At 43.6% G+C, this 72,089-nt stretch overlaps 3 protein-coding genes and 1 long non-coding RNA gene across 28 annotated transcripts; 1 reads left to right on the top strand and 3 right to left on the bottom strand.

The window, feature by feature from the left end:
- The first annotated feature begins 7,127 nt into the window (after positions 1-7,127).
- On the top strand, positions 7,128-8,823 carry LOC127312081 (uncharacterized). Its single transcript, XM_051342554.1, has one exon. It carries the CDS (start codon positions 7,209-7,211, stop codon positions 8,493-8,495), a length of 1,287 nt encoding a protein of 428 aa, XP_051198514.1. The 5' UTR covers positions 7,128-7,208; the 3' UTR covers positions 8,496-8,823.
- Positions 8,824-19,382: 10,559 nt separating this feature from the next.
- On the bottom strand, positions 19,383-24,138 carry LOC127312082 (BTB/POZ domain-containing protein At1g04390). Its single transcript, XM_051342555.2, has 8 exons — positions 23,920-24,138; positions 23,092-23,218; positions 22,470-22,986; positions 22,224-22,354; positions 21,723-22,126; positions 20,461-21,594; positions 20,073-20,225; positions 19,383-19,966 (listed from the first exon to the last, which is right to left on the bottom strand). The coding sequence occupies exons 1-8, from the start codon at positions 24,066-24,068 to the stop codon at positions 19,528-19,530; spliced, it is 3,054 nt and encodes a 1,017-aa protein (XP_051198515.1). The 5' UTR covers positions 24,069-24,138; the 3' UTR covers positions 19,383-19,527.
- A 5,839-nt stretch (positions 24,139-29,977) lies between these two features.
- On the bottom strand, positions 29,978-31,623 carry LOC127312083 (uncharacterized). The gene is made up of 3 exons (XR_007858119.2): positions 31,574-31,623; positions 31,206-31,264; positions 29,978-30,203 (listed from the first exon to the last, which is right to left on the bottom strand). It is a non-coding gene; the product is annotated as an uncharacterized lncRNA (long non-coding RNA).
- Positions 31,624-31,670: 47 nt separating this feature from the next.
- Positions 31,671-39,207, bottom strand: LOC127312084 (uncharacterized). Of its 25 annotated transcripts, none has more exons than XM_071824482.1 (12): positions 38,684-39,206; positions 38,351-38,577; positions 38,100-38,186; positions 37,759-37,999; positions 37,590-37,665; positions 37,119-37,197; positions 34,884-36,377; positions 34,160-34,651; positions 33,211-33,855; positions 32,998-33,143; positions 32,644-32,703; positions 31,671-32,538 (listed from the first exon to the last, which is right to left on the bottom strand). In XM_071824482.1, exons 2-6 carry the CDS (start codon positions 38,417-38,419, stop codon positions 37,155-37,157), a joined length of 516 nt encoding a protein of 171 aa, XP_071680583.1. In that variant the 5' UTR covers positions 38,420-38,577; positions 38,684-39,206; the 3' UTR covers positions 31,671-32,538; positions 32,644-32,703; positions 32,998-33,143; positions 33,211-33,855; positions 34,160-34,651; positions 34,884-36,377; positions 37,119-37,154. The 25 variants fall into 25 exon arrangements, with proteins under 25 accessions (XP_071680583.1, XP_071680584.1, XP_071680590.1 ...); XM_071824483.1 differs by having other exon boundaries at positions 32,998-33,126; XM_071824489.1 differs by having other exon boundaries at positions 33,627-33,855.
- Positions 39,208-72,089: the final 32,882 nt, after the last annotated feature.

Raw genomic sequence — 72,089 nt, 5'->3', positions numbered from 1 at the left:
CGTTTGAGAGGCTGCACGGGATCGAAAGAAAAAGGCAAGTGACCAAATATCAGGAGCCAAAAATAATCCAAGAAAAGAAATTTTATTGTACATAGAGGATGACATGCGGGTCCCATGAGCCTGCAGGGTCCTCAACGTGGCATGAGATCGAAAGAAAAATGCAAGTGACCAAATATCAGGAGCCAAAAATAATTCAAGAAAGAAAACTTTTATTGTCGCAGAGGATGACATGCGGGACCCATGAGCCAGCAGCTTAGTCAACGTTTCAAAGGCGGCATGAGATCGAAAGAAAAAGGCAAGTGACCAAATATGAGGTTCCAAAAAAATCCAAGAAAAGAAAGTTTTATAGTACATAGAGGATGACATGCGGGTCCCATTTAGCAGCAGCGGTCTCACCGTTTGAGAGGCGGCAGGCGATCGAAAGAAAAAGGTAAGTGACCAAATATGAGGTGCCAAAAAAAATCCAAGAAAAGAAAGTTTTATAGTACATAGAGGATGACATGCGGGTCCCATTTAGCAGCAGCGGTATCACCGTTTGAGAGGCGGCAGGGGATCGAAAGAAAAAGGCAAGTGACCAAATTTAAGGTGCCAAAAAAACTCCAAGAAAAGTAAGTTGATTGCTCATAGAGGATGACATGCGGGTCCCATTTAGCAGCAGCGGTCTCAACGTTTCCAAGGCGGCAAGGGATCAAAAGAAAAAGGAAGTAGCCAGAAATCAGGGGGTCAAAAAAAATCCAAGAATAGAAAGAATTTTGGTTCATAGAGGATGACATGCGGGACCCATGATCCTGCATCGTAAATGGCTCGATCGGAGAGCGTTGAACGAGATGGCGCGATCGAGAAAAAAAACAATGCTAGAGAGGCTGCCATCTGGGCCCTACATCCCTCGGCGGTGCGGATTTGCGTTGACTCGGCCGGCGAACCCGAGAATTCGAGATGCACCACGTCCCGGGCCACCATACGCAACGTTTTGGCCGGTTTCGTCGGGCTAGGTGGCCTCAAAAACGAGAAAAAAAACGTTTTGACATGCACAACGGACAGACCCAAAATCGTCGGCCATGGTACACCAGCAACCACGGCGCGACTTCAACTTCGTCGGCCATGGCAACTTTTCTTGTAGTGGCACCAAATAAAAATGGACGGACACCAAATAAGAATGGAGGGAAATGGGCTCTCTGTCCCTGACAAGGGTGGCCCACGTGCCTTTTTCCCTATCGCCGGTGTCCCCAGGCGCACATCGGGGCGTTGTGTTTGGTCTGGGATCGGCGGGCGAATAACAGGCACAGTCCGGCGAAAATTTGGTTACTGGGGGAAGGGTGAGTGGGAGAACAAACTTCCACCAGCGTGAAAAAGGCCCCCTGGGGGGGCTCTCGGGGGAGGGGGAGTAGGGGCGAGTGGAGATGCTCTAAAGTGTCAGATCCAGTATTGCTTTGTAGAGAGGGTCATTTCGTGTTGAACTTTATGTGAGAGGTTTTACTTGTGATTTCTCTATATTTTGCTGAATCCCGCGTGTTCTCTCCCACCGGTAGACAATCAAGGATAAAATAGGTTCCATGCATATATAATTTTCACATATGAAACTTTCACTCTTGACACTATTCGGTAAGGATATACCGCTTTGGAGTTTTGGCGTGGTTAAACCAATAGGTTATGCATGGTGGTGAGATTATGTCACCATCCACGCTAATTTTCTCTTGAAACAAGGAAAGAGAGACAAAAATATGGAGGATGTGTGGTCGCTGAATCAACACAGTAGCACATAGATCTTTATGAAAGCCGTTAATAAAAAAATGTAGTAAAATGTAGGATAAATCAAGTTTATAAGCAAGAATTTGGTGCATCAAGCTAATAAAAAGCTCTATGTATCCTCAAACTGCTAATTTGACAAACATGACAAGATTTGTGATACATATTTACTCGATTTTCGACTTGATGGTGGTCAGCACTGAAACAAAATTCCTGCATCTTGGTAACCCAACATTTTGGTACACAATTCCACAACTTGATCTGCGACATTTTGTGTTCAGTCCTAGCTTAGTCTTTATCAATGGGGGAAAGAGGTGGCCCAATTTAGGTTGCTAGAGAGGTTTTCCGAGGAGACATGATCTCGCTAACCTTTTTATTTTTGCCATGGACACGATGCAAGCTTTTTGTCCAGCGGGTTGTGGGAAATGACTTGCTCTCCAATCTCGGCCTGAATCAAGATATTCCTAGAGTTTCTACCTACGTTGATGATGGCATTATCTTCTTCAGGCCGTCTCCTAGAGATCTAGAGTCCATCATGGCACTCCTCGATGTTTTTGTTGATGCCTCAGACCTAAAGGTTAACATGCAGAAGAGTCATGTTTCCTGCAGTCATTGTGATGATGAAACTGCACATTGAGTGGCCGATTATTTCAACTACAGCGGAATGGATTTCCCCTTTAAGTATCTAATTAGGCCAACCTCTCTCCACTGGCCGTCTTCGACGGGTTGATATTTGGCCTCTAATTGATAAATATTCAGATAAATTGGAAGATTTGAAACCGAGATACTTGTGGATCAGTGATCTTCTATCTCTTACTCGATCGATGACGAGTGATTAACTCGTCAATGCCTACATATTGTAGACTTAGGGTTTCGTAAGAAGTAGAGGGCAAGTAGATCTCGAAGGTTCAGCCAAACAAAGGTGCTCAACTCAAGATTATGGTGGTTCTGGTTACAAAGATTTCGATCCCTCGTTTCTCCCTTGGTTCCCCTTTATATAGGAGGTGGAGCCGAGGTTTTCCGTGTCGTACAAGTTACAAATTATCTGAGGCATATTGGGCCTTTCCTATATTGATACAATATTCCTATTATAACTCTTCTTTCCTAACCCGCAGATCCGTAATCTCTTGGGCCTTCAAAGATTCGTGTCCATGGGCTTCATGCTTCCTTATAGATCTAAGGTACCTTATTCGGCATGCATGTTAGGCATACCTATGTCAGTGGCCCCCGAGATTTTGCTTTAATCGTAGAGTCGAGTAAAATCTCCATCGTAAAACCGAGTAAAATTACGTGTCTATTTAGAAAAACTTTCGAATCATGGTGAATCTTTTTACTTAATGTCTATTTTGTACAGGGATAATGGTAAATGAGGCTGGTTCATCTGACAGATCAGGTACCAGTTAATTACTCTTGTGGCAAAACCGCATAAACCTACTTCAAGCTCAAGTCCCTAGACTTGAACTCGGGATACTGGCGTAATTTGACACGTGCTGCTTCAGGACTTACCGCGAATCAAATTCTAGTCTTATTTTATCGAGTATCCAACGCGTCCGTCGGGATTTTTCTTGACATTTGCTGATGTGGATAAAGTGGGAGAGCGCATTCTTGTGTGATACCATGCTACACAGGACGGATCCTGGGGTCTTACCTTCGCGTACTCTTTTCCGAGTCACAGCATTCAGAGTTTTTACCGTGACAAATGCGCTCTAAGAATATGTTGTCGAGTGCCTTTGGGCGGCTACTGAAATTCTTCATTTTTCCGAGTTGTCATGTTAAACAATATCTTGACCTCCCGATGGGAGTACATGACGAGTTATATGTAACTCGAAGATGTACGCAAAAGATCTTCGACTTCAACCTTATATTGACATGTTATTTTGCTTCTCTTTCTTTTCCCTCTGTATTTCATCGGGTGCGCGACCAGCGCTTCCGATGGGAGTAGCCCCCGAGGCTACAGCCGAGTGTTTGCACTGTGTTGTAGGCTCAACTTTTGTTATTTATCAACTCTGTATTTTTACCATCATCACGTCATCTTATCAGAAGTATATACAATACTTCTGATATGAGTAGCCCCCGAGCATATGAACAGGTGCTTGCATCTGGACATAGGCTCTCGATTTTTTCTTCCAACTAAGTATTGCTCCAGCTCTCGAAGTTTTCTTCCAACTATATTTTGCTCCAGCTCTCGAAGTTTTGTCAATACAATATTATCTCTATCCACTTCATCAATACCAACCTCAACATCAACGAAATTAGTAATATTAGTAAGCACTTCAGAAGAAAGTACCGCAAACGAGTTACCTTTAAAACGAGGAGGGACTTACAGGTTCTTTTTGTTCTTGTATTCTTTAGCTTTCTCCAAAACATTAATATCCCATGGTTTCTTAAGCTCCTTATAGATGCTTGAATTGGACCCCTTTTTTGCTTCTTTGTATGAACACTTGCAGTGGGTTGGTTAACAACATGTAAGACATTCCTCTTCAGAGAAGTTAGTTTCCGCGTACAACGAAAGATGCTCAGAAGGGTGTTGAGGAATATAAATCACACTTTTTTTTCTTAAGCTATGGTGCTTATTTGTACATGAGGGATGCTTAGTTAAGCATCTGTCTACTATAAATAAGCATCAGTGCTTAGAGAAAAACTGCTCTATTTTTCTAAGAACTCCTCTAAGCATCTTTCATTGTGCATGCTCTTAGTAGGCTATCTCTCAACACGTAACAAAGAGGCCAGTGTGTTTTTGTTTTTTTTTTGAACGGGTGTCGGGGTCTTGAAGGACCCCGATTGCTGCATTATCTCATCATCGGTGGAGTACAAATTACATAAAGGACCTTGAAACTAAAGAAATCTACAAACTGGTCCTTGACCTTTTCACTTAAGACCCTGGAACTGTTGCCTGCCAAAACCCACCGGCGAGCAGCGACGAGCAACACGAAGAGCCGGGAGGCTCCCAGAACTGCTGGTGGGCCCTGGTCCCTCGGGCAACGGCCCGCAAAACTCCGGCACACGTCCTGGCTGTTGCGAGGGCGTGCCACCTGACCTATACCTGGTCAGGAAGGTGATGGATTGCTTCGATTAGTTTCCTGCATGGCAGACACGTAAACATTAAATCTGAGCCTCGATCGGCTCTCAGGTTACCCTGTGAATCGGCTCAAGGAGCCGATCGACTCATGGTTCGTATTGGATCTACGATAACATGGGGGTCCTGCTTGATCAAAACCAAGTTAAATCAATCTACAACAGTCTAGGGTTTTCACCGCATAACTGGAACATCCTACACGTAGTTGAGCCTGGCAGATACGAAAGATAATAGAAAACTAGTCCTAGAAGAGGCCTAAAAAACCAACACAAAGTCGATTCCCGGAACAACTCATCTTGGATCGGCAACTCATACCTTACGCACTACTGGATCGTTCAACCCGTTTGCAAGGCCTAACCATGCGGATATCAAACTAATCCTTGGGGAACAAGGAACAACCATAACAGATCAGATCTACTAAATAAAGATTAAGCAAGATGCTGCCCTTACACCTAAGATAGGTGCAAAGGCAGCTAGATATTCATGGGCAGCATAACTAAGCAAACATACCAGAAAGGTATCGATGTTAGCCCTAAAACATCTATGATAACGGTGTTACTCGCCATCAACAAGGCTTCAGTACGAGCAACACAACACAACGAATAAACTGATACTGCTCAGATCGCAAGATGCGATCTGGGCAGCATGGCGCTTACCCGGAAGAAACCCTCGAAACAAGGGGTGGCGATGCGCCTAGATTGGTTTGTTGTGAACGTGATCGTCCTCCTTTCTCAATAACCCTAGGTACATATTTATAGTCCGTGGACTTTCTATCTTTGGAATAAACCTAACTGTGTACGAACTAAACTCTATCTCTTAATTCTAAACTTAAACGTGATCTACCATAATGTACAGATACACGGGCAATCCAGCCCAAATTCCCGCACGAGGCCGATTCAGAAACACTTTATGTGCATATCCTGTAAGCCCATCTCACTCACGGCCCATCTCCTGATTGGGCTAAAATCCGGTGATAACAGGAACAAATATAGAAAAAGCAATCAAATCCGGATCTTCTTCCAGCTCCATGTCCACCGATTTCTTGCTGAACTTCCGATCACAATCAACCTCAGCACCACCGGGGACTTGGCCACTTGGGGGGGCTGCGGCGGGAGCACATTGCATCGGAGTGAAAGGGCCTCAAATATGGCTTAAAGACCAGGAGGTTGAATATTTCTTGTCGCCAGAATAAAGATTGAAGAGAAGCACCTTGCGTCGGCGACAAGGTAGGGAGTGGCTACCTTACAACCATTGATTTCAGCAGCAGGACGCCTACCAGCTGTCGAGGATGTGCCGCTGATGTTGAACTCCCAAAGAACTTTATAGTTACAGCCTCACAACCCCGCTTCCCATCTCCAATGCGACACAACAACCGCCACCACCCTCTCTGCCCATCTCCATGATGGCCTGAAGAAAGGAGCGGTAGAATCGTCTCGATCAGATCTGGGTCACCACCGCTTTTATTGAGGGGGATTCTGGTGGAGTTGCTTCCAGATCTCGATCTCCACCTCGGAGATCCGCCAGAGCTCGCCTCCATCAGCCACCCAGCGCCGCGGCAAAGCACCGGGAAGAGCACTCCCCATGGCAAAACGCCAGATTCCATATAGGTAGACTCCATATAGGTAGAAAACAAGCTAAAAGACCTACAGCTAACCCTACTGCTATTAACAGGAGGCCGGCCTTCTCTCCCCCATCCACTCCGGCCGGCGAGGCCGCCGAAATAGAGGGGGAGATGAGCCGGGGATGACCGGGCGACTTTCAAGGGAGGGAGCTGGAGAGAGATAGAAAGGGAGAGAAAGAAAGCCCCCTGTTTTTGTTTGCCTTTGGCTACCTCAACCGATACCGGTCACGTTAACAAAGTTCAGCCGAAGGTCCTTGGATATATCTGTTTCTTCAAAATCCGACCTAGTATTTTCAAAAAAGAGAGGGGTATAAACCTTGGTGCAGAACTCACATATTGACAGCACATTTGATTGATTGTTTTTGTTAAACTACGAATTCCCAAAACCACTGAACATCCCCATGTTTGTCGCCCTCGGCCCCTCTGCCTCTCCTCTGGCCCGTAGCTGTACCGATCCGGCCGGTGCCGTTTCTCCCAAATTAAAACCCGCACCCCGACGAGCCCTGCATTTGCCTCTGCGCACACCCGGAAGGGCCACAAATCGACCCTGCCTTCCTTCCACGAACCGGCCCGGTTCACCAACGCGCATCTTTCACCGTGACGCCGGCCCGCTTATATATACCCCACGCCTTTACCACAAAACGTTACCCGGCTCCCCTCACTCACTCCCATCTCTCTCAGCCTGAGCGCGACTGCGATCTGCTGACACTCCTCTTGCTGCAACGTGTGATCCCGTCCGTGGATGCGCCTACCTTGCCGACGGCCATGACCTCCGCCGTCGCCAGCAACCCCCTCCCCGCCGCGCCAGCCTCCGTGTCCTCGACGTATGGCTGTCGTCCCTCGTTCGGCCGTGACGCGGCCGCTGAGGAGGCGCCGGTCGCGTCTTCCTCGCCCGCGCGCCCCGCCGTGGCCACGCCCGCGATCTCCAAGGACTTCATCGACTTTGAGTTCAGTTTCGGCGGATGCACCACCAGCATGCTCCCTGCGGACGAACTCTTCGCGGATGGTAAGTTGCTGCCGCTTCAGAAGGATGCTCCTCCTGCAGCGGCGCCGCCACCTGAGCCGGAGTCAGCCGCAGCGGCGCCACCGCCGCGGTTGTTGGAGACAATGCCGGCCACTCCGGAGCCGATGAAGGCGATCCGTGGAGGTGCCGCGGCTGGTGCCGCCGACCAGTACGTGTTCTCGCCCAAGGCGCCCAGCTGCTCCAGCCGGTGGCGGGAGCTGCTCGGGCTCAAGCGAGCCGCCGCCTCCGCCCAGAGCCCCAAGGCGTCTTCTCCTTCCCCTTCGCCATCGGCGGCATTGGCGAAGACTCCGGGGAGGACGAACACAACGAGCTCTTCGGCGGCGAGGTCACTGAAGTTCCTCCTGCAGCGGAGCAACGGCGGGCGCGCCTCCAGCGGCGCCGCGTCGGATCTCGCGTCGGCGCCGCTCCTCCGCGACAGCTCCGACTCGGAAGCGTCGCTCTCCCTCGCCTCCTCCCGCTTCTCCCACTCCTCCTCCTCCAGCTCCGGCGGCGGGCACGACCACGACGACCTGGTAAACATCAACCCGCGCTTCTCGCTCGACTCCGCGGCCCCCGACCACAACAACCCGCCCCGCCTCCGCCTCGTGCCGCACCGCCACTCCACCTCCACCTCCACCCGCCGCCCTGGCCCCTCCACCCCACCCCCGCCACCACCTCCCTCGAGCTGCGTCACCGCCGACTCCCCGCGCATGAACTCGTCCGGCAAGATCGTGTTCCAGACCACGGGCCTCGAGCGCAGCTGCAGCTCCCCGTGCAGCCTGCACGCGGCGGCGCGGTCGCGGTCCATGGCCCGCGCCGTCGACCGCTCCTACTCGTCCGGCGTCCGCGTGGCGCCCGTCGTGCTCAACGTGCCGGTCTGCTCGCGCCCGGTCTTCGGCGGCTTCTTCAAGGACAAGACCAAGGAGGCCGCGGCCAACAAGGACTCGGCCGCGGCGGCGGCCCGGTCGTCGGCGCGGGCGTCGTCCACGCTCGGCCGGAAGCCCACGCCGCAGCGCTGGAGCGGCGAGCTGCCCAAGCATTCTGGGTAAAATCTGATCTGCTGGAAACCTCCGTTTGATGGTTAGCTGTTGCGGCATTGCCTCGCTCGCCAAGGAGATCGTGGTTGAAGAAGACGGCGTCGTCCGAGCTCGTTGTGTTGTGCATGGAAAGGGACTACTACTAGCTAGGGTAGCTAGGGACGCAATGATGATTAACTGATTTGGTTTGTTCTTTGGGGCGGGGACGACGCTGCTGAGAAGGTCTAATCGCGCGCCTGACTGTTCTTGTTTTTTCCCCTCCTTGACTGTAAATTTGGAGTTTTGTTCTTCCCAATCTTCTTCAGAGTTAGCGCACTTGATCTGATTTGGTTGTTACTAATTGATTTGCAAGAACTGAAGTTTTTGATTTTCCCCAATGCTGTAGTTGAGAAAGTGCACTCTCTTGTCTCGTCCGTTGTCGCATTGTTCAAATCAGCAGGCCCATCGCTAGAAAGGATCATACTTACTACGATTTTTCCCCAAGTACAGTTAAAAGTTGAAGCTTGTGACTCTTTTTCAGCCACCACATTGTCCAAATGAGCCGTTACTGTAAATGGTGGCTCTCTTGTCTCGTCTGTTGTCACATTGTTCAAAATCAGCAACCGCGTCGCTAGAGAGGATCATACAGTAAGATTTATTTAATTTTCCAAGTGTTGCAGGTGAAAAGCTCACAGTAGTGGTGACTCCTTTTCAGCTGCCACATTGTTCAAATCAGCAAGTGCATTGCTAATCAAAGAGAGGAGCTAGCGTAGCACTGTTCCATTAGCAAGGCCTAGGGCGTCGTAGCGGCAGCATATTTAGGGCAGAGGGACGGGGGAGCTGGCTGGCAGGCCCCTGATTTTCCGTGCTTATCTGCATCGAAGTCAGCAGCCGTGGCAGTCTGGTAGCCAGTAGCCAGTAGGCGCCCGGCCGGTCCATCCAACGCAAGAGGTGAACCGGCCGGACCGGTCCAGCATTTCTTGGCCGGCTTGATCTGGTTTGGATCTATCTATCCGGGCACTGTGCCGCATGTGCTGGCCTCTGAATGAATATTCGCGCAGAAAAGAAAATTGCAACGCCAGCCATGGCACCAAAAGGCGCTGCCCGTTACCGTGCCGCGGCATCATCACCTGGGCTGGGCTGAGCTGAGCTCGGTCATTCGCTGACAGCCAACGTGGTCGCTCCCGCTCCCATGTGTTGGGCGCTGACGGACCCCGCGCCCATGTGGCGCCCGCCACTGACGCCCAGCCTTTTTGGGCGCCTTTGGTATCTGAGTTGTATCACAAGAACAAAAAAGGTTTTGCTGATTGGTTGCCTGCAACCAAACCCAAATGACATCGGCGATGCAACATATTTGGTAGCATACATATAAAGAAACTTCTTATCTCTTTCTTATATCTAATGATGAAGTTATGTCTTTTTTCTTTTCTTTTTTACTCTTCTTCTTATTCTCTTCCCACTTCAGTCTCTTGTTTTTCCAGGTTTCATTGTCGTCTATCTCTACGTCATGACCAGTCTCAACTTCATCACGCATAACAGTTTATGGGAAGTAGTGATCTTCACCCAAGCCAAGATCTAGTTGTGAATAATGTAGCTATGACAGACATGAAGAAGGAGAACAAGCTATGTCTTCACTGCACATGAGGATGTTGATCCGGTGCTGGAGGCCAAGAAGAAGAGCTCCTCCTCGAGAGGACGACGAGGGTATGGTGCGGGAGCAGAACGTATCTACCGAAGTGGTAGATCCGCATCCGCGTCACCGTCGCCGGTATCGAAAGGGCAGAAATGGTGATTTGGGCTATTGGAGGATCCAACCGAAAGCTTGAGGTGGTTCCCATCTTCCGCTATAATTTCGCCTTCTCTCACCAAGCTCCCACGCGCGCTGCATTTTCGATTTTCCTTGGACAGAGGCCTGGCCCTAAAAAACACCACTGGGAATGCTTCATGACTCGTGTTGGCCACAACACAACCCCCCCCCCCCCCTATGAGAACCCAAACACCCGTTTTTCGTTCCCACCCTGTTGTGCTAAGAAGGGTGTGAGTTACCAAACACACATTTTCTTTCACTGCTTGCTGCCTACTGCTGTTGGTGCCTTTTTAGTTCTGTGCACGCGGCAACGCCTTTTCCACGGCCGGCCGCGTCCTTTTATGGAATGCCTTTCCTGCTTTCCTACACCCTGCCCGTCGGCCCTCTGCTTGCTACTATGCCATCTCATGTCGTGCAAATCACCGTCGGCGACCGATGCCGACGATGACACCATGAATCACCCGGAAGCGTTTGCCCATCAAGGCTCCAACCATGGTACCGTTGGCTGCTTGCATCGTCTCAGTCCTCTACACGGCAAGCGGAATAGAGCTGCATGCAGCGAGACATACCTAGACCTAGAGGGTGCAGGTCTACAAATCGACTCTACAAATTTGTACGTAAATGGATCTACCACTAGGCCAAGCAGTAGAGTAGAACAATGTCGTTTACCTCCACTATGGCACACGATGGAGAGGAACTGGGGTCAAAAAACAAGGGGATCAACATATGTCTTCGCTGCACGCGATGACATGGGTCTGGCGCTGGAGACCAAGAAGACGATCTCCTCCTCTAGAGGAGGGCAAGGGTAGGACGGAGTACAAGGAATTTACTGGAGCTATAGATATACATCCCCACCCAGGGGCGTGTTAAACACAATTGTTATGTACGTTGTGTATGACACGAGTTAGGAGATATGGTAGTTAGTTGTTTTAGCCTTGATGTACACGACATGATCTGAACTATAAAGATCATGTCGATCTCATCTATCTCCTCTCGTTGTAATCCTTCTCTTGTACGTAACCTGCTGTTGGCAGCCTATATAAACATGCAGCCGATGGGAGCTCCAACCATCGTTCCCACAATATCTCTAGCGATCATATGGTATCAGAGCCGACTTCCTAAAACCCATCTATGTGCCTCGCTCCCAACTCCCTCACCACCATGACCAATCCCCTAGCTGGCATCACTGTGAGCGAGAAGTTGACGAGAGCTAACCATCTCCTATGGCAGTCCCAGGTCCTGCCTCCTATCCGTGGCGCCCGCCTGTTGAGCTTTCTCGACAAGGAGACGATGCCGCCGCTAGAAACCCTGGCCGTGGAAAAAGATGGAAAACCCACCAAAGAGCCGAACCCCGCCTACGACGCGTGGGTGGCTGCAGATCAGCAGGTCCTCACCTTCCTGCTCGGATCTCTGACACCGGGCATCCTCGCCTCTGTGATCGGGATGGACACGGCTGCTGAAGTCTGGGGGGCCATCAAGGCAATGTTCGCTTCCCAGTCAAGGACGCGGGTCTCAAACTGCCGATTTGAGCGTTCATAGAGAGCCTGGCTCGGCGGTGTTTTGTGAGCTATGATGGCTAGAACACAGTCTCCCTCGAGAAATCCAAAGTGTAAAATGCAACCATGTTCATCTAGATCGCTAGGCTGCAATACAACTCTGTATTAGCTGACGTGGCACAATATTGACCGGTCTCGAGGTCCAGGCTGCTCTTTACCGAATACATTGGCTTGTGGACGGCTGGGATGCTCTAAGATGGGCTACCGTATCGATTTCACTGTCTAACTTGGTACCGTGGATCTATTTTACTCCAATCTAAACATTGTGTGTTTCGTTCTCACCAAGCCCATCTAAAATGCATGTGAGGTACCAAACGGGCATTTCCTTTCCCTGCCTGCGCGCTGCCTGCTGCTCTGGGACTCTGGGTGGCCTTTTTAGTTGTGCGCGCTTGCGCGGCAACGCCTTTTCCCCGGCCGGCCATGTCCTTTTCTGGAACGCCTTTCCGGCATTGCTGCACCCTACCCGCCCCGCCGGCCCCTCTTTGCTCTGCCATCTCCTCTCGTGCAAAGCGGCGTCAGCGACCGACGACGACGATGACACCATGAATTACCCTGAAGGCCGGAAGCGATCGCCCATCCAGTCCAGGCTCCAGGCTCGATCGAGCCATGGTACCGTTGGCTGCTTGCATCGTCTCGGCCATCTGCCCGGCGAGCGGACCAGAGCTGCCTGCAGCGTGGGCGGATTGCTCTGCCTGCGGCGAGACCGACCTGGACCTGGAGGGCGATGCATGAACGGGCGCAGCATGGGCATGGGCGCGGTCGTTCCCGTCCGTCTCTCTGCTCGCTGCAGACTGCAGCGATGCACACGCAGAGATCCAGGCATCCAGCAATGGCATCGCAATGAGTGTTCGTGCGACGGCAGGCCGATTGGCGCGTAAGCTGAAACCCACCGGTGCGTCGCCCATTGATGGCCGGATCAGATCTCGTTTCGCAGGCTATGGCTGCATGCTACTCTACTCTACGCGCGCGGTGCAGAGGAGCAGGCGCGCGGTACCGGGCTAGCTACGGCGTAGATAGGTGCAACGTACGCGCGCTGAGCAGAGAACAGTTGGTTTGAACGTGCATCCGTAGTTAGTTAGACCTTGCAGTCAATGGTGCATTTGTGTGGGGTGGTGGTACCATAGAAACGGAGGATAGTAAACGCCATCAATCCCTAGAGTACGTAGTATTGTTGGCAACATTGTCCCGGGTCAATAGCCACGAGAAGCAATTAGTGGTGCTACTTAATTTAACTGGAGGTGCGTTTGATGACCGGCGACAAGTGAGCCAAGTCGTGATCATGGCGAAGGAAACGCTGTCGACATGAGCCGCGCGCGCAAAGGAGAAAAAGAGAGAGAGAAAGAAACGGATTACAGGCGTACTGTACTCGATGGGATGGCTGAGCCCTGAAATGCACATCTTGGCACCTAGTGATGGCGGCCAGCGGCGAGAGACAGACGGCAAATCATGCCCAAGGCTGAGCGAAAATAGAATCGAGAGGGCTCGTCAGAACCCGTGCTGCTGGCAGCGGCTGATGAGTGTCCCATCTTTTTTTGGTGCGCGCCAGTCCGGTCCGTGATGAGCCCGAGCACACCTGCGGTACGTACGTACGTAGCCCGGTGTACCAGGCATGACGCGACGAGCCCCATCTGAAGAACTGAAGGGGGCCGTGACTTCCTGCCGCGGCACGGGGAGGCAGATGAGAGCGACCACGCGCAGGGCCAGCGCCCTCCCACTAGGGTTTTGTTTACCTGGTTTTGGTTTGGAGTGCTCTGTCTGGGATTAATTATGTCGCGGAGATCAGAGCTGAGCTACGACGAGTTGTGTTTTGTTTACGGAACCCTCCGGTCTCGTTTGGACTCTAGCGCGCGACGAACAGGTGGGGAGCAAGGACAGCCTGTACTTTTCAGTACCTGCTGCTCTGCTGACTGACCCATGCATGTTGCCCCTCCTTCCTGCCATGTTAAGCTAATCTTACTATTTCTCGCTGCTTGTTTGCTTGTTTAGCGCGATGATTGCGAGAGATCCCGGAGGTTATTCGGTTCGGATTTGTTTACTTTTGGTTTCGTCTGGGGTGAATAGAATGGGATGGTGCTGATCACTGTGGTGCCATGTGTAGTGGAGTCATCAGGTTTCCGTTGCGGTGTGGCCTGTCCCTGTGCCAGTCCGTCGGTCGGGTCGGCACCGTTGCCATCTCTGCATTCTGGGCGTACCATGTGCGTCGCAGATAGCAACCCAGGTAGGAGTAACAATACTCTTCATGTAACAAATCTATCTATTATATACTAAAAGCAATATACGGGTTTATAATAGAGCGATTACGTTGATCCACATCATCTAAATTATTTTTGATAGTTAGATCTAAAATTTAAGGCTAGGATTTGCCGAAACATTATTATTAACGTAACCGCATATGTTGCGTTTGACACGTTCCATATTTAATAGGCATGCAAAAAAAAAATTAAAGAGCCATATCCGTAGGAATTGGAGTCCTAACAGATACGGACTCTCCTACTTGATGCAACGTGCAAAGCAATCACTTCAAAAAAAAAACGTAGAGTCCGTTCAAGAAAACAGATCATACACTAGATAGGTTGCCTAATCCGTTAGAAAAAAGAAGGCATATACTAAGAAGCACCTTCCGAATAACTGAGTCTATCAAGAAAAACAGATACATACAGGCTAGGCTAGCTTAGCTAACTAGAAACCCTGAAATTTTGCTCTCACATGGGAATATTTGCTATGATTTATATTTGTAACTTAATGAAATAGAAATAAACAATGTAGATATATATACATATATATATTATATATATATCTTTAAAGTATGAAACATAAACAAAATTTTGAAACTTGATTTACTAAATTATTTAGAGGACACCTCAAATATAATACTCTTTGAATATCTGTTATGTAGTAAAAAAATCTTGAAGGTGTTTTTCGGACACCACATTAATCCACATATGCTAAAAAATATAAACCCATAATTTTAATCTTAACGCCTGAGATTAAAATATAAGTATGTACAAAAATATTTAGATACAAAAGTAAACTTCTCGCAGATAAGCGCAACGTGGACACACATTTTTCTTAGAACAAGAGTACATAACTGAGACGTTTTGAAATATTTGAAATATGCGATTGTAAATTAACTCAAGGACACAAGTTATAAGTCACATGATTCAATTTCATGTTGTTTGATTTCATAGGAAATGTGTGAAAAGACATGTTTAAAAACAAGTTCTTGCCCTATACGGTTGTGCGTCGGATATAGATATGGAAGATTTTTGAATGGAACCACGCGGAACTGGGACCATCAAGTGTGTTGTTACCATTTCAGAATATAAATGTTAAACTTTGCATATAAGAAAGCAGTGTGAGTGTGGAAAAAATCAAGAAGGAACTATATTAGTAGATTATACGAGTAGTGGAACACAGAAAGCGTTTACTTAAATCTTTTGTTTTCTAAAACCCTCTCATGAGGTCTGCATGTACGTAGCTCCAAAAATCTCGATTGACCCATTAAAATTACTTGATAGGTAAGAAAAACGAAACATGTGCAAAAAAAATAGATTGGCCCCTAAAAATGCAAAAGCTCCGTCAAACTCCATCGAAGTTAGAATCAAATCTCCAGAGGTTAGAATAACCTTATAAATTAAAAAACTGAAATAAAAGCTCACCTAAAAAGTGGGATCCTAAGATTTTTGAAAGCACTTTTTCCTCAGACATAAGCATGGTCAATAATATCGTGCCCATAAATATATAGTCTTCATATATTCTCTATATATCATGTCCGATCATCAGAGTCTATTTTCAAAGGAACTTCCTAGGGTACTCTCAGATGGTAAAATGAATAGTAATATTTGTAGCTAACATATGACATTTATTAGCATAGATTTCACGAAGATGATTAATTTTTAAGTATGCATGTACCTCAAAAATCTTTGTTGATCCACTAACAATTTAAGATAATGAAATATATTAGATTCCACATAAAAATAAAAGCTTGCTCAAAGCCGTCGAAGTTAAAATCAATTCTCTCAACAATAGAACCATATTATTATTGCATAACATAGACAACTAATTTATTTATCATTCACTATCAAAAAATTATAGATGGTGCCCTATGCGAGGGCCACCGTGCTAGTTCTACAAAAAGTAAAACTCGCATTTATGAAAAATACTCCCTTTTGATTTCTTTTACTAGTTGAATTAAATTTAATATAAAATTGTACCAAATTCAAATCGATTAAAAACAACTAAAAGCGATCAGAAAAGTTACCATTTGAAAGAAAAAAGGAGAAATATAATGGGGGTTCACCTTGCTAAGCTACAACATAAGGAGTAAAGCAGCTCCCAAATTCGATTTGCCTACTAACCCAAACTACTACTTCAAACCACGCACGCGAGATACCTATCATTAAATCTATTACTCGTATTAAGATTACAGTCATGACTAGCATCACACTTGCACAAAATCATAACAAAGTCGAAAACAATTAAGAATAAAGTTAGTGTGTAATTTTTTTTAAAAAAAAATAAGAATCTACATCTACGAGAACTTGAACTTGGATGGCTAGGTTGTACATATATTTCGTTAACCCTTAGACAAAAATAATATCATGCGACATGTCTTTTTATTCTCATCATGTTCAGTTTTTTTTTATGTTCTTAATGTTCCTATAGCTATCAACGGTGCTGGAAGAAGGTGGTCCAACCTCTGAGTGATGGTATGCCAAAAGAGAAAGAACTCCCTGGTGACTGGACGATGCCGAGAATAGGGTGGTAAAAACTAAACATTGATGTTGGTTTCGTAATGCAAGACAACATGGAAAAGTGGGGTGCAGTATTAAGGGACCATGAAGGAAATTTGCTGGTCTAGGCCTGGGGGTCAATGGCCACAATTAACACTATTTGACCCTCAGGGTGCAGAAAAATTATTTTGCACCCAACATAATTTTACGTTGTTATATTTATAAAATTATGTTTTGTATACGTATAATTACATTCATATTGACTTACCACAAAAAATTGACATAAAAAACACATTGTGTGAGTAATTGTAGTGTAAAAATGATGAAAATACTTATTTTATGTCATATTTTTCACGTCACATAAACAAAAAAAAAATTGTAAAGGCTATTTTTCTTATGTTCTACTCGACTAATGAAGTAAGAAAAAATTTACGTGCCGTAAAAGTTATCTACGATTGCAAAGATAGAGGATGGATGTAGAATAACTATTCTATAACCTGTGGGTCAAATAGCGCCCGGAAGGTGTTAAAGCCATCATTCCACTTGAAACTTCAAGGTTATTGTTGAGTGTGACAATGCAAATGTGGTTGAGGAACTGAAGATGAAGGACAAAAGAAAATCTCAAATGACCTTTGTTTTGTCGGATGCAAAGGAGGTATTAAAAATGATCCCAAGTTATATAGTGCAAAAGGTTAACAAGGCTGGTAATTATGTGGCTCCCGAGATTTGGCTAAATTTTGTAGAAGTGTGGGTTGTGGGTGTGTGTTACTGGACTTGGTTTCTCCCTACATGTTGGAACGTGTTCAAAGAGATTGTAATGGTATTTATATCCTTGACTGTTCGCTAAGTAATACACAACACAGTTTAAGAGAAAACAATATTAACGATGTGCAACTCTAACTCCATCTTTTCATTTTCTATTTTCGTCTTCTTCAACATTCTTCATTGACTCCTCCATCTTCCGCCTCTTCTCGTGAGCTAGCTCGAGATTGTCTTCCACCTTCTTCTTTTGGTCGATTATGAGAAGTTCAAATCTTCTAAAATAGACATCTTGCTTTCTCCATAATGCTACAACATAGATTGCCATCCACGAGCACCATATGCCTCATACGTTCTACCCTACAATTTCGATGAAACAAATGAAATTGATTCAATTTAGCAAAATTCCAAATAGGAAAACCCTAGATACTCATAGCATACGAGTCGTAGCTGTCGTAGGTGGTGAATCCGGTGGCGGCGACCATGTCACCATGGAGGTGGCCGGCGAGGGCTCAAGTTTTGAGGCAACACCTAGGGGGAATTGTGGCCGCCATGGGAAACATTGTCCGCGGCAATGAGGAGACGAGGACGGGGATAGAAGCGGTGACGGTTGGAACTTCGGCTAGCCACTCATGGAAGGACACACGCCGAGGTGGCGAGCAGATGCAGTCAGGAGGCTCCTCTCCGGCTGAATAGGATCGGCTGAGGGCTGGCGAAGGTGCACCGTGGTGGCGACGATGGCGGGAGACCCACAACAGGTAGGGGCGGTTGACGACGCCTCGACGGAGCCGATGGCGAGGCAGGTGGCGAGGAAGTTTCAGCGCAGTGGTTGTAGCTCCCCGCTCATGACTTTGGCCGTTTGTGAGTGGGTCCTTTTTCCCCTCCCAAAAGAAATTTTGTGATCGGGAGCAGTTTTGGGATTCTTCTGGATGTTGTTTTTTTTGCAGTTTTAGGTATTGAGAGATATGCTCGGAGCATTCTCTATATCCCTCCCAAAGGCCTATTGGGGCGCCAAACATAAAAATTCACACATCCGCGGATCCTAAAGACGGTTTGGTCCGGCATAGTCCAAAAAAATTGTCCAGGCCAACCCAACCCACGTGGGACGCCTTAAGAGCAGGACAAAGGCGCTACCGACGCCATGTAGGTTACCAATAGGTGGGTGACACCAGCCATCAACCCAACCCATTTCCCCCGCTACCTTGCTTCTTCCTGGGTCGAGGCAACTCCCATCCCCACCAAATCGCCACCACTGCCGCTCCACTCTCCCTGTCGCCCCGTCTCTCAACACGGTCAGTTCACCGACGCCTACACCATTCCCTGGACACCACCTACAACCTTGGCTACCCTCTTGCCGCTCCCCTCATTAATCCTCTCAACTCGTGGAGACCTCGCACGCATGGCTTGGACGCAAGGTGTTTTGATGCTTTCCTATGTAGGGTTTCATCTCCAGTTTTTTTTTTTATCTCGCCCCTATTCGGGGTATTGATTGCTCCATTGTTTTATTCGTAGACTATAGATAGTGACGATGAGATGATGATCTATAGTTTTATGGAAGAGGAAGCCAAAGCCGCCGCCAATGCCGCCGCCAATGAAAAAAGGCTTACTTTGCTTCGCGCCAAAAAAATTGTAGGAAGGGTGTCGAGCGCGCATTTTGTATATGCTCCAGTCTGATGTTTGATTTTGCTATTGTCCAATACTTTGCTCTTATCTTGACTTAAGAGCAACTGTGTGAGGTAACGCAGCGCTTGTGTGATCATACGCAAATAATAATTAAAATCACTGAGCGCGGATATCCTAATGCAAGGAATGATCATTTGCATCATCGCCCAGGGCCTCTTGCCACGGTCGTTAAGTTTGTTGATTTTCTCCCCATGCACCACGACATTCAATAAGGAAGTTGTCCACCAACTGCTACAAAATGATCGGGTAGAGAGGCGCTCAAAGGAGACACCGTTTGAGTCTTGCTCTAGTTGAACTTTATTTGAATTGTATGAACTATTTTATTTCTAGGGCATAGTAACTGACAAGATGAAGGTGACAGCAGATACAACAGACCGCTCGATAATCGCAAAAACGATGGCCATTTTAGACGTCAATGACAGATTATATTCTCTGTGAAAGGCCATAAATGTATCTGTATCCCCTGTATATATACACTACACAGAGCACAATGATGATGTATCACCAGATTCGCTATTCAGCAACCGTTACCTAGCACCATGCTGCGAGTACCGGACGTACTCCGTCCGCAGCATGTTGAGCAGCTCATCGTCCAGCCGCTCCAGCTGGCCGGAGTCCCGTAGCCTGGGATATAGATGCGCCACGCTCCTGATGCCATCCTCGACCATCTCCCACTGGCCCAGGCCAGCCGCGTAGGCGACGAACTCGATGGCTGCAGCGTCCGAGAAGGAGCTCAGGCAGGAGGTGACTGCATCAAGGCTCTCCTCCTTCACTCCCTCCATGAACCAGAATTCGGCCAGGGACGACAGCTCTGCGTAAGCGTTTAGCTGCAGGAGCTCCTCTTCGTCGCTCAGGTTCTTCCACTGGCAGTCAGGAGCGACTTTCGGCAGCTCCCCTGAGTAGAACCAGTGGACCAGTTTCTCCAGCGCTTGCCACCCCAGCGGAACCTTGATAACGTCGGAGAAGCTGCAGGCATGGTTCTCCTCAGTCAGTCAAAACATACATGAAAATAGCCTTGTCAAAGTGTTGGCCTTTAACCAAAACTGTTGCGCTTTGGAAGAAAAAGGCTCACCTCTCATGCATCCCAGAATGAAACAATGCCCGGAGGTAATCACAGCTCATGCTCAGCACGATTTTATGGCTATGAACATGTGGTGTTGACAATTGGCATGACCCATGGTGACACTTAGTTTCCTCATTTGACTGAGCCTCCAAAATTATGTCCCTGAGCAATGAACATAGAAATGCACTTCATCAGCAACAAGGTAACGAAAGCTAGACACAAGGTAGCTATGATCTACTCTGAGGCTCTAGTCAGTGATAAAAGAAAACTCTCTCCAACCACAGCTACCAAATGACCAAACCTTATCAGTTCAGATAAGCGTTGGGACAAATGGAAAGAACATGGTTTTGCTCAAAGGTTGGAATCAATGAACTGTGTAATTTAAGGCCAAACTTACGAGAATGAATGCTCAGCTGGTCCAAGTGCTACAGTAAGATCGTATCTGGGATAATTGGAGTTCCATCTCGGTTGCTCTTTCTGAAGCATATCGTGCAACGATTTCAAGTGGCAATACTTCGCAAGTGTTTTTACTGGTTTAACATTGTCATCATCTACCATCACAAAACCAGTATATGTGTACTCCAAAATCTTCCTCAAGGCACGACTATCTACACGATCAGACATTTGCACTCGATACACTGATTTGCCCCATCTGTCAGTAACTTTTCCTTCGCTGCCAAGCAGAGATTTTATAGATGGTAACAGCTTAGGGCACCTTACTGATATGATGGCTGTATGAGCATATAGAGAGTCACCGTCTGGGAGCAAAAATTCCAGATCAGCTAGCTCATTATCATCTAAAGCATTTCTCATCTTTCCACCCAACTTGCTTGGAGAACCACAGAGGCCAAATAAACTCAAGATGTGTCCCATATAGAGCTTTTGTCCTGAACTCAAGCTTTGATTTAGGGCGCATTGAAGAACTCTAAGAAAACCTTCAGTATACTGATCTTTGCAATTATGGCACAGAATCCCAACATCCAGCTTCCTTTTACAGTGAACACAAACTAAAGTGGTGCTCTTTAGAAGATTAAATAGCACTAGAAGACTGTAGAATAAAACAATATTTTCACCCTCCCACTCTTCACCGAGAGAGCAACAACACGAACTTCCATCAAAACAAAAATGCAGATGAGAAGTGACTTTTGACCTCGTAATATGTATATGATTGTGCAGACATTCCTTGATAATGGTGGACAATACATCTACAGGATTCCTCTTATTAAGGAGATTATGGTAAGGTTGGGACAGGACCAAACATGCAAGGTTCATGAGGTTGGTCATAATTTTGAAACTGTCAAAAGATGTGGTAACACTCCTCATAGTATTTGATTCTAGTGAGGACAATAGAATGCTCAAATAGTCATCACCTAAACATGGAACAACTTCTGAAAGTTTAAAACTTGCCTCAGACAGAATATATCCATTGGGAGAGAGAAGCATCATCAGAACTGCCCTTAGAGCCGGCTCCTGGACATCTTTGGACGATTTCATGGGGCTGCTCTTGTGCATAACATCTGTCGCCAGCAAGCTGTACAACAAGAGCAGGATGTAAGTGTGAATCGGTGCACAACATCCACTTGTAAGTTCATAATGATACTGAGAGAAAACTATACTACTGCAAATTAACACTCGACTGGGATAGTTCGTAGTACCTACCAAGCACAAGATATCAGCGCGTGCATATGACCTTGCCCTTTCCGTACAGAGAGATGCTCGTCATTGCAATGCACCACCAGATATCCAAGTATATCCCAGACGTATGGATGCATATCCATGAAATTATTGGAAACCATATTAAATAGCTCATCATGGCTCAAAATTCTATGGGTTTGAGTTGAAGAGATGCAGCAACCAGTAAGAATGCTATATAATACTTTATCAATAGCATTAGACCAAAAACATCTATGATGATTCCCAGTATAACGGAGGACCAGCAGTGCAGTACGACACCCCTCTGTCACTAACAGTTTTTCATCACTTTTAGACATTGCATCGATTATGCCTACAACAATAGGCTCGCAATGTGAATCCATTAACTGACTACAGCCTCTCGAAGATCTCTGTAGATGGTAAAGCAAGGATGAGTTTTTTTAAGAAAAAGGCTACAATGCATACGTTATATTAGTTTATCATCAAACTGATGTGAATGCAACTCACCAAAAGAACCTGGCAGAGTTTCAACGCTTCAATCCTAGTACTGCTTGGATGGGACGTTCCAACAAGCTCACTTATCTTAGCCATTAATACTTCATTCTTGAGAAGGATCAATGCTCCATGGCCACATAAAGCTGAGTTACAGTACAAGTTTTCAGGAACACAAAAGGAAGCAAAGCGGAAAAAAACAAACATATTTCCAGATCTTAATACTGAAGACAAAAGAGGAGAATTACCAAACAGATGTACCTAAAGCAGCATACAGCCTAAGAACTTTCGCAACAACTGCTGTTTCAGTAGCAAGACTGTAATGTGCTAACTTCCCCATCAAGTTGCAGTTACTCCATACATAGTATCTTGAAGAAGGCCAAACCCACAATATGATTCTTAGCAGGGATATCATTTCTGTCAGATAATTCAGTGGATGGGCATCAAGAGTGTAACTCAGCAGAGCTGAAACAATGCTTCCAACTGCATTGGTTCTGTCCAAGGCTTCCCAAATTTCTGCATGTGTTGAAGATCTTGCTGTCACTAGGCAATTCAATATACAATTCATTGCCCTTGCACATGAGATAGCGGTAGGTAATTGGTCTGCGGATAACTGGCATGAAAGGGCCCTAACAATCTCCACAACTGGGTATTGGCGAACTGAATTGCCTATGGTGGAAACTAACTTTAAGCTCACATCTGCCGCTTGGATCACGATCGAAACATTCTTTGTTTGAAGAGCACCCTCCAAGAGCACGACAATATCTGAAACTGACTCCTGGTTTAAAAAAAATAAAGTGGTCACAACCGTACAGCTTTTTTTCACAACTTCCCATGCTACGGACAGTTAATTTTAGATATGCCAAATTGACTACCGGTTTACCTTTATAGGAGGAAGCCGCAACATTTCATTCGACAAACAACTGAGAAAAGGAGCCACTGCTTTGAGTGCGTGAGACTGAATTCCAGCATCAGTGGACTGCCATTTCTTTGCACCGTGGCCATCAGACCTAACATGATGATAAATACAAGAGCTAAGAACACTTCACATTTCTTTGCTTCTACTTACAATGTTTTCAGACCGAAGGTTATTACCCAGCTTTATAAATAAAGCCTTTTAAAACCGAAAGGTTTAGTATACATGTTCCGTTGGGGATACCAGCGTACAAAAGCCCAAGATAAAAGCTAATAGGCTCAAGAAGCCGCTCGAAGTGCAGCCACTTACATGCAAAGCACTGAAGCAGGTCCCCATGAGCTAGGAGATTACTCTTAATTAGTACTAAAATTTGCCAATTGGTGGCTCTTCCATCTGAATGTGCTTTGTTTTCTGACTCTTGGTGGCTCATATTTGCTGTGATTGAATCTAGTAGGCCTGGTTGTAACCCAAGCAAAACTAATTGAGTTCTAGCTAGTATCTAAGCCGGGGAATATGCCTTCCCTAAAGAACACATATTAGCGAAATTGCAGGCGTTCAAAATTTTCTTGGTCCTCGAATTTTGCTTTTTGGACCAGTAACATAAAATTGTACCAAGCTAAAACTACATAGCTTAATCCCATCTTACGCTAACCACGCAGCGGCTACCTAAATCACTGGGCGAGGCTTACTTATCCAGATACCCAAGAAAAATCTACTTTGCCCCTGTTTCTGGGAGAAGGGAAGACGGAGCTATGGATTGGGAATTGGGAGCAGGGGGCGGACGCTGTACATTACCTGGCGAGGCCGAGGGAGATGGCGTCGTTGAGGCGGGCGCGGAGGGAGAGGACGCGGTCGGTGAGAAGATCCTCTCCGGCGCTGGCCCCGCCGCCGCCCTTCCTCCTGCCCTTCTCCTTCCCGGCCGCCTTGGAGGTCGCATGGCGCATCGTGTCGGGAGAGGACGCCGGCCGTAGACGAAGCAGAAGAAGACAAAGGCAAATGTTCGACTGTAACTTGTCAGTGGGCTGCACCCGTCGAAACGGAGGTGATTGGTTAATTGGGCTGGGCCGAAGCTCTTGCCGCCCATTGCATGCGGGCGGTCCACGCGGTGGTCGACGTGGAGCAGCAATACCGCAGGGAGGCGGTGGCCGTGGAGGAGGAGTCAGACGATGACTACTACTTTGACTGGAGCGGGCTTGGCTCGGAGGAGAAGGTGGCGGAGAGCAGATGGCCTTAGCCGCGTCTTCGAGATGATGAAGAAGGTCGAGGATGACGGCAACGAGGTGCTGTGACAGCGGCTATTGGAGGACGCGGTGGCCCACCGAGCTCTGGGGACTGCTGGGCAGATGGAGCGGTGGGCGGCGGAGGAGAAGCGGAGGAGGGAGGGAGGCAACGACGGGTCCGGGCCGTCAACCGCCCCGAGGGGCGACAAGTAGGCTAGGCCTAGCAATTTTCATTTTACTATTTATTTCTTCTTATTTAGCATGTCGATTTAGAGTCTGAAATGCGTCGGGCCATTAGAGATGCCTTCAAACAAGGCGCACACCACGCGCGGTTTTTGTCAAGCTTTGCAGCAGCGCGCAGAGGGTGTCCGCACACTTCCGAGCGGCTTGGGAGAGCAGGAGAAAATTGGAGGATTCACAAAACCCTAATTTATGTGTTGGACAAGCCATCGTCACTACGATTTTTTTGTAGGTTTTAATGTCTGGTGGTTTCATCTGTTGTAATGTTTACCACTTAATCATCTAATCAACTACTTAGTTCTGCTGACAGGAAATATGGCGGACACTGCGTTTCCATGCTTCAAGCGTTGTAAGAATTACAGAACCTTTGAAAAATCATAAAAAATGTTTGCACCAAAATTCGTTTTTTTATGGATGCACACTAGGAATTTTATATAAAGCTTCAATGGTTACTAAAAAAATAGCCTATGTAGTTTTACAGATTAATTACTAGTAACAGAATAAACAAATCATATGAAGACAATTTTTCATCCAGAACTCCTGATTTTTTTGTCGACTCCTTATATGATACTCCCTCCGTTCCTTTCTATAGTGCCTATAGATTTTTGGCATTTGTTTCAGAATATAAGGTTGTAGCTTAGCTTTTTTTTTTCAATTACCCCCTCCCCGTTCAGCTCCCAAATCATTCAGCTCCCAAAATTGTTATGGTAAGTTTGGAAGATATGAATTTCTCAAATTTTACGTTGATCTCAAATCGTTCAGTTAGGGTTCTTGTGTAAAAAATACTCTTGCGCTAATTTCCGTGCAAAAAAACAATAGGCACTATAGAATGGAACAGAGGGAGTATAACTTATGTGTAAATAATTTATGAATAGGTAAATAAAACCCTATAAAGCATCTACGAAAAATCATAATTTTTGTAAGTATAATTATTTTTCTACGATCTGTTTAGTGGGATACAATTATTTGTGTTAAAATATAAGTAGAATACAAATTAAGTAAAAAATTGATGATACATCTCGAATGTAGTCTATATAACATTCTAGAGTTCATACAAAAAACATAACTTCTTGAGAATATATTTTTGGACATTTTAAGTTGTTAATTTCTTATACATCTATCCAAGCATTGTAATGCAAGGCCCAACTACTGTTTTTCCATCATCCGGTGTAGTTGGTTGATTAGATGACTAAGGGCGTGTTCGGTAACTCTCTAGCTCCTAGCTTCCCAAAATTCTTTATGGAGTTGCGCCGAACATCTTCACTCCGTGGAGCCAAATCTGAGAAGCCAACCCAATTTGGTGTACAAAACGCGGAGCGCCACTTTCTCGAATTCGCGGAGCACCAAACCGCGGAGCAGCACAAAATTACCAAGGTATGCCACCAAACGCTTCGCTGTGTTCTATTTCCCCTCGTTCGCCCGTCCTCCTCGTTCGGTCAACCGCTCCTTCCCCAGGCGTTGCTCCCCAACCTGGACGCCAAGAGGTCCTTCCCTGACCCCAATCCAACGCCTCCTCCATCCCTTCGTGGCCGAGACCCCGAGCTCGCCGGTGGAGGCACCTCGACCTGGTCCAATCCGCGACGCGGCTCGAGCTCGCCGGTGGAGGCACTGCGAGCTCGTCGGCCAAATCTGCGCGCGCGCCAAGAGCTCGCTGGTGGAGGCACCTCGAGCCGGCCTAATCCGCGCACGCGCCTCGAGCTCGTCGGTGGGTCGTCTCGAACTCGTCGGCCTCATCCACACGCGCCTCGAGTTTGCCGGTGGAGGCACCTCAAGCTTGACGGCGGAGGTGCCTCTCTCTCTCCCTTATCCTTGAATCCATCGTACTCACCGGCGGAGGGGCGGCAGCTGATGGTGATTTTGGGAGTGGCCTGTGGCGAAGCGATTAGGGGAAGACGACCAGTTAGAAAAAAAATACCGCTTAGGCCTACCAAGTCCTGCAAACAGCCGACCAGGCTTGAAATCACCCGCCATCCTAGCAGGCCAGCCCGGCTAAAATGGGCCGCAGCCCGGCCGAATGGGGAAGGAGCTGGCCGGTTTTGCGCTTCGATCGGGAAGCTGGCGAGGCTTAGAGAAGCGGGATCGAAGGATTTTCGGGAAGCCAGGACGTTGCCGAACACGCCCTAAGTGGTGAAAATTGCAAAAGTTTAGAGCAGAACATGATGAAAACCACAAAAATCCGTATACGTAGTGTTCTATGAAACACGTGGAGTAGTACATGGTGGAATATGCAATTCCCTTGGAGAGTAGGCATCGGTTTGGTCTACTCGTGTACATATTACTTGTCATTTTCCTAGCTGAAAAAAAATGTGGAGTCTAAAAAATGGCACTATGGATATACTTAGGGGTGGACAGAAAGCTCAAGACTCCATGCTCGGCTCGGGCTCGACAAGGCTCGGATCGGACTCGACTTGGCTCGAGGGTTCGATATGCCAAGCCTGAATCTTCCGTTCAAGGATCGAGACTCGACAAGCTCGCTTGATGAAGCTTGCAAGCCGGCTCGAAGACTCGATATAATAAATAAAAGTTGCCATCACCATTGCTAAAAGTATTAGTTACTTTAAACTAGTGACAACCATATCATTTCAGTCATAAGTCATAACACGCGAGGATATGTACATTTGTTTAGATGCCAACCATCTATACATGGCCACTTCAACTACAAATAGTAGTATTACATACACCTCCAACATGTTGTCTGTTTAGGTGTGCACGCCAATGCAAACCGCAGCATAGAAAATTCATTGATGGCTGAAAAAAAAATATTGTTTTTCTTCCTCGTTCAGCAGATCGCCATCCTCTTTCTTCGACTAAATCTTCTGATTTTAACATATATAATGGTGAGCCGACCGAGCCGAGTCTCGAGCCTGATTTTTGGGGGAGATTTGGTGGCAAGACGAGCTAGGATTGGCTTGAAATTTCACGAGCCTTTCCGAGCCAGCTACGAGCCGGCTCAGCTCGGCTCGATTCCACCCCTAGATATACTGCAATTAAGGTACTACTCCTTCCGTTTCAAAATAATTGAACTCCTACTTTTATCCTAAGTACGTAAAATTTCCCTACGTTTTTCGAGATTTAAACAATAGAAAAATTATCAATATTTAACATCCAACCTAATAAGTATGAAAATGTATTTGATGATGAATCTAAATATTAAAATATATAAAGTTGCCCTCTCCAATAGTTCAGACTTTTTAAAACTTGGTTAGCGCATATATTTAATATGGTATCAAAGCGTAAGGTCTCAAGATCATTTGTGTCTCAAATGCATTATTAATATATAATAGTTGCATCAGGAAGCATTAATATATGTTATCTAGCTCTTTCCAACAGTTCAGACCTTTGGAAATTTGGCTAATTCATCAATTCAATACTAATAAAATAAAATTGGTGTTTATACCAGTAAACATGGTCAAAGTTAAAATAGGTTGGCTCAGGACTAAACTAGAAGTTCAACTATTTTTAAACGGATGGAGTACCATATAGAGTTAATATGGGCACAAGTTACCAAATTGTTTTACCATGCATATTACAACAAACTTTTAACCAAAAACCAGAATATCAGCTTATAGAATCTGCGAGATCAAATACACTATTCCCTCCACTCAAAATTCCAGAATAAACCGACGCATTTGTTCTGTTGTGCATGAGAAGAACTGTACCGGCATATGCGAACCTGTCTACCTAGCTAAGTCTATGACGACCTCATTTGGCGACCAACATGTTTACCAACCAAAACTCCCAATTCCAAAATAAACCAACCTATTTGTGTTTTTTCTGCACGCGAAAATTAGTGGTGCGGAAGTGTCCAAACATAGCTACCTAGGTGTATGACCAGCGCTTTTGGCGACCAGCATGTTTAAATATATACTAGATGACCCGTTGCGCTATCGCGCAAATGGCATAATCAAGTCAGAATCTAAACCATAAGTTTTAGTTTTATTATAATATTTAGAATTAGCATGTAATTTAAATGCTTTAGTATCAGATGCTCGGAGCGGAGCTCTGCCCCTCCCTCTGCGGCCGCCAGCATTGTGGTAAAGGGAGGGCAGCTGGGTTGGCTGTCCATCCAGGCTGAGCTCCATTAGCATCCAACGACGTGCTTGGAGAAAATGTCCTCGACGACTACTCCACCCTCCTTTGGCTACTCCCTCTGCCTCCCATTCGATGGCTCCTTCTGTCTCTCATACATCCTCATCTTCCTCTTCCGACCCCTTAGGCCCATATTAACCGTCGCATTAGAATTTAAACCATAAGTTTTGGCTTATTTTAGCACAGGAGGCTCAGCTGCTCTTCCCACCGTCGCCGCCACGATAGTGGTAAAGGGACGGCATTTGGGTTGGGTGGCCATCGAGGCTGAGTTATAACAGCATCCGATGTTGTGCGCTTGAGAAAATGTCATCGACGGCCCTTCCATCCTCCTTTGGCTACTCCCTTTGCCCCGATGTGATGACTCCTTCCGCCCCTCCTACGTCCTCCTCTTCCTTTTCCAACCCCTTGGACACACTCAGTCAAGTTTTGGTTAATTGTACAACAATTGAAGACATGTATCAATTGATGGTAACCATTATAAATATATTGTGACCATTATAAATATATTCCAGGATCTAAGTGGTGAAAATTGTATGAACATTTTGCAGATTTTAGCTAAGGTCCAATAACATTGTACAACATTATGTACAGACTCAAGAGGCGCAAGTATCCGATCCAAAGTTGAATTTATTGCATGAAAACTCCTACTTACGGTACAAATTACTACCAAACGTCTTAGGAGGCATGTGGCAAACCAGATTAGCGGTAAACATCTTCTGCTGCTGTAGCAACCTCCTATGTGGCTCTATAGGCATATAAGCAAATTGTACGCCATGCAGAACATTACTAATAATTATATAGAAGATAATTAAACACCAGGTAAGTGTTTCATGGAAAGTTTACTTTCTTTGTGAGCCTCATTGAGATCCTCTAAGAAGATCAAGAAATGTATAAGCATAGAAATGGTCCAGCAACGATTGACCCGTTACGCTATGGAGCAAAGGGTATTCAATATTGTCACAAATATATTACATAACTTAAGTGGTGGAGTTCGTATTTACATTGTACGAAAATTAACCAAGGTACAATAGCATTGTCCTATAGAAAACAACATTGCAGGAAACAACATGTTGCACCCCAGTGCAAAGATCGAAGGCAGCCATATCAAAATCGTAAGCTTTATGTTAGAAGTGGCAGCGTATTAACATGTTTACATTGCAAGGATGATGGCTTGACCTATAAACTTATGTGTATTTCATGTTGCTGCCAAATGGTGCAAATATTGGATCTCATTCATAAGAATAGATCTTTAATGTCACCGGTGGCTGAATCAGGCCACAATTTTTTGTACCAGAAGCATCACATATATTTAAAGTTCTAACTGTAAATTGAAGTACATGAAAGGAAATTAAATGTAGATTATAGTACTCTAACAAGTCGGTACACAAACATCTGAAACCAATGCCAACAAAAAGTGCTGGTTACACGAACTCATTAGAAGTGCATATTAAAATGCCAGCGAGAACTAAAACGGCTAAGGCCGCCTGGTTCATGTGTAGTCCATGGCTTGTTTCAGAGCTTGTTTCTTACCTAAAGGCAAAAGGAAAAAGGTAATTACACATCATTATAATACTAAAGAACATTCAGATAACACAACATTGAGTAGACAATGTCAATGCACTTAAGATTTCTCAAATAAAGAGCTTGTCATGTTAAACTGGAACTGCTCACGAAGAAATAGTAATCTCACTACACACAGGAGATTAATTTCAGACCTCTAGAATGTCAGAGAACTCGAACCACATAAATTTGTTCCTTACAGGGATTACATTCCACCAAGTGCATACAAGGATTTCAGGAATTCTAGCAGTCTCACTAATTCTTCAAGCGATATGAACCTTACAAAGAATCAATAACTATATTTATATAAAATAACAAAGCATGAAATACGCAACAGGAAAATTGTCATAGATAATAAGATTTCAGAACCAGAAGAAGTTCAAACAAAGACTGACAGTGAACCAAGAGGTGTTTAAACAACATCAGATACTGTATTACAGGTGCATGTTAAGTTTACCATGCAAGTTAAGTTTAGAATTAATTCTCTGAAAGGTGTATAATCTCTCAATCAACTACGTAAACCATCCAAGTTAAGTTTAGAACATACCATCTGAAACTGAAGCCCATTTAGAACCAGAAACCTAAGTACTAAATAAGTAAATTTATGCACATAAAAAATTTCTATATTTTTTTATAAATGGACAGGAGTAAAACATGAAATAAGTTACTTTTACTTCAAGTGTCTACTCAGTGTCAATCTTTCTACAAAATTTAATACTCCATCTGACATATATTGGTTGACTCCACTTTGTCTAGATACACATGCACGCAATCTAAAAACTTAACAAGATACATACGAATCCAGACAAAGTTAAATTAACCAATATGAATCGGAGGGAGTAATAAAATGTCGATTTTTTTAAATTCCATGAATGTTGCTGCCAACAAAATGGAGTTTTTAAATGCCCTCATAAATACTTATTCTACTCAGTTTCAATCTTTCTACAATAGGAATTCCACTAAGTCATATACCTCTTTGGAAAAAGAGTCATGTGATCAATAAGAGCTTTTTTCCCCACCTGAAACAAAAGCTAAGAAGACACAGGAAAGAAATTAGCCCGGATGTATGCTGCAGCACTTAATTAGTATACCATTTTATGCAAACTTCATTTTCTTCTGTATCGACAATAAGAGCTAAGCCACTGAAATGCAAAAAATATTGAAGAACTGCTATCAACTCTAAAGCAACGACATTTGAGAGCTAAAAGAATGAATGGAATCAACTCTAATCCGTGAGCATCTGAAACACTAATGTGTGAACTTTAATCAAACACATGCTATGCACATATTACCACATATACAGGATGGAAAGCTAATAAAATAAAATGGCATTAACCTACGTCGTCTGCATGAGATGATTCCCCAGAAATGCAAGCATTGTTTGGCGCCAAATTTCAGCAGGATCAGAATAGCTTTCGCCTAAAGCAAGAAAGCAACTACAACACAGATTTGGTCAGCAGATAGTAAGCCCACACAATGTCTCTGCATCAAACTTATTCTTTTAGTGGTAGAAATCTGGAACATAGTGTGTGAAGTAAGAAATGTTCTACCCCGAGCAAGAAATGTAATTGTTGCATACCTCATTGCAAAGCAGGCTAGCAGTTACAAAATAGTCAATGAACATATCACTGCCGGTGTACAGCAGTCGATAACATTACAAAAAATACTGTGGATGACAGTATCAGGCAGCAAGAGGTTCACTATTTCTTTTTTCAATGCATAAGAATCCTAATAAATCTATTTTATGGAAACATATAAATAAATCAATAAGCATGTTCGTAACTCTTATGATTGATTAGAGTAGGCATGGCATGCTAAAAGGTTTTCAACTTTTCAAGCTTCTGAAACTCTGACTCTTGGTAACTTGAAACTCTGAATTTCACTTTATGATGCATGGTAAAAAAATTAGTCTCCAGAATCCGAGATCCAATTATTTAGTATCTCAGTTGTATAGGTTTAGTTTTACGATTCATAAAAAGTAGCAGGACTATTCTTTCTGGAAAAAAAAAATACGACATCACACTGCCAACAACATGTGTAGTAGATATATTGCTGCTTAGTTTAATAACCAGCACATCAGGTTTAATCTGAAAAGCATTAAACCAATGGCATATTGAAAGTATAGAAGTGTAGAATCTATAGTGCAGATTTGAGAGATGTACCTGACATTGAACATGTGCAGCCTCTTTAAATCTTCTTTTGAGGGCTAAAGCTTCAGCAGCATGGCCCACGGGAAATGCAGTGGCTTATGATCAGCACAAAGCGAAAGGCTTGGATGTCCATAAACCTTCAGCAGCATGGCTCACTGGAAATGCAGTAGGTAACAAGAGATTATGAGTGTATAACAGAAGAATATTGTTGAGAGCATTATCAGATTCTTCATTAGTCGGAGAAAACGGGAGACACCAACCCTTGCCGCTGGCAACATCACAAGATAGGTGCACTCACCATGGATTTTCGTAACTCAATGCTGCACAATAAACCACACCAAGTAAGCACGTATATACACAATTCCTGGCCCGGCAGACATGAGACACACATAAGTAACAACATAAGGTGCCACCAACCATATTGGTGTTGATGACTGAGGAGGTGGTGTACCAACCAGAAGTTAATTTATTGATTTGAAACAAATAATAATTTCCAGGGTGATATGGTTCAAGAAATGGTAACCGATTGGATGGAACTATATAATTATGCATCTAAACAACTAATGTTAAATTAAGAGGTGGAATGGGAGAGGGGGGGGGGGGGCAAAATATACCTGTATGCAATGGTAGAAACTACAAGCTCAAACATCAGACAAGCGAACAAGATGTCAAGATCAGATCACATCCACATCTTCCCCTGCAATCTATCGATCGCCTTCTTTCTATGCTGGCAAGCGACAGTGCTACAAAATTTGGCACACTGAAATCACTTAAAGTGGCAGTTTATCAGAGCAAAAGAAATCCATCCCAAGGCAGTAAATAGTTACCCTCGTAACTCCAGACAACATGCTAATGCGTCCATAACAGGAAGATCACATATAGGCAGAAAATGGCTCTGGCCTAAATGATTTAGCACAGAGCTACAGATGCAGTAACCACCTTTTCTATCACAGGAAGATCACATATAGGCCTTCTACTTAACAGTAGTTATTAAGAGTAGCCATATAGTCTAAGCATATTAAGTACTTGAGTTAACCTGGGATCTGTTAATATTTTCTTTTATGCATTTGTAAGCAATTCATCAAGCACATGACGAGAAAACAATTCAAATTGCTCACTCTGTCAAGAAACTAAATAAATAAGTTACTCTTAACCATAAAAAGGACACAAATGGTTGTCAATGGAGCTGAAGAATTACTGCCAAAATATATTTTTTCTGAAATAATTGGATCTGCCAAAATACCTATTAAAAGTGAGAGAGCACATAACTCAGAATTAGAAATCATAAGCTTCTTGATGTTCTGAATAGTGGCTCTGTACACTGTGAAAAACCTTACTATGCATGTCTCATATAGATAATCACAAGAGGTGAACCCACAAAAAGAATTGCCTCCAAAATAGCGAAGGCATCCATGGCATTCTATTCGTCCATTAACATAATATACTTCACCAAGCTGAATGGAAAATCCAAGCTGTAAAATGACAAGATAAAGTTCAGTCATTAGTTGAGACAATCTTGACATGGCCAAAAATACATATTGCAGGATCACTTCCGAGATAGTCTGATAATTCTACCAATTCAGAAGCACTATCACTTAAATATCAAATTATCCTTAGTGCAGTGAATGAAACAAATATATCTGTTAATTTTCGAAGTCATTTGAATTTCCCCAATAGAAACTCACTGAATTATACTACTACAAAAGACTAAACAAACATATTTGTTCATTTCCAAAGGAAAGAGAGGTGTCATACATAGAGTGGGATCCATCATACATACAGTGGGATCCATGCCCTCGTCGGTGGCCGCCCCATAGGCCGTGGCTGTAGACGCCTTGAGCCGATGCTCCTCTTGTCAACTCATGGCGCTGCACATAGAAATAGCCAGCTGCGAACCAAGCAACAAAATTAGTCAGTTCCTTCTCCATTCTAAAACCCATTCATTTGGTTAATGGGCAAAAGATTTTTTAAAGGAGTTAAACTTTGCATGATAAAGCATGGCAGAAACACAATAGCTTTTTTTGCATATCTAAATATAATAATAGAGCATCAACATTAGAGTAATCAGCGAGGAGATTAACCAGAGCATCATTATGAACTATTCTAATCGGCTAGCATAAAGAACAACCAGTAAGCTGACAATCTGTCTGTTTTTCTTGTCCCACTGATCAGATGGCGAGTGCATCACACCGGTAACATCATTGTGATCAATGTCCCTAATGTACAGAGGGTTCTCGACGTCCTCCTTGTCCACCAGGCCTTTCAGTCCTGCAAGAACACAATATTGATCAACGTCTTCATGATATTCATTTTTGAGCTTACTTATGTAGGTTGAATCTGTGTGGCTAATCATATAAATTTTTTATCACCAAATCATGGTGTGTTACTGAATTCCATAGAAGAGTAATCATTAAATATGGGAGTAGTTTCAGGGCCTGATTAAAAATGCACCTCAGCAAGCAATTTCAAAATTGTTCAGGGTTTGATGTCTGCATCTTACCAAATATGGCCTCAGCTTCAGTACAGTTTGGTTCTTCCATATGCTTTCATCAGAGCAGCCAGTCAGCCACTAACCAGTCTTGCTCATGTACTTCAGGACCTTTTCGAAACATTAAACAATTGACTTCAAGGATGAAAAGGAGCCAATATCCCATATTTACGAAACAATTGACTTCAACGGTGAAAAAGGAGTAAATTTGAAATCATTCTCTTATGGGATGAATTTGAGATGTATTTGAAATGAAAAACATGTATGCGATGAATTTAACTTTAGTGGAAAGCAAAGAATTTAGTATAGTTTGAACCAAGGTATTGTACCTGAATAGAGGGACCCACATTTTTCTATCTTATGATTTCATTTATCTAACTCGGAGAAAAACACGTAGAGAAGCCATCTTATTTAAATTTCTCTTTGGTACTACAAGTGAGATTCGCGTAGGAGAGGCACGCCATGGCAACCTGAATCATTTGCATAGGAGATTTCTAATTTCTATAGAGCTATAGTAGGTTAGAGGCATTGGCACAGTTAATACATCGTGCATCATCAGGCACCAATAACACCTATCTATATAGCAGAACAACTTCCACAAGAAATGGTATGGTGCATATATTGCAAGCTAAATGAAACTGGAAGAAGGCAAATAGGCAATATAATTGTATTCCTCTGCTTGAGAAATAGTTTCTTACTAAGGCGAAACACCAAACATGTAGCAGAATAATGCACTGTAATTTTTTCTCAAAAATGATATCACACAAGCAAAATGTATCTCTCAAAAACAACATATATACGTGCACAATGGTGAATGCAGACGATAAAAATGTAAAGAGTGATCACGAGGTGCTCTTCACCTAAACACATGCTGCTAATCATTGACACCAACCCTTAATCTAAAACACCAACCTATGGTCTTAAATTATGTACTTAGCCTATCTAATAATTAATAGCTAAAAAGGAAAGATTGAAGCACACAATTAAATAGCTTAATTGTCTTATTTATACCACATGGTTATATGTGTATACTGGTAGGATAAGTAAATAATTCAGTGGAAAACCAGATACTATGGTTGATGCATCTAAATACTTAGCATAAATAACAATTTTTGTGTGTCCCGCTAATATACTGTAAGGGACTCATATGTTGGGAAGATCGTATTATTAAATATTGTGGTCAGCTAAGCCAATTGCAATGGAGCGAGGGAGAATCAGGTTGAAATTGTACAGAGTAGACATTTGCCCTTGTTCTGAGAGTACCAACACTCCCAGCCTCCAGAGTTCACATGAAAATGTTAGGGGAAAATTATTACTATCACACGCAAGCTCATTAACCACAAAAGCTGACATACTGCAGGTGTAAGAATAGAATTGCCTGATTCATACTTCCACTGAACAATTTGGTTGGATATGCAGGTGACAAGTTCACTGACCACACGCCTCTCATGCTCCCTCATTTCAATGGGATGATTACCCAGAAGAACCATTTGTTGAAACCTGCTACTGCAAATAAGTATTCGTGCAAATTGAGTTCAATTTTCTGGCCAAACCACCTTCTTCCATAGGTAATAACAGATCTCACAAAATAAGAAAAGAAAGCTTGAGTGATCCTTCATGTGAAGGACATGGTTTATCAATTAAGACTATTGGAATACTAAGCAAAAGAAAGTAACCCATGTAACTAACTGCACTTGTGGTCGCACCAGATGGCATTCTGCTACCTAATAACGTCCCCGTGCCTTGCAGCCGACCAACACACGGACATATGCACTGCTACTCACCATGTAGTCAAAGATACGCCAGCGGTCAGATGCAGCCGCCGCCGCTCTCCATGGAGCCCAAAAATCACTTCTTGTTGACGTGATAACAAATAAGTAGAGGTCACGAACATAATGTTTTGTTTTTTCTAAAACTTTCTCCTCCATCTGGTGCGATTTATCTTTTTCTACACGAATCTTCTTTCTCCATTAAGAAATGAACACAAACTGTTGCAATGCACCAGTGGCACTCCTTTTAGCACAACGTGATTACTTTCTCCATCGGGTGAGAGTTAACTTTTCTACACAAATGTAATTTCTCCATGGAAACATGAACACAAACAGATCCTCCTTTTAACACAGCATGATGACCACCAAAAAAAATAGAGAAAGAGAGAGGGGCATGAATTACTGCAATACCAGCAACAATAAATTTGCGGACAAACAAAAATGCATAGAAAAAGGAGTGTAGAGACCAATTTTATACCTTTGTGTTCAGCAACTCAATTCTCTCAAAATATTCCTAAGCCTGGAACTTTTCTATCTCAACCAAAACTAATATAACCCTGCAAATCAATCAGCAGCACAAAAGGTAATTTGTTAGCAAATCTAGCAATAAAGAATAAAAAATGCGATTCGAAGGTATATGATCCCCACTTCTCTAAATAAAGGAAAACTTCATATTAGTGTTCAATCCTTTTGAATTTTACCATTAAATACAAACATATAAATTTGGTAAACCAAATAATTCTAATTATTTTTCATTCTATGATTATTTATATTTTTAGTTTAATTACATGCCAAGCAAACAATGAACAACAATGGCACTTCACACAAATCACTGATGGAGAAAAATCGTGAGTACAGAAAGAATAACACCCATAGTAGAGAACTTGTATATTTTTCGTGGGGAGATTTGAGAATAGAAGCCATGGCAACAAGAAACTTGGAAAGTCACATGATTTTGTTTTGCCAGGATGGCCATGAAGTGATGCTCTGGCTGCTGCCCTCTGGTGTGCCTCCCTGAATCTGAGCTAATAAGGAGGAGACAAAAGTCGATCACCGCCACCTCATAAGCCAAGTGTTCAGGCAGACAAATGGAAGCAATGCGACATACCCAGACCCACCGTTGACGGTCCACGGAAGAAGAGGCGAAGGAGAGCGAGCATCTACACTGGTGTTCTCCTTGATGAACCAGGGCTGGTCTGCTCTTCCCAGTTCCCACCTGTGGCCGACCTCCTTGCTCTCACATGCAGCTCCACACCACTCCTGCTGATAAGAAAGAATAGAGGGGATACCAGTAGAAGCCATTTGCACGACTTTGCGGCACAGCCTCGCAAGAGCTCCAATGCTCCAGCCCAGACCATCCTGTGCATTGTGTCATCTATTAGACAGGGACAACACCAACATCTCTTTTTCCAATTCCATTAACAAATCTGGGAGAGAAAAAGCACAACCAAGCACTCACCAGGAAGGTTCTTGGGGAGAGAAGACCCTCTCGTTCTTGTTCCGTTGCATCTTTAGTGGGCTCTAAAAGATATACAGAAGTCTGTACCTTGTAGAATAGGTGAAGAAGATGGACTTAAAAAGCCAGAATACAGAGTTAAAGGCACAAATACCTCCCTTTATTTTGTTGGGCTTTTAGATCTTCGTATTTACTACATCTGCTTATGTAGATGAAAACTGAAAATGGAGAGTACATGAGGAGGAAAGAAATACCAGCAGTCCACCACCAGCAGATCGAAAGAGGGAGGAAGCCCGCACAGAGCAAGCAAATCTGTAGCCCATCTCTTCCCAAAAAAATCAACCAGCAGATCAAGAGAGGGGGGAACCACGCATGCAAGCAAATCTGTAGCCCGTCTCTTCCCTTCCGGACTCACGTTGGCTCGTCCGCGACCAGGAACTCAGGACCATGAGCGGGAGGATGGAGGCATGGGCCACGGGAGCTGCAAGTACAAGGAAATGAACCAGACGTGATGGGACATTAGAGGTAGGGGAATCAGAGAGGGGCAGCCAACGAAGAAGGGAGAAGAGCACGAATAGAAACCATACCTGGCTGGAGGTGTTGACCTCCCGCAGCACGGTGACCCCCGTCTGCCGCCTGCTGCCACGCCGCCTCCTCCCGCCCGACCTCGGCCAGGCGTGACTCCTCCTTCTTGTCCGCCGCGGCCAGCACCGCCGCCTCTGCGACCGGTGGTGACCGACGGTGACCGGCGCTCCTGGCGCTCCATGCAGCGGCGCCTCGCAGCCGCTCTCCCGATGTGAGGTGGCGGCGGCCGCGGCGCCCGCGCTTTGTCCTTGCTCATGTTGGCTGCCTCCCGGCGCTCCACGCAGCAGCGCCCCGCGGCCGCTCTCCCGATGCAAGGTGGCGGCGCCGGCAGCGCCCGCGATGCGAGGTGGGAGAAGGAGAGGAGATGCCGTGATTGGGGGAGGAGGAAGGAGTCGGGATTGGGGAGGAAAGCAAGCAGCCGATTGGGCTGGGGGAGTGGTTGATCGATCTAGGGTTTCACCGTGCCCCACGCGCGTAGGAAAAGTGTGCGACCCAAACAAGCTATCATTGCTGCCTCTGTCTGTCGGTCCCGCACTGGTTTGGTCCCACGCGTCATGGACTGCCTAAGAAAACGAACAGGTGAGGAAATCTTTTACGCATCGAACGGCTGTGATGAAAAGTGGGACTGACGTTTTACTGTGCAGAGCAAAACGCACGGACCAGATTGGTTTGCCCCTTTCAGACCCCCTGGTTGAGAGGGTAGTCTTTGAACATTTATAGGAGTAATGTCTCACTGCATTGTTCTGCATGAGCAAAGATTTTGATTGAACCCTCTGATGTCTCTCAGTTGTGCACCTGCGGCATCCTGGATCTAGCTAGCCACCTAAGCAACAATCCAATATTTTAGCTCACCTCCATGTGATCTTTGTGGTGCAGGAAAGGGGAAACAGATTCTTCAGATTTGACCCACTGCTTCTCAAAAGGAACAACCCAAAACAGTTTTTTTTAGGCTTCAGAACATGGACGTATCATGCACTAATCCGAAAGACTGAAGCACGGAGCGCCAAAGTTGCCATTTTAAATTTGTATTTTGGGCCCTTTCCTCTTTTTCATGTTCTCCTGTTCTTGTGCGCCTTTCTGAAAGGCAGACAAAAAGAACAAAGCCACATAGAAAACCCTGAAACAAAAAATACTTTGTGTATGCAGGCCAGTATTTAACTTTAGCGGACATGAACACTCTCCAGTTGTGACAGCGTAATGAACGGGAGTCTATACCTTGCAATCACCGCAATCATTTGCCCCAAACTCTCTATAGTTAAGTAACAAGAGATCCACATGGAAACGAGAACCTTTTGACCGGTGCACAAATATTGAAGACGCAAATGTACAGAGCGGCTTGACGAGGCCTTCGTAATGTATAGTATACACTAAGCTACGCCAGTGAGTATATACATTGATTGATTATCTGCTCGATCCAGCTATACTGACATGGATCGGAGCCATGTACAGTACTCCGATTTATTTTCTGTCAATTGTTTTTTGAACTGAGTGAGTTTGGATTCTGATAGACTTGTCTATAGTCCTTACCTAGCATCCATGTGATGGATTCACAGATTCGCAAAAAAAAAGATTCACAGAGGCAGATCCGTTAACTATTCTTTCACCACTAGCCAATTGAGGCCAAGTGTACATAGATCACAGACGACAGCTGGTCAGACTTCCTCGGTGGCAATGAGATTTCACGGCGACTACAGCTAGCCAAGTTGCATGGCCGCAGAAATCACATCGGAACAAGTAGCCTCCCTCCATGCATGTAGCCCCACCTGTTGCTTGCTCTGAAACTTCCGATTACGCAACGATATATGTACGGTCTGCGAGCATTGCTGGCAAAAAAACTGGCACGGGGATCAGACACATATCTTGAGATCTACGGAGTATTAGAGTAGAAACGGATCAGTTAGGAGACATGAAGGCGACCTGCGTCGCGTGGAGTTCGTGATCCAACAAGAGGAACGAGATCCTCTGACATTGGTGGAACTGCAGAGGGACGTTGTTCCGTGTGGTCCGTCCGTTCGCATCCGATGGCAGCAAGTTGAAACCCCTCAGCTGCATAGGTCGGCCCAAAGCCCACTTCAACAAAGGGAGACGGGAACAGCTCCCTAATTCCCCTTCAATTGCCATCTCCATTAGCTCGCCCTGCTCCATGGCCGTGGTCGGCGGCACGACGCCTGCGAGTCCGCTCTCAGCCAGCGCCTGTATGGGGTTTGGCCGCTCTCGTCCTGGTCGCCGCCCTCTACCTCGCTGCCGCTGCTCTAGCGCACCCGCTCGCGTGCACGCCCAGCTCCGTGGTCGTGGTCAGCTGCACCACGGCCTCGAGGTCGTCTCAACCATGCTGGAGGATGGCAAGTGAAGGAGCATGAATGTGTGTCAAACTGCATCTATGTATTGCTGCCGCCGTTGTGCATGCTGGAGCTGGACGTAGTTAACTGAATTTGGAATAAGCATTAGAAGACTGCTGGACAAAATGCTGTCTGGGCTACAACTATTACTCGAAATTGTGCACAGATTAAGACGTGTTCTAAGTTTGATTCTCTATCTTGCATATTACTGACATTGATTGTATCTACCTAGGACAGATCTTTCTATTTCATTTACCAATCCATAGAGAGAAGAAACAGAGATAGACAGGCTACTGGGTGATAGGAATAGACAGCTTGTATTCCTTAGGGGCCAAATACCACAATATATAGTACATGTACAGGTGGAAATATGCAGGAAAATCCCCTAACAAGTGGGGAAATACAATATACAAATATAGCTCTAACACCCCCCCTCAAACTCATGGTGGATCCACAACACTGAGTTTGGAGAGAAAGAAATCATGTTGTGCGCGAGTCTGTGCCTTTGTGAAGAAGTCTGCCACCTGCAAGTCTGAAGGCACATAATGAAGCGCAACAACCTGATCCTGTACCTGAGCACGTGTATAGAAAGCATCAACACCAATATGCTTGGTCAGCTCATGCTTGACCGGATCACGTGCAATACTGATAGCACCTGTACTGTCTGACAAAAGTGGAGTGGGTGTCGTAACAGAGACCCCAAAATCTGCAAGCAACCATCGTAACCAGGTCACCTCGAGCCACCGAAGCCATAGCCCGCAGCTCAGCCTCAACACTCGAACGAGAAACCGCTACTGTTTCTTCGTCTTCCAAGCAACAAGCGAACCACCAAGAAATACACAAGAAGTTTAAAGGGAACGACGATCCGTAGGATCACTCGCCCACGTAGCATCAGAGTAGCACTGGAGCTGGAGAGAACTGGAGCTGGGAAAGAATAGGCGACGAGTCATCGTGCCACGAAGATAACGAAGGACACGAAGAAGATGACTGTAATGAACAGAAGTAGGAGCTGAGACAAACTGACTCAGAATATGAACAGGATAAGAGATATCAGGTCGAGTGACAGCAAGATAAACAAGACTCCCAACAAGATGTCGATAACGAGTGGGATCAGAAAGAGGATCACCATCAGAAGAGCGAAGCTTAACATTAAGCTCCATAGGAGTCTCAACAGTGCGCTCATCCACAAGAGCAGCACGAGCAAGAAGATCCTGAATATACTTTTCCTGAGAAATGGAAAAGCCATCAGAAGTGGAGGAAATCTCAATCCCAAGAAAACAGCGAAGAGGACCGAGATCAGTCATAAGAAACTGATCACGGAGACGGGCCTTGACAAAGGCAATATACTCAGGATCATCACCAGTAATGATCATATCATCAACATATAGAAGGAGAAGAGTGCGACCACGAGTAGAAGTATGAACAAAGAGCGCTGGATCATGAAGACTAGGAGAGAAACCAGCAGCAATCACAACAGAGGCAAAGCGCTCAAACCAGGCACGAGGGGCCTGTTTGAGGCCATAAAGGGAGCGTCGAAGACGACAAACCATCCCATCGGGAACAGAATACCCAGAAGGAGGCTGCATATAAACCTCCTCACTCAACTCGCCATTAAGAAAGGCATTCTGAACATCAAGCTGAGACACAGACCATCGTCGAACAGAAGCAACAGCAAGAAGAGTACGCACAGTGGTCATATGAGCCACAGGAGCAAAAGTCTCATCATAGTCACGGCCTTGCTCCTGCTGAAAACCACGAGCCACAAGACGCGCTTTATAGCGCTGAATAGATCCATCAGAGCGGGTCTTAATTTTATATACCCACTTACACGTGATGGGACGAACACCGGAAGGAGGAGAAACAAGATCCCATGTGCCAGTGCGCTCAAGCGCAGCGATCTCCTCAGCCATGGCAAGCTGCCATTCAGGATGGCACACGACATCCCGATAAGAAGTCGGCTCAGAGAGAACAGAGAGACCATACTGACTAGGGGAGTAACGGTTGGGAGCACGACGCAGACGAACAGGCCGTGAAGAGCGGTGCTCATCACCAGAAGACAACTCATCAGAGGAGGAGGAAGAAGGATTAGCGGAAGAAATGTCCGAAGCAGGAGAACGAGGAGAACTAGGGGAACTAGACGGAGGAGAAGACGGTGCCGAAGGCACAGGAGGCGCATCAGGATGAGGAGTAGGATGAGAAGGAACAGCGAGAGGTGTGTCAGGAAAGAGAAGAAAAGAGAGATCATCCACCGGGTAAGTACCGGAGGTGGGAGGAGGATAGAAAGGACGCGTCTCATCAAACGTGACATCACGAGAGATGCGCATCCGACGACCAACGGGATCCCAACAGCGATAGCCCTTATGCTCATCACTATAGCCGAGAAAAACACACTCAACAGACTGAGCGGTGAGTTTGGTGCGCTCGCGAGGAGGAAGAAGGACATAGCAAATACAACCAACACTACAAGAAAAGTTGCCATGGCCGACGAAGTTGAAGTCGCGCCGTGGTTGCCGGTGTACCATGGCCGACGATTTTGGGTCCCTCCGTGGTGCATGTCAAAACTTTTTTTTTCTCGTTTTTGAGGCCACCTAGCCCGACGAAAGCGGCCAAAACATCGCGTATGGTGGCCCGGGACGTGGTGCATCTCGAAATCTCGGGTTCGCCGGCCGAGTCAACGCAAATCCGCACCGCCGAGGGATGTAGGGCCCAGATGGCAGCCTCTCTGGCATTGTTTTTTTTCTCGATCGCGCCATCTCGTTCAACGTTCTCCGATCGAGCCGTTTACGATGCAGGATCATGGGTCCCGCATGTCATCCTCTATGAACCAAAATTCTTTCTATTCTTGGATTTTTTTTGACCCCCTGATTTCTGGCTACTTCCTTTTTCTTTTGATCCCTTGCCGCCTTGGAAACGTTGAGACCGCTGCTGCTAAATGGGACCCGCATGTCATCCTCTATGTGCAATCAACTTTCTTTTCTTGGAGTTTTTTTTGGCACCTCATATTTGGTCACTTGCCTTTTTTTAGATAACCACACGCCACTCAAAACGTGATACCGCTGCTGCTAAATGGGACCCGCATGTCATCCTCTATGTACTATAAAACTTTCTTTTCTTGGATTTTTTTTGGCACCTCATATTTGGTCACTTCCCTTTTTTTTCGATCCCCTGCCGCCTCTCAAACGGTGATACCGCTGCTGCTAAATGGGACCCGCATGTCATCCTCTATGTACTATAAAACTTTCTTTTCTTGGATTTTTTTTGGCACCTCATATTTGGTCACTTGCCTTTTTTTTAGATACCCTGCCGCCTCACAAAAGGTGATAACACATCAGCTAAATGGGACCCGCATGTCATCCTCTATGTACTATAAAACTTTCTTTTCTTGGATTTTTTTGGCACCTCATATTTGGTCACTTGCCTTTTTCTTTCGATCACATGCCCCCTATCAAACGTTGATAACCCTGCTGCAAAATGGGACCCGCATGTCATCCTCTATGGACTATAAAACTTTCTTTTCTTGAATTATTTTTGGCTCCTGATATTTGGTCACTTGCCTTTTTCTTTCGATCCCCTGCCGCCTCTCAAACAGTGAGACCGCTGCAGCTAAATGGGACCCGCATGTCATCCTCTATGAGCAATTGACTTTCTTTTCTTGGAGTTTTTTTTGGCACCTCATATTTGGGCACTTGCCTTTTTCTTTCGATCTCATGCCACGTTTGAAACGTTGAGGAACCTGCTGGCTCATGGGACCCGCATGTCATCCTCTATGTGCTATAAAAGTTTCTTTTCTTGAATTATTTTTGGCTCCTCATATTTTTTCACTTGCCTTTTTCTTTCGATCTCATGCCACGTTTGAAACGTTGAGGAACCTGCTGGCTCATGGGACCCGCATGTCATCCTCTATGTACTATAAAAGTTCATTTTCTTGGTTTTTTTCACCCTCTGATTTTTGGCAATTTCTTTTTTCTTTTGAACCCCTGCCGCCTCTCAAACGGTGATACCGCTGCTGCTAAATGGGACCCGCATGTCATCCTCTATGTACTATAAAACTTTCTTTTCTTGGAGTTTTTTTTGGCACCTCATATTTGGGCACTTGCCTTTTTCTTTCGATCCCCTGCCGCCTCTCAAACGGTGATACCGCTGCTGCTAAATGGGACCCGCATGTCATCCTCTATGGACTATAAAACTTTCTTTTCTTGGATTTTTTTTTGGCACCTCATATTTGGTCACTTGCTTTTTTCTTTCGATCCCCTGCCGCCTCTCAAACGGTGATACCGCTGCTGCTAAATGGGACCCGCATGTCATCCTCTGTGGACTATAAAACTTTCTTTTCTTGAATTATTTTTGGCTCCTGATATTTGGTCACTTGCCTTTTTCTTTCGATCCCCTGCCGCCTCTCAAACAGTGAGACCGCTGCAGCTAAATGGGACCCGCATGTCATCCTCTATGAGCAATCAACTTTCTTTTCTTGGAGTTTTTTTTGGCACCTCATATTTGGGCACTTGCCTTTTTCTTTCGATCTCATGCCACGTTTGAAACGTTGAGGAACCTGCTGGCTCATGGGACCCGCATGTCATCCTCTATGTGCTATAAAAGTTTCTTTTCTTGAATTATTTTTGGCTCCTCATATTTTTTCACTTGCCTTTTTCTTTCGATCTCATGCCACGTTTGAAACGTTGAGGAACCTGCTGGCTCATGGGACCCGCATGTCATCCTCTATGTACTATAAAAGTTCATTTTCTTGGTTTTTTTCACCCTCTGATTTTTGCCAATTTCTTTTTTCTTTTGAACCCCTGCCGCCTCTCAAACGGTGATACCGCTGCTGCTAAATGGGACCCACATGTCATCCTCTATGTACAATAAAGTTTCTTTTCTTGGATTATCTTTTGCTCCTGATATTTTGTCACTTGCCTTTTTCTTTCGATCTCATCCGCCTTTGAAACGTTGAGTAAGCTGCTGGCTCATGGGTCCCGCATGTCATCCTCTACGAACAATAAAAGTTTCCTTTTTTGGAGTTATTTTTGACCCCTAATTTCTGGCTATTTGCCTTTTTCTTTTGATCTCCTGCCCCTTTGAAACGATGAGGACGCTGTTGGCAGGTCGGTCCCACAAGTCATACTCTATGAACAATAAAAGTTTCCTTTGATGGATTTTTTTTGAACCCCTAATTAATTTCTGGATATTTCCTTTTTTTTCTTTGATCCCCTGCCGCCTTGGAATCGTTGAGGATGCTGCTGCCTCATGGGTCCCGCATGTCATCCTCTCAGAACGGTAAATGTTTCTTTTCTTGGATATTGTTTACCAAATGATTTTTGGCTTATTTTTCTTTTCGATATCCTGCCGCCTCTAAAACGTTGATGACGCTGCTGGCTCACGGGTCCCACATGTCAGCCTCTATGAACAATAAACGCTGAGGATGTTGCTGCCTCATGGGTCCCGCATGTCATCCTCTCAGAACGAAAATGTTTCTTTTCTTGGATTTTTTACCAACAGATTTTTGGTTTATTTTTTCTTTCCATCCCCTGCCGCCTTTAAAACGACGCTGCTGGCTCATGGGTCCCCGATGTCAGCCTCCCCATACAAGAAACATGTGATATCTTGATTATTTTGCAGATAATAAACAGTGTATTGCACTCTGAGCTATTTGAACGGATAAATTAAATATTTATTTTTACATAAACAAATTTATATGCTGAATCTCCTTGTTTTTGTTTTTGCGAAGCATAGGACTTTCCTGTTTTTTTTAGAAAAATCCGAACTATCCTGTTTTGGAGTGGGCTGAAATTGTACGAGTCAAAAGGCCCAGCAGGATAGTTCGAATGCCCAGATGTCCACATGCACCCCAATTGAAATCGTTCTTTTTTTTGGAATTTTTTCACCCCCTGATTTCTGGCTACTACATTTTTCTTTTGGTCCTGTGCCGCCTTGGAAACGTTGAGACCGCTGCTGCAAAATGGGACCCGCATGTCATCCTCTATGTACAGTAAAATTTCTTTTCTTAGATTATTTTTGGCTCCTGATATTTGGTCACTTGCCTTTTTCTTTCGATCCCGTGCAGCCTCTCAAACGGTGATACCGCTGCTGCTAAATGGGACCCGCATGTCATACTCTATGTACAATCAAGTTTCTTTTCTTGAATTATTTTTGGCTCCTGATATTTGGTCACTTGCCTTTTTCTTTCGATCTCATGCCACGTTTGAAACGTTGAAAAACCTGCGGGCTCATGGGACCCGCATGTCATCCTCTATGTACAATAAAACTTTCTTTTCTTCGATTTTTTTTGGCACCTCATATTTGGTCACTTGCCTTTTTCTTTCGATCCCCTGCCGCCTCTCAAACGGTGATACCGCTGCTGCTAAATGGGATCCGCATGTCATACTCTATGTACAATCAAGTTTCTTTTCTTGAATTATTTTTGGATCCTGATATTTGGTCACTTGCCTTTTTCTTTCGATCTCATGCCACGTTTGAAACGTTGAAAAACCTGCTGGCTCATGGGACCCGCATGTCATCCTCTATGTACTATAAAAGTTCATTTTCTTGGTTTTTTTTTCACCCTCTGATTTTCGGCTATTTCCTTTTTCTTTTTATCCCCTGCCGCCTTTGAAACGTTGAGGACTCTGCTGGCTCATCGATAAAACTTTCATTTCTTGGAGTTATTTTTACCACCTAATTTCGCTACTTTCTTTTTCTTTTGATCTCAAGCCGCATTTGAAACGTTGAGACCGTTCTTGCTAAATGGGACCCGCATGTCATCCTCTATGTACAATAAAGTTTTCTTTTCTTGGATTATCTTTGTCTCCTGATATTTTGTCACTTGCCTTTTTCTTTCGATCTCATGCCGCCTTTGAAACATTGAGTAAGCTGCTGGCTCATGGGTCCCGCATGTCATCCTCTACGGACAATAAAAGTTTCCTTTCTTGGAGTTATTTTTGAACCCTAATTTCTGGCTACTTCCTTTTTCTTTTGATCCCGTGCCGCCTTGGAAACGTTGAGACCGTCTTGCTAAATGGGTCCCGCATGTCATCCTCTATGAACAATAAACACTTCCTTTCTTGGAGTTATTTTGTACCCCTAATTTACGGCTATTTGCCTTTTTCTTTTGATCCCGCCGCCTTTGAAACGTTGAAGACTTTGCTGGCTCATGGGTCCCACATGTCAGCATCTAAGAACAAAAAACACTTCCTTTCTTGGAGTTATTTTGTACCCCTAATTTCTGGCTATTTGCCTTTTTTCTTTCGATCCTGGCCGCCTTCTAAACGTAGAGGACGCCGCTGGCGGCTCGTGGGTCCCGATGTCGACCTCCATGGACAATAAACCTCTCCTTTGTTTGATTTATTTTTCACCGTGTTATTTTGTCTATTTACTTTTTCTTTTGATCCACTGCCGCCTTGGAAACATTGAGTAAGCTGCTGACACATGGGGCCCGCATGTCATCCTCTATGTACAATCAACTTGCAAGATCTTCGAGCAAAAGAGCTTGTATTAATGGGACCCATATGTCAACCTCTATGTACAATAAAAGTTTCCTTTCTTGGATTATTTTTAGCTCCTGATATTCGGTCACTTTCCTTTTTCTTTCGATCTCAAGCCACCTCTGAAACGTTGAGTAAGGTGCTGGCTCATGGGACCCACATGTCATCCTCTATGTACAATAAAGTTCCTTTTCTTGGATTTTTTTTACCCCTGATTTTTGGTCACTTGCCTTGACGCTGCTGGCTCATGGGTCCCACATGTCAAGATCTATGAACAATAAACCTTTCCTTTGTTGGATTTATTGTTTACCCCTAATTTCTCGGCTATTTGCCTTTTTCTTTTGATCCCCACCGGCCTTTGAAAACGTTGAGGAACCCGCTGGCTCATGGGACCCGCATGTCATCCTCTATGTACTATAAAATTTCTTTTCTTGTTTTTTTTTCACCTCCGATTTTTGGCTATTTCCTTTTTCTTTTGATCCCTGCCGCCTTGGAAACGTTGAGTAAGTCGACTCATGGGACCCGCATGTCATCCTCTATGTACAATCAACTTTCTTTTTTGGAGTTTTTTTACCCCCTAATTTCTGGCTACTTTCTTTTTCTTTTGATCTCAAACCGCATTTGAAACGCTGAAACCGTCTTTGCAAAATGGGACCCGCATGTCATCCTCTATGTACAATAAGTTTCATTTCTTGGATTATTTTTGGCTCTGATATTTGGTCACTTGCCTTTTTCTTCCGATCTCATGCCGCCTTTGAAACGTTGAGGAAGCTGCTGGCTCATGGGACCCGCATGTCATCCTCTACGAACAATAAAAGTTACATTTCTTGGAGTTATTTTTGACCCCTAATTTACGGCTACTTCCTTTTTTCTTTTGATCCACCGCCGCCTTTGAAACGGTGAGGATTCTGCAGACTAATACAAGCTTTTTCTCTCCAAGATCTTGCAAGTTGATAGATTAAATCATGGAATTATTTGGATATGTTTTAAATTTCAAATCCACTTTATGAATTATTAAAAATACCGTTATCCATGTGGGTATGGAGCGAACAAGGATTTTCATATTGGGCATGAGCAGTTTCAAAAATTGGAACCCAATAATTCAAAATAAATAAAAACAACTTTTATGTAGAATCTCCGCGTTTTTTTTCTTTTGCCATTCATAGGATCTGTGTTTCATTAGAAAAGGGCCGAAATTGCATGAGCAGAAGGCCCATTTGTAGTTATTGGGCTTCGACAACGTGAGCAAGTAGGCCGAGAGCAATTACCATGTAGATGGCCGTTGGCAACCCAAAGTGAAATATTGGGCCCAACAGGGGAAGGCTGAACAAGACTATTTACTAATTGGAAGGTGGTACATGGCGTAATCTGCCAAAAAAAAAAGATGGACACGGGTTGCTGAAATTTGCCCATCCGCGCTAATATCGCCGCCGCGGCTCCGCTTCCGCCGCCGCCATGCCTCGTCTCGCGTCGAGCTCGCGATCGCCGCGTCTCGGCACGGGGTACCGCGGCGTCCGCGCGCGCCCCAAAGGTACGTATTACGCGGAGATACGTGACGGCGGCGAGCGCATCGGCCTCGGCACCTACGAGACCGCGCACGAGGCCGCGCGCATACGACGCCGTGGCGTGGCGGCTCGGGCGCCGACGATCGTCGATGAATTTCCATGATGTGTGGACGCGCCAGCAGGCCGAGGATCTCGCGCCGCCGCCGTACATCGTTAGACAGGAGGAACAGCACCGCCGCCGCGAGACGGAGCGCCGTTTGCGCATCGCCGAGCGGGACGAGCGCGCGGCGCGCGAGTGGGCGGCCCGCTTCCCCGAGGACGTTGCCGCCGAGAACGAGCACTTCCGCAGACGGAGGGCGGAGAAGGCGATGAGGCGGGCAGCGAAGAAGGAGGACCACGCACGACGGAGGGCGGAGAAGGCGACGAAGCGGGCCTTCATCGAAGCGCAGCTCGCCGGGCCGACCACCATTGGCGAGGACGACCCCCGTTGGATTGACCTCTTCTCGTCGGATCCGGTGTCAGGCACGACACCGGACTCGTCAGATGTCGAGTTTTAGTTTAGTTTTATCGCACTACTTTGTAAAAATATGAACTACGGAGTATCTATCAAGCTAATTTTATCCTATTTTATGTCTATTTCTAGTCTTTGTTTGATCTTCTGTTTTACTGCACTCTATTTTTCATTATATTCTGTTTTTGGCGCTGCATTTATAGCGCCTCGAAAATACGCTGTTTCAGCCCCGCATTTGGCCGCCACGCTTTGCAGCTTCCGGTGAAGCTATTGCCGGCTCCATGCGCAAAGCATCAGCCATTCAGCCCATTACGCCAAAATATAGAGCCACCGCTGGAGTTGCTGTAATATGTTTGTCGCCAGGAGCTTACCTACTTAGTTAAATAAATGATGTTCGGCGTGGGATTCGTAAATAAGATCTTCATGTTTTTTTCCTAGCTATCCTAGTTCGGACTTTTTATTGTGTTGGCTAGTGCATGAAGCTTGACACCTGTATTATGTGATCCTGATATGAGGATAAGAACACCTTCAGCTTGCATTGCTAATGGTGTCTACTGCAGCAGTGGCGTACATTCAATGGAGACTGATGCAAGAGAGTTGGTACTGGTGAGCCTGCACTTGACATCATCGTGCCACCTGAAGTAGGTGGTGTATTGGGATTAGACTGATAATCATAGCACCTTGCAAAGAACAAGATGATGCTAGTGTTGGTTAACGTGATTTTACGCCAAAAGTCATGTATGCTCAACAGGTGCCGTACCTAGTTTGGATATTGTGTTGTTACCCTTTTGTGGTTTGGTGTTTGTCCAACAGAGAAAGCTACTCTTTTCCCGTGTAAGTGTTATTATGTGAACAAAAGTTGTGTGTACATATATATCGGTCAGAGAACCAAGATTGCATATTCTTGCCTGGTTATAACACATAAGTCATAATAACAATTAAAGAGAAAAGGAACATTTGCCTTTGCAATGTGATTGTGCCAAGTAGATTAGACAACCAACCACAAACATTACATGTCAACAGCCAAACGCATGCGAAAGTCCTAAGGTAAGCTCCATAATACATGTTGAAACCAAAAGCCTAGAAACCATAAGAAAGGTAGCTCCACATCACGGTTCCACGACAAAGATACCGATCATAAAACATATATCAAGTCGACAGCTGCACCACTGGGTAAGCATCCATGGGGTCTGGCTCAAGAGCGAAGACTGTGTGAATGCTGCAAAATGTGGCTCTTGCCTCACCCCACCCATACATCTTATCATGGAACCTTACCAAATCAGCATGAATCATCTTGACATAAACATAGCTCCTCTCTCCATGCTGATGGGATTGAACAATGCGCCGATTGCGGTGCTTGACTTGTCAAACAAGATGCAGGAGATGACGAAGCATGCTGGCTGGTCTTTTGTAGTGACAATGGCTTGGAGTAGCTGGTCCCGTGAACCACCCAACCGGATCTTTAGAGCTTGAAGGACAGTCCGTGCTATATAAGCTACCGTTGCTGACTTCACTCGGAGTTCAGGTGAATGACAATGACATCTTGTCCTAGAGATGCAGATCCTTCTTGATCAGATTCAGCGGAATCATGACCACTACTTACAGGTGCGTCAGGTTCTACTGAAGGCACATCAGGTACATGCTCCAGTTCATAGGAGTCGGGTGGGACAAAGACCGTTTGCTGAAATCTCTACAATACCAGCTCCGTGTAGACCACTAGTCTCTACAGAGGGTAAACCACCAATATCCACTTCAGAGGATTCTCGTGGCACGACACCTTTCGCTAGAGGCTCTACCCTACCAGCTCCAGGTCCACCACTACCAAGATCTGTGGGCATAGTCATGACGGGTTCTACCAATACAAAACCTCCTTCGGGTGCAGGATCATCGGTAGCAACTCCAGGCATCAGCACCGTTAAATCGGTCTTGACAATAGGTAAACCGTTTTGCTCCGATTCGTAGAATTCCCGTGGCGCGACACCGTTCACTAGAGGCTCTACACTAGCAGCTCCAGCTGCACCACCTGTTTCTACAAGGGGATAAACCCAATCCACAACCTTCTTCATGTGGCACGATGATGCTGTATAGGCTCATCGTACCAGTGTCCACTGCATCAGTCTCCATAGACAAGAAACAAGGTGGCGTCGGAGGTTTAAAAGATCGGCATGCCATTTCACCTTTGTCATCAGACAATATAGAGTTTTCTTCAACTCTATGTTTCTGCAATAATAAGTACATGAACAGAAATTAGACCAGAGCATCTAGCCATCTAACAGGGGCAGCGGCAAAACAAGCGTCGGTCCATATGTTTACCTTGTCATCTGGGATATCAGAACACACAGATTTAGAAGTCATTTCACATAGCATCCGCTTTTTCGTTCCTTCCCCTACGTCCATCTGGAATAAGTAATACTATTGATCACATAAAACTAATTAATCAAATATATGCATATGTTGAGAAGTTTGCATGGCAAATTGTGGATTCTGCTTTTATCACCTACGAATCGTCGTTCTATATATTTACCTTGTTATCTGGGATATCAGAAGTCACAGAATGAGAAGTCATCTCACTAAGTATCGGTTTTTTCGCTCTTTCCCCTCCATCCATCTGCAATAAGAAGTACTATTGATCACATAAAGCCAATTCATTGAATATATGCATATGTTGAGAAGTTTGCACAACAAATTGTGGATTCTACTTCCAATCACCAAGTAATCTCGTGAGAAATGCATGATCAAGATATGTTTCTCCCTCTTGATCGACATCTGCATCTCCATTAAGACTAATCATCGTGCGATGGTGCTAGCGCATACACTTCCAATCACCAGACAAGCAAAAAATTGTTGATTCTAGTAATGCTTAATCAGCAGTGACCATGGAACGACCACAGATCGACCAAGCAAAAAAATAAATCATCAGCCTACTAACCACCAGGCAAAACAAACTAGGCCCATACATGGCCTCACATGGCCTCACAAATCATCATCAAACGTCGATCAAACTAGCAAGTTTGAACATGGATTACTAATTTATTTTCTGATAAAGTGAGTATATTAATATCGAAAGATATTGATTACACTGAGCCTCTGCAACAACGCAATACCTTACTGGTAGTACGGATGCACATGGATTCCTAATACTCCCTCTGTTCAGTTTTAATTAGTCGACGCGAGGGAGAGAAGAAAATGAACTGTCGATGCTTTCAACTAGAGTCAATTAAATACGAACGGAAGAAGTACGTAGTAGTATTGACAAATATCCGGATCTAGTCTAAAAACAAATTGGCATGTAAATCCTAGTAGTCTACTAAACTAGGATCAATACCCTAGATTAGGGTTGCAAGCGGCGTCCGCGAATCGTCCCGCAAAGCAGAAAATTAGAGCAAATAGTGGTTGAGATTAGAGCAGATTTAAAGCACTCGCACTGAAACTAGCTAGCCCGCTACCCACCCCGCTTGACACCCTGCCCTAGATGTGAATCTACACCAAATATTCAAACAAGGATGAGCAACCGCCAATAAAATTTTATCCGCACATCATCATCTCTACCATACACAAGGGTATGGTGATTTCACATACAGCCATTGTTGCCGCGGGACGAGGATGAGTGATGCGCCGCGGAGAAGGTGCCTCACGCCTCTGTCGCCGCCGCCGTCGAAGAGGAAGTCGAAGCCGCGCGATTGTGGTCCGTCGCCGATATGGAGGTGGAGCTACTAGGGAAGAGATGGAGGTGGAGGTGGAGAGGGAGTGATGGTTTGTACTAGTGGCGGCCGGTGAGGTAGTTATAAATACAACCTCTCTCTCTTTTTTGGCAAGGAATGCAGCTTCTCTTGGAAGGCAACGAGGCAACGCACTCCAGATTTCGTATATTACTATAATAATATGGGCGGAGAAATTTGGACGCATCTGTGTTGTCTTGTCAAATGAATCACTAGGATTTGCTTTTAGTACTCCAGATTTGGGCGACCCAAGGAAGTAGAGATAGTAATGTACGCCATCTAGCTGCACGCTATCAAATCAAATAAATGGTCATGCCATTTACTTTTAAAATGGTGCAGCTTATTCCGACCAAAGAAACATGCACGTCTGCTGATTATTTCTGATGGGTATACATTTGCCGTCCGCTAGCAAAGATTGTTTGGCACATTGTTCTTATGGCTTTCAACATCACACCCCTTAATAATATTATTAATCAATGTTTGGGCAATCAATTGAGTGTGTTAATAAAAAATTAAAACCCACAAATCCAACTGTACTATTTTTAGGGCCATATGAAGGACAAGGAATGATTTTAAATGCCATATGGAGTACCTCCAACCATGTGAAATATGATTCTCATGCAGGTGATACCCATGGCTTCGCATTGGATCTGTATATTGTCCTACATACACCAACTATGAAGTACCACGATTTGGTTTTTGGGTGCAACCGGCTAGAGAATGATGCACGGGTTTGTACAGCGGTACAATTCACATTAAGATTTTCCGATAGGATGTTGATGTGTATATGTAAGAATCATACACTAGAATGTCTTCTATGTTTAGATGGTTGATCTACGTTTATATTTTCTCGTGAACCATGAGGTTAAGACCTTTGTACCGTAATAATAACGATTGCTAAATAACAGTATATATGTATGCCTCTAGGGACACTGAAACAGCCAAACAACCATGCATGTGCATAGACCGTATTTGATCAAATTAAAAGAAGCACCTCGGTTCATGCAAATAGCATCAGTTAATCACCTAAGTCCATTAGCTATAAATAGTTAAATAGGAGTCAAGACCAACTGAGCTAGCTAGTAGTATGATCCTACTATTACATAAATATCCCTAACTCGATTGTCTTTGTTCCAGTCCGGTAGCGTTGGTGTAGCTTGGGATGAACCAAAACCCCGTATGCCAGTTGGCCCCTGGACCGCTGCTTGAGAAAGAGATGCTTTGGTGGTCTTCGCCATTTAGATCGAAGCGGAAAATTTCTTGATGTGATGTGTCAAACCGAGAGCCAATGGTCCGAGGCGTGGTGTAGATGCGGTTTCTTCTTGTCAAATATCCTGGGGGAAATGTTGCACCACCCACTGGCATGAAAATCGGATAGTTCAACCCAAGGAACATAGAATAGTCTCCAAGATTAGTAACGCTTTCCCACGGGTTGGCTGGAAGTAACCGACTAGTGTCATTCGAGAATACCATGCAGGTATACCCCGAATAGCTGTGAACAGCGCGACCGCACTGGATGTAAGGGATACTATCATAATAAGTTGGAGCACCGTCAGCGTCAAAATCCATTGCGCCACGTGCATAGACCAGGAGAAGTCTAGAACGATCTTGAGATCTTGCCAGCCACCACGTACGACTATTAAAGTCAAAATCATCATCGATATCAAATCCAGCCGTCCACGGAATGAATGGAGCAGGGAGCACTATAGGACCTTGAAAAAGGAAAGAACACGTCACATGAAAATATATTTCATGATTTATCTACTAGTGATATTGATTTGATATTGGGATGCCAATACTAGTACTTTAAAAATAATGGTCGAACATAAGATGGTTTGAAATATATTTCGAACATCTTGGTAAAACTTCATATGGATTAAAAACATGTTCCCCAAAATATTGGTCCAAATTTTAGATGGTTTGAATATAGTACTCCTTATTCTCTAGAACCGGGGGAATATAAACAAATGAAAGTCTTTATCAATATTGCATGGCAGCTTTATTGATTCTATTTCTACTATCTACCTTAAATTTTCTAGGGAGTAATAATAAAGAAACTTAATTACTAGGGGGCCTTTTTCCTAAGGAACAACATGCACATTAGACCATACTAAAATTCCTATAGATGTTAAATTCTAAATATGTCCATACCACAAGAGGGTTATGGTGTGCGCCTATGGAATTCCTTTAAGCCAAAAGATGCCAAGACAGTTCAACAAATAAGAGGTGATATAAGTTACGTATATAAAAAAGATAGGGAGGAAATGTTACCAAATTGATTAGAATCCCATGCATAAACATTTCCAAGCTCAAGAACGGCGAACACAAGTCCGTTATGTATAATTGCATCGCAAAGATATGGCGCCGCATCGAAATCGGTTTTCAAGAAATATCCATGTACGAGGATATTCGCCATGGAGGTAGGCAATTGAAAAGTCGAAGATTGCGACAAGGGAGAAATCTTTATACCCCCTAGCAGCTGTAGGAACTTGGCAAATAGCTATCTTCTGCAGTTGAATAGCAGAACGCTGATACTCGAATATAAGTGGATTGCGTGTGGTTTCCAACTTCTTCCTCAAAGATGGAAGCTTAATCTTGCGATGAGTGTAGACATTGAGGAGGTTCCACTTGCCTTCGGGGCCAACCATGGCGATCCAATCTCCATTGGCGCCTGCCCGCTCCTCATCCTTACCGTGTGGCATTAGGCCATCATAGGAGAACCTGTCCAGCGGCAGTAGTTTGCACTTGCTGTGCACCGGCAAATCCTCCTTGAACACCCATGCTTTATCCGCCAGGTCACAACAGAGAACACACGGAAGGCCAAACGGCTGAGAAGCAGGCAGAGTGGCACTGTATTTGGCTGACTGAAGAATACTTTTGGAGGAACCGACTAGGGACGCGGCGGTGATGGCGTCGCACTGGCTGATGAGCACTTCAAGGGGGCCTTCCGTAAACACCTTGTGAAACAGCCCAGATCCACAGACCCTGCTCGATTTCGCCATCGCAATGAGGCAGGTGGTACAATGGGGTTGGTATTTTCTTGGGAGATCTATTGATTCGAACTTTGGGAGAGAGATGGCAATCAATGGCGGCAGGTGGGGGTTTGAGTTGGAGAACAGAGGCTCTCAAACTGGGCACTGCTGGATAGGATGCGAAAGCGCCATGGCGGAGACGCAGGCGCGTGCTATGGAAGCTGGGCGGAGTGGCGATAGACGACGGAGGTGAACCGAGACGCTACTCCTGCCTACTGCAGTTTCGAGGAGAGTGTGAATGTGTTCAAAAAAAGAGGAGAGTGTGACTGTGACCCGACACCCGAGTAGGAGCAGACGGACTATAGGAGTAGCCCCATCATTACAGAACATTAATCGTGCTTCCTACAATAAATAAGTGAAACATCCCAGGCTTGTGTTGTCTAATCAAATCGATGGCCATGTCAGTATTATGGTGAACAAATAAAACAAATACACACCAACCTTGTTCTTGTTGCCACGTACACCAACCTAGCCCGGCCTCAACCTTCTCGCCATCAACTACGACTCCGTGGCTACTCCATGCTAGTATCGGCCACTAATTCAAATTTCAACTGAAGGCGTGCTATTTTATGGTCCTGAAAATTGCCAAAAAAAAAATACAACCCAAAAATGCAACAGATCCATGTTAAGGGGGTACACCCTACGCAATATACATGAAACTTCGAAACTTCAGCGACCTTGTAAGAATGCCCATGACAGTGCAGTTTTGCCAAATTAGGAAGAGACGAAATATGAATTCAACCAAAGAAATCTAGACGAATCCTTAGACAATAGCATAGTTAACACGTTCGTAAAAAAATGATGACTCCAAAAGAACAACATTAGCAAGAAATACTCCATTTTAGTTTGAATTTGCAGTCACATACATATACTAGTAGTACTGCCAAAATACTATAATACTCCGAGCTGCATTCTAGCACTCCAACTAGCTAGCTAATAGTTCTGGAGTAGTAGTACTACTATACAAGTCCAAAATACATCCGAACGAACCCTACTTCGAACTAAACTACTCCCTCCGATCTTCGAGTAACTACATTGCAAGATGACTAAACGAAGATTATTGTATAACCTTCTTGTTGATGCAAACGCAGATAGGCAACACACGCTGCCCTCCATTCGCTTCACAGAACGGGCGGCACCGCCAGAAAGAAGTGAGCTGCTGCAACATGATCGAGCTAGGCGTCGGGGAGCTCGTCGGCTCGATTACCGCCATCAAGGTGTCCGTCGAGAGGTCATCGGTCCCAGCCTGCCGCCGGCGCCGGCGGACCAATCACCAGCAGCTGCGCCTTGTACATCGGAAACAAGCACGCGGCCGACCCGATGCACACACAGGACACAATGGTGGTCGGGCCGAGCGCGCCAACGGTGATGGCGAACACGCTACCGTCTTCTTCCCCATCGCCGATGAACAGGTGTTCCCGTGGTTGTACCGGAACACGAACTATGCACCAGGCGGGTATGCCATACTCGGAACGTAAACACCGGGATGGAGTGGGATGCTTGGAGGTGTACCAGGAGCTCCCGCGGCGGGCCGGTGAAGCTGCAGCCGGTATTGATGGCCTCCGTGCAGCCGCACGGACCATGCGGGCTCGCGATATAGTGCTTGTAGGACTCCGTGGAGGCGACCAAGCTACGGCAGCCGACGCACTTGACCATTGCCCCGGATCGATTCGACGGCGGCAATCTTGCCCCGCATCGATTCGACGGCGGCAACCTCGCCGGCTACTCGCACTTCTTGCACGGGTTCGGCGCAAGCTCGCCGACGCAGCGCCGACAGCCCATATGACCGCCCTTGCACCGCACGGAACAACGTACGTGGCATCGCTTGTCATTGACATTTCTCACAGGTGAACCTAAGAATTAAATCGGAAGGGAGCGACCTTGGATATGGGGGGTTTGAAGGGCAGCAGCAGAGGGGCACAACAAGAGGGCCTCCTCCATCTTCGAGAGAAGAGTGATCGGGAAAACGAGAACGGGATGGGTTCTTTTTATACATGCCTTGGAGTGGAGTATGGATACTACTACTTATAGGAAGAGCTTCCTTGCTAAGAAACGGCGTCGGCCGTACGCAACCATAGATGCACCAGCGGCTCTGCAGTTTGTCAAAATAAAAGGACAGAGCTGCAGTGACTTGAAGTCTCCAAATCTCATTGTGACTTGGTGCCACCATCTACCAACCATTTGAGATCCAACGTTCCAAACTATCTCTTATTTCGAACCTAAAAACAAAAATTATGAAAAAATCCAGTAAAATGTAGATGCCTTGTTCTAAAATCTGTGAATATTTCATCCCACTCGGACGATTAGTTTGTGATTAAAGAGCTTTTTACGTATACGAGCACTAGTTTAAACTAAATACTCCCTCTGATTCATATTAATTGACTTCAATATGGATGTATCTAGAACTAAAATGTGTCTAGTACATCCATATTAGAGTCAATTAATATGAACCGGAGGGAGTATATATTTGCTCACAAACCTTTGATTCAAATCGAATGAAACTTCACCAAAATATAAATCGAAATATGCACGATTAACTGGAAGTTCTTGAAATATTTCTGAGCAATTATAATAATTATTTAGTTTAAATTCTAAGTCGATCGCATACATTGGATCTGAGATGGATGGTGGATGGTGGCACCAAGTCACTGTGAGACTTGGAAGTATCAAGTCAGTGAAGCTCTATCCCAAAATAAAAGCTTCGTGAAGGGGGCAGCTTTGGTTCGAAAAAGAAGACAAGGCCAAGCGGTTGTCAAACAATACCCATATAGTCAAATGTACTCCCTCTGATTCAAATGAATTGACTCAACTTTGTCTAGATATATGGATGTATCAAGTCACTGAAGCTAAAATAAAAGCTTCATGAAGGGGGAAGTTTGGTTCGAAAAAAATACAGTGCCAAGCAGCTGTCAAATAGTACCATAACGTCAAATGTACTCCCTCCGATTCAAACGAAATGACTCAACTTTGTATTTTGCATGTTAAAGGTTTTTCGTAAAACTTGGCCAATCTTAACATAGTTTGCCTTTCTAAAAAAAAGATATAAGCCCTAAGGCTCCTTTGATTCATAGGATGGGAAAACCATAGAAATATGAAAAACATAGGATTGAGATTTAATGGCTAGTTGAATCATATAGGAAGATGAGTTGTGTTTGATTGTGCCAAAGGAAATTTTCCATGAGGTATGACCTAATGTTTTATTCTTATAGGATTTGCACTGCAAGATTCCTATAGGATATGTTCCTATGAATCAAACAACTAGTGTGGGGAAAATTCACATGTGATCTAAATCCTACATAATTCCTATACAACTCCTATATATGAATTTTAGTTGTTAGGTCACTTAAAATGACTTCACTTGAAGGGTTACATTTTTGTTTTTTCTGAATTAGTAGTGATGCCTAACCATATATATACCTAAACCAAGAGAATCAACATAAACTTATGTATATTAATAGTAAGCGCATATATGAATGTTTTTTATCTACAAACCCAGGGTCATATATATGTACATAGAAACATGCATATATGCTAGTTTTTGTACCTTGGTGTGTTCCTCTTTTGGGCTATCTCTTTTTTGTTCACCGGTTCACAACCAACGCCCTAGATTAATTTGGCACTTAGAAAATAACATTTTGTTTTTGGCGCACTAACACAAATAGTAGTAGCACGGTCAACACTGTAGAGAAGTACAAAATAAATGTGTGTGGGCAATAATAAAATCCTTAATATGCCTTGAAAACCCACACGTACGCTCTTTCTAGGACAGAGGCAGTATGAGGTAATGCACCCACGCGCTGTCATCTGCCCGTTCGTGCTATGTCTCCCAAATCTTGAAATATCGTCAGTTATCCATTTCACGTCCACACTTCTCCCTCTCTCCACGGACTAGGAAAAAACCCTCTCTTCACTTCCCCTTCCCATTCCACCGATGGAGAGCCCAACCGACGCCGTCAACGCAGCGAAAGCGAAAGCCGCGCGGCTGGCCTTAGCCGCAGAGGAGGCGTCCAGAGCCGCGACCATGGCACGCATGGCCACAACGGCGGCGATCATCGCCGCAGCGGATGCCAAAGACGAAGCGGAGGCCATTGCCGAAGGTCGGGCCATCGGTCACTCATCGGCATCTGATGCTGTTGGTAGATGGGTCCACTCTCTTGGGAAGCATCCCCTAGATGACGAGGACGAGGTTGAACTCATCTTTGAACCGCCGCCGCCGACCTTCGACGAGAATATCGTCGACGAGGGGGAGGAAGTATGTTCCGATTCACCTCTCTCCCTTATTCAACATAGCCCTGTATCGATTTGCGCTATGGTCTCTCCCTCTTTTTTTTGCGCTATAGCGTTTTGAATTAGCGTCGGAATCTTTTTAGATTCATAGTCAGTATTAGTTGCAACTGCTACATATTTGCTTCACATCCGATTCACCTCTCTCCCTTATTCAACATAGCCCTGTATCGATTTGCTCTATGGTCTCTCCCTCTTTTTTTTGCGCTATAGGGTTTTGAATTAGCGTCAGAATCTTTTTAGATTCATATTCATTATTAGTTGCAACTGCTACATATTTGCTTCACCTGTTTATTTGGCATGTATCGGGTTGCTATCGATGAGGTTGACAGCGATGTCGAGTCGCGTCATAGGAAGGCCAGGGCCACTCTCAACAAGCTTAAGGCGGGGAAGTTCGACAAGTATTGGAGTGAACCCTGGATCGGTGCCAGGAACAGCCTGCCCCTTCGCACAAAGAGCATAAAGGTTGACTTTCGAAGCGTCTGCCGCAAGATGCCGAAGCCGGTGGGTCCGGCTGTCTCAAAGTTGGGGAAACTGTTAACCGATCCGGCTTCATAGCCAACCACATGGCCTATGGGCTATTCCTAAGGAATAAATTGAACCAAGCTATCGAGACCGGTCGTGTGCCTCCTCCCAACCCCAAGCCACCAAAGATTAAAGGTATGGGCAGCAAGAAGCAGAAGAAGCGGGACCGGGAGGAGGCGACAGGAAGAAGATGGTAAATATACTCCGTGAATCAAGTGCATGTTTGTCTCTCCTACTGCTTCAAAAGCAGCATCTTTTGTTGAACTCTGTTTATGTTTGCTGCTCAGCAGCGTTTGTGGTGAACCTATTAGCTTAATTAGGGGTTGTTGAACTATGTCTGTGTTGAACCTTGCTTCATTAGGTTGTGTTGAACTCTGTTTGTGTTGGCGTGGGAAGGGGGGCATGATGCTACCCTGAATTTGCGGGACCCCCAAAAAACTTGCAAATACGAGTGATGCATCCAAAAGGAACAAACTTTTACATGGTAGACCCCGATCGAAAGCAAGAAATGCGATCGGGTCCTTAACAGCCACCGCCCGGATTGATCGGGTATTTTGCCTGCCTACCGCATGTGACTTGTGCTCACTGAAGTTTGGGACCTCACGCATGGGCACCACACGTAAGTGACAGACATGTTGGTGTAAAAACTCGGGTGATTATTATACTGCATTAGTACAAAGTTTCCTATGGATTCAAGGGTTGGAAAGCCAAGTTAACTCATTTTCATGACTAAGAAGGAGCCAGGCTTACTTTTTCATTTTCATGTTTTAACTTGTTTAAATCTTGGTCAAACAAAGGATTTGACCAGGATTCAAATGGGCATAAAAATTCAAAAAAGAAATAAAAAAAAACCAAAGCACATAAGCTTCTTATGTCATATAGTAAGCATTACAGTTGATCAACGAGTCTAGACATATTCAAACCAAAAAAATCATGTATATACCCCCTAACCCTAAACTCTGTCTTATGAAGTCAAGCATGAAGAAAAGTGGTATTGGGTTTCAAACATTGGAAATTGAAAAAACTCCCAAAAGCTTCATTTTGGAGTGACTAAGAAGAATCCAGGCTTACATTTTCATTTTCATGTTTTAAATCTGGTTTAAATCTTGGTCAAACCTAGGATTTGACCAAGATTCAAGTGGACATAACAAATTCAAAAAAATCAAAACCAAACACATAGTCTTTTGATGTCATATAGTAAGCATTCAAGTTGATAAACAAAGTCTAGACATATTTAAACAAGAAAAATCATGTATATACTTGGCCCCTAACCCTAAACTCTGTCTTATGAAGTCAAGCATTAAGAGAAGTGGTTTTGGGTTTCAAACATGGAAATTTAAAAAACCTCCCAAAAGCTTCATTTTGGAGTGACTAAGAAGAATCCAGGCTTACTTTTCATTTTCATGTTTTAAACTTGGTTTAAATCTTGGTCAAACCTAGGATTTGACCAAGATTCAAATGGGCATAACAAATTCAAAAAAACCAAACACATAGTCTTTTGATGTCACATAATAAGCATTCAAGTTGATAAACAAGGTCTAGACATATTCAAACCAGAAAAATCATGTATCTACCCCCTACCCCTAAACTTTGTCTTATGAAGTAAAGCACGGAGAGATATCATTTTGGGTTTCGAACATGGAAAATTAAAAAAACCTCCCAAAAGCTTCATTTTGGAGTGAATAATAAGAAGGATCCAAACTTACTTTTCATTTTCATGTTTTAAACTTGTTTAAATATTGGTCAAACCTGCTAGGATTTGACCAAGATTCAAATGGGCATAACAATTAAAAAATTAAACCGAAAACCACTTCTCTTCGTGCTTGACTTCATTAGACAGAGTTTAGGGTTTGGGGTATATACATGATTTTTAATGTTTAAATATGTCTAGACTCCGTTGATCAACATGAATGCTTACTATAACTTAAGAAGCTTATGTGCTTTGGTTTTTCATTTTTTGAATTCTTTATTGAATTTTTATGCCCATTTGAATCTTGGTCAAATCCTAGGTTTGACCAAGAATTAAACAAGTCAATAACATGAAAATGAAAAAGTAAGCATGGATCCTTCTTATTCACTCAAAAAATGAAGCTTTTGGGAGGGTTTTTGAATTTTCCATGTTTGAAACCCAAAACCATTCCTCTTGTATGCTTGACTTCATATATATGAGAGAGTTTAGCCTTAGGGGTATATACATGATTTTTCTAGTTTGAATATGTCTATACCTTGTTTATCAACTTGAATGCTTACTATAAACCAAAAATTCATGTATCTACCCCTAACCCTAAACTATGCATGAAGAGAAGTGGTTTTGGGTTTCAAACCTGGATATTTCAAAAAAACCTCCCAAAAGCTTCATTTTGGAGTGAATAAGAAGGATCAAGGCTTAATTTTTCATTTTCATGTTTTAATCTTGTTTAAATCTTGGTCAAACCTAGGATTTGACCAAGATTCAAATGGGCATAATTTAAAAAAATGAAAAATCTAGGCACATAGTCTTCTTATGTCATATAGTAAGCATTCAATTAAGTTGATAAACAAGCTCTAGACATATTCAAACCAGAAAAATCATGATGTATCTACCCCCTATATATCCCTAAACCCTGACTTATGAAGTCAAGCATGAAGAGAAGTGGTTTTTGGTTTCAATCATGGAAATTTCAAAAACCCTCCCAAGAGCTTCATTTTGGAGTGACTAATTAAGAAGCATACATGATTACCTTTTCATATTCATGTTTTAAACTTGTTCAAATCTAGGTCAACAAACCTAGGATTTGACGAAGAATCAAATGGGTATAAAAAAATTAAAAACAAGCTCTAGACAAGCTCAAGTTGGAAAACAAGTTCTAGACATATTCAAACCAGAAAAATCATGTATCTACCCCCTATATATCCCTAAACCCTGACTTATGAAGTCAAGCATGAAGAGAAGTGGTTTTTGGTTTCAATCATGGAAATTTCAAAAACCCTCCCAAGAGCTTCATTTTGGAGTGGCTAAGAAGGATAGATGCTTAATTTTTCATATTTATGTTTTAAACTAGTTTAAATCATGGTCAAACCTAGGATTTAACCAAGATTCAAATGGGAAAAATTTTAAAAAATGAAAAATCAAGGCACATAGTCTTCTTATTTTTGGTTTCAAACATGGAAATTTCAAAAACCCTCCCAAAGAGCTTCATTTTGGAGTGACTAAGAAGGATCCATAGGAAACTATGTACTAATACAGTATAATGATCACCCGAGTTATTAGAGCAACAAGTCTGTCACTTACGTGTGGTTCCCATGCGTGAGGTCCCACACTTCAGTGAGCACAAGTCACGTACGCTAGGTAGGCAAACTCCCGGCCATCTTCTTTGTCAAGAGAGAGGCATCAACACTCTCTCTCTCTCTCTCTCTCTCTCTCTCTCTCTCTCCAATTATCCACCTCCGTTGGCTGCCGGTTTTGGCAGGTCGTTTCTAGCTCAGCTCGTAGGCCATGGTGTGCGTGTGCTCGTAGCCATGGCGATTTGGTCACGCCAAGTGGTTCGTCCCCGGCTCCGACGAGGATCAATCCGGACGGTGCCTATTAAGGACCCGATCGCATTTCTTGCTTTCAGCATGGGGTCTACCATGTAAATCTTAGGGATTTAGACGTAATTTCCTGTTTATTTTGTGTCCTGCTGTAAACTCCGCTCTGATGCGTATTGGAAATCTGGGTCCTTCAGGATCGTTCGGTTGTCCCTCTAAAAAAACATCTCTCTCATTCTCGGCCTTTCTCGCTCGTCGCACCCCCGCGCACCGACAACCCTGCACACGTCCAACATCACCGTAAAAGGACGGACACCATAAATAAGTGGGGCCCCGTGATCGCTCTCCCTTCGTCTCCTCCCGTGTGATCCCTCTTCCTCCGACTCCCGACCTTGCGGAAAAGAAAAATGAAATGAAAGAGTTTCACTGGACGGGCAAACACATGTGCTGCCTAGTAATAATAATAATAACGTAAAAAAATCGACCTACGAATCTATTATTAAATAAGCTAAACTAGGGTTTTGCCCAAGATTACGGATCAATTTCTGAAAATCCAACTACGGGGTTCGATTTTGGCCTGCTAATATAAAATTATATAATCCGAACTAGTATTCCTCTAAAAAATCATTTTGGTATGCATCGTTTGGTACTTTTCATAGCTAGAGTGCTTACTCCCTCCGTTAGCAAATAGTCTTCGTATGTCATATAGTAAGCATTCAAGTTGAAAAACAAGCTCTAGACATATTCAAACCAGAAAAATCATGTATCTACCCCCTATATATCCCTAAACCCTGACTTATGAAGTCAAGCATGAAGAGAAGTGGTTTTTGGTTTCAATCATGGAAATTTCAAAAACCCTCCCAAGAGCTTCATTTTGGAGTGACTAATTAAGAAGCATACATGCTTACCTTTTCATATTAATGTTTTAAACTTGTTCAAATCTTGGTCAACAAACCTAGGATTTGACGAAGAATCAAATGTGTATAAAAAAATTAAAACCAAGGTCTGCTCATGTCATATAGTGAGCATTCAATTAAATTGATAAACAAGGTCTAGACATATTCAAACTAGCAGGAAAATCATGTATCTACCCCCTAACCCAAACTCTATCGTATGAAGTCAAGCATGCATGAAGAGAAGTGGTTTTTGGTTTTCAAGCATGGAAATTTCAAAAACTCTTATGTCATCAAGTAAGCATTCATCAATTAATTTGATAAATAATGTCTAGACATATTCAAACCAGAAAGTTTATGTATCAAGCTACCCCTAACCCCAAACTTTGTCTTATGAAGTCTAGCATGAAGAGAAGTACGTGGTTTTTTGGTTTCAAACATGGAAATTTCAAAAACCCTCTCAAGATCGAGCTTCATTTTGGAGTGACTACGAAGGATACATGCTTAATTTTTCATATTCATGTTTTAAACTTGTTTAAATCATGGTCAAACCTAGGATTTGACCAAGATTCAAATGGGCATAAAAATTCAAAAAAAAAACAATAAAATGAAAAACCAATGCACATAGTCATCTTATGTCATCTAGTAAGCATTCAATTAAGTTGATAAACAAGGTCTAGACATATTCAAACCAGAAAATTCATGTATCAAGCTACCCCTATCCCCAAACTCTGTCTTACGAAGTCAAGCATGAAGAGAAGTACGTGGTTTTTTTTGGTTTCAAACATGGAAATTTCAAAAACCCTCTCAAGAGCTTCATTTCGAAGCGATTAATTAAGAAGCATACATGCATGCTTACTTTTTCATATTCATGTTTTAAACTTATTGAAATCTTGGTGAAACCTAGGATTTGACCAAGATTCAAATGGGTATAAAAATTAAAAAAAAAAACAAAAAAGGTCTTCTTATGTTATATAGTAGGCATTCAATTAAGTTGATAAACAAGGTCTAGACATATTCAAACCAGAAAAATCATGCATGTATCTACCCCTAACCCTAAACTCTGTTTCATGAAGTCAAGCATGAAGATATGTGGTTTTTGGTTTCGAACATGGAAATTCAAAACCCTCCCAAGAGCTTCATTTTGAAGTGACTAAGAAGCATACATGCTTACTTTTTCATATTCATGTTTTTAACTTATTCAAATCTTGGTGGAACCAAGGATTTGACCAAGATTCAAATGGGTATAAAAATTCAAAAAAAACAAGGTCTTCTTATGTTATATAGTAAGCATTCAATTATTTTGATAAACAAGGTCTACACATATTCAAACCAGGAAATTATGTATCTACCCCCTAACCCTAAACTCTGTCTTATGAAGTCAAGCATGCATGAAGAGAAGTGGTTTTTGGTTTCAAGCATGGAAATTTCAAAAACCCTCCCAAGAGCTTCATTTTGGAGTGACTAATTAAGAAGCATACGTACGTGCTTACTTTTTCATATTCATGTTTTAAACTTGTTCAAATCTTGGTCAAACCTATGATTTGACCAAGATTCAAATGGGTATAAAAAATGAAAACCAAGGTCTTCTTATGTCATATAGTAAGCATTCAATTAAGTTGATAAATAAGGTCTAGACATATTCAAACCAGAAAAATCATGTGTCAAGCTACCCCTAACCCCTAATTAACTCTGTCTTATGAAGTCAAGCATGAAGATAAGTATGTGGTTTTTTGGTTTCAAACATGGAAATTTCAAAAACCCTCTCAAGATCGAGCTTCATTTTGGAGTGACTACGAAGGATACATGCTTACTTTTTCATATTCATGTTTTAAACTTGTTTAAATCATGGTCAAACCTCGGATTTGACAAAGATTCAAATGGGCATAATTTAAAAAAAAAACAAAAAATGAAAAACCAAGGCACATAGTCTTCTTATGTTATATTGTAAGCATTCAATTAAGTTGATAAACAAGGTCTAGACATATTCAAACCAGAGAAATCATGTATCTACCCCTAACCTAAACTCTGTCTCATGAAGTCAAGCATGATGATATGTGGTTTTTTGGTTTCAAACATGGAAATTTCAAAAACCCTCCCAAGAGCTTCATTTTGAAGTGATTAATTATGAAGCATACATGCATGCTTACTTTTTCATATTCATGTTTTAAACTTATTCAAATCTTGGTGAAACCTAGGATTTGACCAAGATTCAAATCCGTATAAAAATTAAAAAACAAAATAAAAAAACAAGGTCTTCTTATGTTATATAGTAAGCATTCAATTAAGTTGATAAATAAGGTCTAGACATATTCAAACCAGAAAAATCATGTATCTACCCCTAACCCTAAACTTTGTCTTATGAAGTCAAGCATGAAGAGAAGTGGTTTTTGGTTTCAAGCATGGAAATTTCAAAAACCTCCCCAAACTTCATTTTAGAGTGACTAAGAAGGATACAAGCTTCCCTTTTCATTTTCATGTTTTAAACTTGTTTAAATTATCTTGGTCCGCCCATGCTATAGTCTGGATCCGCCCATGCTATAGTTTGAGGCCATTTGGATGACGTCGAAAAAATTCTTTGATTAGAAATGGGGTTGTTCGAACCCCGTAGTTGGATTTTTTTGAACCTTGATATGTAGTACTGGGCAAAACCCTAGTTTAACCTATTTAATTATAGATTCGTAGGTCGATTTTTCTACGTTCCTTTTTATTAGTATTACTCTACTATGCAGCACATATGTGTTTGCCCGTCGAGTGAAACTCGGAGGAAGAGGGATCACTCGTAAGGAGAGAAGAAGGAGGGAGAGCATTATGGTGTCTCCCCTTTTTCGGGTGATGATGTTGACTTTTTTGCAGTGTTTGTCAGTGAGCAGGAGGTGCGAGCGAGCGAGCGAGCGAGGCCGAGAATGAGAGAGATTAGTTTTTTTTGTGAGAGGGACAACCGAAGGATCCGTAAGGACCCACATACTTCCAATACGCATCCTGATGCGTCTTCTCTTGACAAAGAAGATGGCTGGGAGTTTGCGTACCTACTGCACGTGACTTGTGCTCACTGAAGTGTGGGACCTCACTCATGGGCACCACACGTAAGTGACAGACCTGTTGGTGTAAAAACTCGGTTGATTATTATAGTGCATTAGAACAAAGTTTCCTATGGATTCAAGGGTAGGAATTCCAAGTTAACTCATTTACATGACATTATTTTTTCCATGAAGCAAAGTTAACACATCTATCAATTGGTACATTTTGGAGTGACTAAGAAGGATCCATGCTTACTTTTTCGTTTTCACGTGTTAAACTTGTTTAAATCTTGGTCAAACCTAGGATTTGACAGAGATTCAAATGGGCGGAAAATTCAAAAAAAACAGAAAAATGAAAAACCAAAGCACATACGTAGTTTTCTTATGTCATATAGTAAGCATTCAAGTTGATAAACAAGGTCTAGACATATTCAAAACATACAAATCATGTATGTACCCCTAACCCTAAACTATGTCTTATGAAGTCAAGCATGAAGAGAAGTGGTTTTGGGTTTCAAACATGGAAATTTCAAAAACCTCCCAAAAACTTCATTTAGAGTGACTAAGAAGGATAAATGCTTCCCTTTTCATTTTCATGTTTTAAACTTGTTTAAATCTTGGTAAAACCTAGGATCTGACCAAGATTCAAATGGGCATCAAAAATAAAAAAAATCAGAAAAATGAAAAACCAAAGCACAGTCTTCTTATGTCATATAGTAAGCATTAAAGTTGATAAACAAGGTCTAGACGTATTCAAACCAGACAAATCATGTATCTACCCCTAACCCTAAACTCTGTCTTATGAAGTCAAGCATGAAGAGAAGTTGTTTTGGGTTTCAAACATGGAAATTTCAAAAACCCTCTCAAAGAGCTTCATTTTGGAGTGACTAAGAAGGATCCATAGGAAACTATGTACTAATACAGTATAATGATCACCCGAGTTATTAGAGCAACAAGTCTGTCACTTACGTGTGGTTCCCATGCGTGAGGTCCCACACTTCAAAGGAGCACAAGTCACGTAGTCTTCTTATGTCATATAGTAAGCATTCAATTAAGTTGATAAACAAGGTCTAGACATATCAAACCAGAAAAATCATGTATCTACCCCCTATATATCCCTAAACCCTGACTTATGAAGTCAAGCATGAAGAGAAGAAGTGGTTTTTGGTTTCAAACATGGAAATTTCAAAAATCCTCCCAAGATCGAGCTTCATTTTGGAGTGACTAGTTAAGACGCATACATGCTTACTTTTTCATATTCATGTTTTAAACTTGTTCAAATCTTGGTCAACAAACCTAGCTACGATTTGACGAAGATTCAAATGGGTATAAAAAATTAAAACCAAGGTCTGCTCATGTCATATAGTAAGCATTCAATTAAACTGATAAACAAGGTCTAGACATATTCAAACTAGTAGGAAAATCATGTATCTACCCCCTAACCCTAAACTATGTCTTATGAAGTCAAGCATGCATGAAGAAAAGTGGTTTTTGGTTTTCAAGCATGGAAATTTCAAAAACCCTCCCAAGAGCTACATATTGGAGTGACTAAGAAGGATAGATGCTTAATTTTTCATATTCATGTTTTAAACTTGATTAAATCATGGTCAAACCTAGAATTTGACCAAGATTCAAATGGGCATAAAAATTCAAAAAAATGAAAAACCAATGCACATAGTCATCTTATGTCATCTAGTAAGCATTCAATTAAGTTGATAAACAAGGTCTAGACATATTCAAACCAGAAAATTCATGTATCAAGCTACCCCTAACCCCAAACTCTGTCTTATGATCGAAGTCAAGCATGAAGAGAAGTACGTGGTTTTTTGGTTTCAAACATGGAAATTTCAAAACCCCTCTCAAGAGCTTCATTTTGGAGTGACTACGAAGGATACATGCTTAATTTTTCATATTCATGTTTTAAACTTGTTTAAATCATGGTCAAACCTAGGATTTGGCCAAGATTCAAATGGGCAAAATTTTAAAAAAATGAAAAATCAAGGCACATAGTCTTCTTATGTCATATAGTAAGCATCATTCAATTAAGTTGATAAACAAGGTCTAGACATATTCAAACGAGAGAAATCATGTATCTACCCCCTAACACTAAACTCTGTCTCATGAAGTCAAGCGCATGCATGAAGATATGTGGTTTTTGGTTTCAAACATGGAAATTTCAAAAACCCTCCCAAGAGCTTCATTTCGAAGAGATTAATTAAGAAGCATACATGCATGCTTACTTTTTCATATTCATGTTTTAAACTTATATTCAAATCTTGGTGAAACCTAGGATTTGACCAAGATTCAAATGGGTATAAAAATTTAAAAAAAAAACAAAAAAGGTCTTCTTATGTTATATAGTAGGCATTCAATTAAGTTGATAAACAAGGTCTAGACATATTCAAACAAGAAAAATCAAGCATGTATCTACCCCTAACCCTAAACTCTGTTTCATGAAGTCAAGCATGAAGATATGTGGTTTTTGGTTTCGAACATGGAAATTCAAAAACCCTCCCAAGAGCTTCATTTTGAAGTGACTAAGAAGCATACATGCTTACTTTTTCATATTCATGTTTTTAACTTATTCAAATCTTGGTG

This window comes from Lolium perenne, chromosome 7 (genome assembly GCF_019359855.2).
Source record: "Lolium perenne isolate Kyuss_39 chromosome 7, Kyuss_2.0, whole genome shotgun sequence".
Lineage (NCBI taxonomy): Eukaryota > Viridiplantae > Streptophyta > Magnoliopsida > Poales > Poaceae > Lolium > Lolium perenne.
This window is presented reverse-complemented; position numbering and strand designations above follow the sequence as displayed.

Coding starts and splice junctions, on each gene's coding strand:
- LOC127312081 (XM_051342554.1), top strand. CDS start 7,209: ATGACCTCCGCCGTCGCCAGCAACCCCCTCCCCGCCGCGCCAGCCTCC.
- LOC127312082 (XM_051342555.2), bottom strand. CDS start 24,068: ATGCGCCATGCGACCTCCAAGGCGGCCGGGAAGGAGAAGGGCAGGAGG. Junction 22,987..23,091: donor TGCGGCTTCCTCCTATAAAG/GTAAACCGGTAG, acceptor TTTTTAAACCAG/GAGTCAGTTTCAGATATTGT. Junction 21,595..21,722: donor GCGCTGATATCTTGTGCTTG/GTAGGTACTACG, acceptor CTTGTTGTACAG/CTTGCTGGCGACAGATGTTA.
- LOC127312084 (XM_071824490.1), bottom strand. CDS start 38,419: ATGGGCTACAGATTTGCTTGCTCTGTGCGGGCTTCCTCCCTCTTTCGA. Junction 38,187..38,350: donor CTGCTGGTGGTGGACTGCTG/GTATTTCTTTCC, acceptor CTATTCTACAAG/GTACAGACTTCTGTATATCT. Junction 37,198..37,589: donor TCCTGGCAAAACAAAATCAT/GTGACTTTCCAA, acceptor ATTGATTTGCAG/GGTTATATTAGTTTTGGTTG.